The sequence below is a fragment of the Thalia democratica genome, chromosome 3, assembly GCF_965202585.1.
Source record: "Thalia democratica chromosome 3, ktThaDemo2.hap1.1, whole genome shotgun sequence".
NCBI classification, from domain to species: domain Eukaryota; kingdom Metazoa; phylum Chordata; class Thaliacea; order Salpida; family Salpidae; genus Thalia; species Thalia democratica.
Window position 1 is genome coordinate 85,934,719 of NC_139167.1, and position 72,089 is coordinate 86,006,807.

The 72,089-nt window shown below is 24.6% G+C and overlaps 2 protein-coding genes across 2 annotated transcripts; both read right to left on the reverse strand.

Moving 5' to 3' along the window:
• Positions 1-624: 624 nt before the first annotated feature.
• On the reverse strand, positions 625-1,091 carry LOC145832639 (EF-hand calcium-binding domain-containing protein 11-like). Its single transcript, XM_082939938.1, has one exon. It carries the CDS (start codon positions 1,084-1,086, stop codon positions 625-627), a length of 462 nt encoding a protein of 153 aa, XP_082796064.1. The 5' UTR covers positions 1,087-1,091.
• A 13,972-nt stretch (positions 1,092-15,063) lies between these two features.
• On the reverse strand, positions 15,064-45,614 carry LOC145831470 (putative ATP-dependent RNA helicase DDX49). Its single transcript, XM_082938739.1, has 13 exons — positions 45,491-45,614; positions 40,963-41,175; positions 39,790-39,907; positions 38,328-38,426; positions 37,196-37,291; positions 35,362-35,505; positions 30,697-30,832; positions 29,567-29,626; positions 26,000-26,081; positions 25,611-25,685; positions 16,816-16,922; positions 16,186-16,257; positions 15,064-15,586 (listed from the first exon to the last, which is right to left on the reverse strand). Exons 1-13 carry the CDS (start codon positions 45,612-45,614, stop codon positions 15,446-15,448), a joined length of 1,467 nt encoding a protein of 488 aa, XP_082794865.1. The 3' UTR covers positions 15,064-15,445.
• Positions 45,615-72,089: the final 26,475 nt, after the last annotated feature.

Genomic DNA, 72,089 nt, shown 5'->3' on the forward strand with positions numbered 1-72,089 from the left:
AAATACTTTTTTTGAAAGCAGCACATTTCTATCAAATTTTCAATTATCTCGAACAATTTAAATGAATAAACTCAATTTAAGAAAATGTTAAACAATTGAATCATTTAAATTTGATTGAAGTTAAGAAATGAAAATTTTGCTTCCTCTTAAAAAGAATCATGGTTTTGTTCTTGAATTGTTGTTAACAACATTTTTGTAAAATTTCAATTTTTTTAAAAAGTGGCTAACTAAAAAAAATAACATTTCTACTAACTTTTTAAATGTTTGATAAATTTGAACAAATGTTTTTTAAACCAAAATAACTGTAAAATTTATAATTTATATAGTACATAAAAAGGTGGATAAAAACTAAAATTATTTCAAAATTCAACTATTATGTCAAATAAAGTTGAAAAACATTTTTTTTGTTTAGTAAAATTTTAGGAAATATCATAAATAATTTTAAAGAAAGCATTTTAAATATAAAAATCACAGGTTCATAAAAACAAAAACTAAAAAACGTTTCAATAAAAATAAATCTAGAAAAGTAAGCATTGTAACGTCAGATACATAATATTTACAGAAATTGAATGCTAACTACAAACAAAACAAAAACCTAATAAATAATTATAATAGAGTTAAATTTTAGGCAAATTTATTCAATAGTTTTTCAAAATCCCTATAAGTCATTTTTCCATCATAAGTTAAACAACCATAAGTGAAACTGGAAATGACACTTGACTTTGGCAAATTAGGTGCTACAACTTCAAAAACTTGCTTGAAGTCGTCCAAAGTCAAAAACCCTTTGCATCCAGTATCAAAAGCATAAAATATTTGCCTTACATCATTCAATGCAAAATTGTTGGGACCTTTGTTCAGCATAAGTTCTATAAAATCGCTTTTGCTCAGTTCAATCTCACTCAAACTTGATTCAGTTTGAAAGAGTTGTTTGAGTTCGTATGATGAAGGCTTGTATCCGTAGATGTAGCACCAGGCCACTTTGAGGTCCTCGTAGTTTAAATGTTCCTTGTTGCCAGAGTTGAACTTGGTGAAGATGCCAGCAAGAGATGTTTTGGTAAAGAGCTTGTTTGGTATTAGATTTGACATTTAAGTAGTCCTGTTTGTGTTAATCAGTTTTAAAGTTGATTATCATACATATAACAGCTTATTTTAAAAACATGAACAAAAAAGTAATTCATATGCTTTTTATAAAATGGTTTTAATAATATGTCAAGTTTAATAAAAAACAGGGTTGCCAAAAAACCTTAAATTGTGGAAAAAATCTATAGTTTGAAAAATTTTGAAAAACTTCTGGGATTTCAAACAATTTTTACATGTTAAGTCGTGAAATTTTGATACAACACAAAAAAAAATTATATAGATTAAAAAAACTTTATCATCATCAAATTTTTGTAATATTAAAAACAGGTTTAAATTAGGTTTACAGTATTTTTTCAATGTTGTTATACTATATGACACTGTTTTTTACCTAAAACTTAATTCTACTGATAACAGTCCCAAAAGCAAGTCATTTTGAACACCTGGAAACTTTTTTCTAAAAATCAGTGGAAACGCCAAAAAAATAATAACTACCACAGTTTCTTATATCGGGGTAGCTACCCTTTGAGGCAAAAAATCAAGTATGATTGTTAAAAAATCTAGTCTGATTGATGAGGAAAATAAATAAGTAATAAACCAAAACCTGTAAATCTAACTTTAATCAGATATAAGTACCTAATATACTAAAGTAATAACAAAAAGGTTTGATAAAACTACAATTTTTAAGATTATAAAATAATTTATTTTAAAAATGAAAACTAGTGTGAAGTTGAGAAAAATATATAAACTAGTCAGAGTTTTGCAAAATAAATTTTGGAGAGTTGGGTGGTCACTGTTTTTTAGAAAAACCTTAGAGATTTTTAAAACTACATTTTTTGTATAAAATTAAACTTCGGATTTTTTTTTTTTCAAAAATGCTAAAAGACAAAAATTTAAAAATTATTCCAAAATAAGGCTTCTTAATGATTTTAGTTTAGTTTTTTTTGCCTAAATTTTATTCAGGTTATTCAAAGATTCCAGCTTAAACAGCCTTTCTACTGATTTAGCCGCCCTTAAGTTTGGGCCTACCATAAGGACCTACCATATTGTTGCCTCAGACTTTGACTGGCTATAGCTCAAAAACTATTTTGAATTTTTTAAATCTGTGAAAAGCATCTTGTACCTTAGTAAAAACTATATATTAAAAACTACAAAAAAATGTTTTACCCCAACCTATGTCCTTAAACTGTAAAAAGTAGTTGCTAGCTAAGATTATGAGACAACTTGAACTAACAAAAAAAGAAAGATCCATAAAAATCATATAGCACTTAATAATTTTAATTTATATACCTAATTCACAAAAATGCTTTTTTTTTTCTTAATCATCAATTTATGAATACTTTAAATTTAGTATTTAAATTGAAGAATTTCACTTGACTATCATTTTTTAATGTTAAAAAACATCAGTCTCAACCTCTAAACTTATAAAAACAAATGGTTTTTTGGACATTAAAACTTTAAAAAAAAAATTAATGTCATAATATATGTTTATAATTTGACTGGAATTAGTTATATAAAATCTATTTACTATTAATTATTGTAAATAATTATATTTGTATTACTATTTTAAGGGCATAGGGGATCTGACATTTTTTTAATAAAAATAACATTGGATCTTATATGAAAGCTTGAAGTACAAACTACAAGCCAGTTTTTATACAAATAAAAAAAGTCATTTAACTTTTGAGATATTGTAATTTTTATAAAAATTTTCCAATTCCAAACAAGTTTTTTGGGGTCAATTTTCTTGGAAAATTGAAAAATCATTAATAATTTATCTTCTCCTTCATTTTTTAAGCTAGGGACCTCAAACTTTCAGAAAATGTTTCTTTTATAGTTTCAAAGACTTTAAATGTCGGATTTTTTTTAAAACTAAAAAATAATAATTTTAGATAAAATAAAAATAGGTGTTTTTTATTTTTTATAAAATTTAATTTTAAAAAATTAAAAAAATCCCTGCATTCAATCTTTTTAAAATTTAATAGCATTTTCTGTGAAAATATGAAGAGGGTTGCTTAAAAAATGAAGGAGGAGATATACTTTTAGTGAAATGGTCATTTTTTCATGTTTTTAGTTTCCACCTTCCATAAGGAACCTATTGAGGTCGCCAACTTTTATTGCTCATATCTAAAAAATTACTTTGAGTTTTTCAAGTGGTTAAAAATGTCTGATAGCTCAGATAAAACTCTATAAAATAAGATCAACTTGTAAAATTCAAGGTGGACCCCCCATGCCCTTAAAGTTTGTTCATTTTTGATACTATAAAAGTTGAAATAGCTCCAAACAGTATTTACAAGCAAATGGTAAGCAGCATGGACAACTAAAACATACTTTTCCACATTGACCATAGTTGTGAGAAATCATAATTTTTTTTTCTTGTTCATTAAGTTACTGAAGCCTATCTTTAGTCATTAGAGTTTAAAAAATAAACAGTTTGCAAAGTTCTATTAAATGATTAAAATAACTTTTTTCTTTAAAATACTTGAACAAAAGTTTTAGGGAGGAAATGGTCTTGTAGGTTTTAAATGTTAACTTTGGAAAATAGGAGGTTTAAAAAATTTTTGCATTATTTTTTCTTAAAAATTACTATAAAGTTTCATGAATTTCAATAAATCTTGTTAAGAATTTCTGTAGTAATTTGTTGTATTATTTTACATTTTTATAGTTTTTAAAACCTTGACAATTATTTTTGTTGTTTAAGTTCTTATTAAACTGTGTATAATTTTTATAGATATTGTGCTAGTGATATTGTTATAGATATAAAAAAAATGTTAAACTATCTATACCTGGCTTAAAAGTTTTTTTCTTACTACTACAAAAAAGCAAAATAGCTCTAAACAGTATTTATAAGGTGTGCAGATATTTTTTCTCTAAAGACCAGATAGTCTTTCTTTACTATATAGCTATTGACCCTGGTTGTGAGCATTCATATTTCTCATTATTTTAACTGTTCTTTTTTGTAATTTTATATAATACTTACAAGTTGTAGTTTAATGAAAATATTAATAAATCGTCATTGATTTTGACAAGTTAATTTGTATTTTTAAAGGTTGATGTAAAGGTATAAATTATTTTATAATTTATCTGTATTAATTATTTTTCTTTTTTATTTTATTATTTTGATTGCTAACAGAAAATTTTCAAACAACTTCAGCCTGTAGCTACCTGTAGTGGTTAAAATGTTTTCAAAACTAAAAGGGAAAATAAAGTTTTATATTGTTTAAAAAAAAAGAGATTAAAGCAGGGAAATAAAATATTATACATTTGTCATTATAAATATACTAAACTTATTTAAATGTTAATAAAGATTTTTATACTTATTAATTATTAAAAAAATAATTAGCACATACTATTTTGCATTATCGTTTATAAAAAGTATGTTTTTAAATATGAGTTTTTACTTTAACACAGGGGTCGGCAGACAGAGTTAGTGCTTGCGGGCCAAATTTCAAAATTTCAAAGTCTTTGCGGGCCGCAGTTTTAGTTTTAGTGACATTTGAAAAATCTTTAGACTTTAGTTACACTAAGGAAAGTTTTACTTTTACTCACTTTACTATTTTGAATGAAGTTTAGCCTCACATAGAATGCCTATTTAAATTATGATTTTTTGAAATTTTACTTACAACCTAACTCTCTATAAAACCAAGCTTGGAAACCATTTCTGGTCACTTTTATACATTTTTTCTATTATCAACCCGTTTTTCATATTTCTAAAAATTTTTAATTTTGAAAATAATTTTTGAGTCTTATATAGCTTACACTCATTAAAAAATTGAGTAATTATTTTACTAAATAAAATTAACGCCTAGTTGTATTGTAGAAAGCTAAAACAAATTCTTTGACATAATTAATTTTGAATACACTATAAAAATACTTTAATAGTAAATAGTTAGTCTTTTTCATGGTTGCCACTTTAAAAGCAAAAATGTCTGAGTTATATTAAACTAGCCTAAGTTTATAAAATGTTGGAAAGGCTAAAAACTTGTTGTTAATCAAGCTTAAATACCTCATTTAAATATCATCATTATAAAAAAGTACGCAGTGTATAAAAAGATAAGAAGAAAATTACAATTAAAAACTACACTACAATTATAAAAACAATTCTTAGAATTCGAAGATTTATTTAAAGAGTTTGAAATAAAACTTTTAAGCAATAATGCCTTAAACAGGGAAAACCTAGTCTGATATTTCAATCTAACTTTAAACTAGCCTGTTTGTTTGGCAACCCTGTTTAAAATAAATTCCACAAATAAAAAAAATAACGAAGTTTCTTAACAGTAAACTAAATGTATAGCAAAAAAAGTCAGCTTAAATGGAAAATTAAGTTTCTTAAACGTTTTTAACAAAAGTAAAAAAGTTTATTAAGTCAGTACTGAAGATGAAAAACTTAATTTTTTTTAAGCATTGTAGCAATTCTTTTTTTTAATAAAAAATTAAAAAGAGTAATTGTATAATAGAAGACGAGCTATAAAAATTAAAAAACGTTAGTAAGGAGTTATTGCGAGAAAAGAAAAAAAATCACTAAAGTTGGTTTAAACAAAGCACAAGATTATCTCCAGTAACTAAAGGCTGATCAGAAAAAGTTCATAAACAAGTCATAAAGTAGCAAAGTTTATTCCTAAAAAGAAGGTACCATTTAGAATTTTTTTAAAGAGTTTATGTTAACAGTAGTAAAATTGTTTTGTTTATTTCTTCAATCACAATAAGAAGTCGTGATTAGGAAATGCCTGAAGATTATAAAGCCGTATAAATCCAATTACGAATTCAATCAATCTCTTAAGATAAATGCTCTAATACAACAAACATTTCTCATCTGAATACTTATATTAAAAGTGCTTTTACAAACTTTGACATTTTAAAAGAACTTCTAGGTTTAGTTCCAATGCAAAGCACAACATCAGGTAAAGTAATTTAAAAAGCAAAGGTGCAATGAACCAATATAAAGTTTTTGGAAGTACAATATTTTTTTTCTACTTTTAGTATGAAGTTTAATTGAAGGTAGAAAAAACTGTCGTTAATATAATATCAATATTAAAAAGATACTTTTAAGTTACTTTAATTAAGCTTTAAAAGATATAAAAAATTATATGGTAGATTTTTTGTGTCAAATCGAAATTTCATTACTTTACATTTAAAAATTGTTTTAAAAAAAACTATAAGTTCAAGCTTTTCCTAGATTTTTAAAAATAAATTGTCAAGTTTAAAGCTTTTCGATGGTTCAAGTTTTTTGGCAACACTGATTCTTCACACTTATATTTGTACAATAAAATAAACAATATTTCGAATTATATCAGCTTAAAAAATTAAAATTTAACACATATTTTAATTTAAACCAACACTGTGAACTAAACAAAACACACGTCATAAGTTTAATCTACCACTCTTTAAGGCAAAAAAGCAAAACAAAGTTTGATATTTTCGTATACAAAAAGCAATTTAGGCCAAAATCTGTAAAAATGACTAAATTGGCCTGAGATTTTAAGTATTCAAATAGTCATAGTTTGAGTGTGTGGCAATGTTTAGTTGTTTATTAGCCTTAATTTGAATTGTTTTAATTATTAATATACAAACTTTATAAATTTACCATCCCTAAATCTAGTTTGTATTAAGTAGGTAGTTCCAAAAAACAGCAATTTTGTATGTAAGTTTGCAATGCATAAAAATTAACTTAGTTTGCAAAAAACATTGTTTGAAAAATAATATGTATACCTAACGAAAACTTTTTTAATTTATGTCATATATATTGTTTTAAATGTGTCTGTACACACTTAGATATTACATGTAGAAACAATAATGTTAGAAAATTATGCATAAACTAAACTTAATCTAATTTGAGTATTAAATAAAAATTTGTTTAAAATGTTAGCATCTTTTTAAATTGGTGTGCATAGGATTAAATTTAAAATACAAAGAAAACTTCTAAAAAATCAAAATGTGTCAAAACTAAAATATAATAAACTTTATTTTTTATTTTTACGACATTTTAAATGTTTTTGTGCACACTCAAATATAACATTTAGTAAAAGAAAATTAGGCATAAAGCACATTTGAAAATAATACCTAAACTATAAAAAAATACATTTTCGTTAACTACTGTGAATTACTTTTGTACAAAACGGAAAACTTTTGCATTCAGTTTATTCACTAAATAGGTATTACATAACTAACTTACTAAATTCAAGCACTCTTTACACCCTTTTTTTAGATAATTATTTTCTGTTGAAAAAAAAAAACTATTATGAAACTGAAAAAAACCTTTTAGAATGATTATCTGTCTTTTTTAGATTTTAAAGCTAAAGCAGTGTAAAGTCTTTTAATTATTTTAAAATGTTATGCAGGCACTTCAAACGAAATTAATTAAATTAAACCAAATTACCAAAAAAATTAATTTAAAAAATATTTTTGCTCAGCGGGCCACATTTACATGCTCGCGATCGCAAAATTTTCTTTCGCAGGCCGCATTTCATTTAAAAAAATAACATGCTCGCGGGCCACAATTGGCCCGCGGGCTGCAGTTTGCCAACCCCTACTTTAACATAAACTGTGTGCACAAAAATAAATACATTTGATATACTCTGAAGCAGGGGCGTCGCGTGGGGTGTTGCACTGCCGCAACTGCACCACCTTGAAATTTTGTAAGAAAAAAAATAAGTATTTGTAATGTTTTCCTTATTTTTAAAACGAAATCTATTTTAAAACTCCAATTTTGAAAACGACCATTTTGCCCACTTCACTGCCGCAAACTCTTAGCTGACTGCCGCAAATGAACTCATAAAAGCAAAATTTCTTCAAGAATTACCGCAAAATCAATATCTTGCGGTAAGTAAACTAAGTTGAAAATTCCCTAAAACAGGACATAATTAGGTATTATCTACAAGCTATAGTAAACATAAAATAAAAACAAAGCTAAGCTACTGCAAAAGATTAAACTTGAAATATGTACCCACATGATTTTTTAAATTTAACAGATAACTTCTATGAAAACTAGACAATAAAAGAACAAAACTTGTCATAAATTAAATATTAAAAAAAAAAGATAAAAACCTTAAATCACCAAAGTCTAAGAAATTTGATTTTTTATTTTAATCTGCATACATAAACTTAACAATAACTGATTATTGTTGTCATAAAGTTAATAAAATTTTTAATTAAACTATATTTAAATGTAAAGTTTAAGTTCTGAAAAAAAATTAAGAAGTTTTTTATAAACTTCTAGTTCACTCTTACTAAAAAATAATTTAGAAATTATATCAAATGAAAAATAGTATTATTGAAACAGTCACATATTTTAATAAAGTAAATAGCCTTAACTTAGAAACTTTGATTGCTTAAAGTAGTTTAACATTTTAGGAAAATTTAGTCTACTTTATATGACTTTTGGTTTAATCTTTTCATAAACAAAGCAAAAATTTTAGATAAAATTGTTGAAACATGGTTGCCTTGCCTCATAATCAGGACTTATAAAAGTTAAAAACTCAAGATGATCCAAGATAAACTAAAACAGACCAAACTATAAAAATATTTAGGCTGACTAAAGCAGTTTTAGTTTTTTTACTCTGAAAATAACAAGCTTATTTAAAATTAAAAAATAAGAGTTTTAACCCTATGGCTACATGAAAACTAACTAACCAATTTTTTACAGCTATAATGGTTACATGTTTATAAATTATATTTAAAATTCTTGAAAATTTCAACAGCCTCACCAATTAAACTTAAAAAAGTTGAGCTCCTGAGAAAAATACTGTCATCAAAATGAAAAACATATTAAAATTTAATAAAGAAAAGATACCCTTAAAAAACTATTGAATTTTAAACCTCCAACAAAATAACATTAAAATAAGAAAAAGAGTTGATAAAAATCTTAATGTTTGTAATCAAAGTTGTGCAAAATAGTGAGGGGTAAGGGGGGGGGAGGGTGTATAGGCACTTTTTTACATGTTGTTCTTATTTTAACTTTTTCAGAAAGCTAATAATTACTCTTTAATAAACTTGAAATTTCCAATTAAACTTTTAGTTACAACCGGTCAAAGCCAGAGAGTACAATGATTTATTATACAAGGAGAAAATCAAAACAGCAAAAAAATAAAATTTTACTTAAAACCTATATTCTCCATCATTCTTAAAGCAATTTTTATCAAACTTTTTCATCCTAAGTTTTATGATTTTTTTTTACTTTTTTTGAAGAGAAGTTTCAAATTTTTAAGTATCATAATATATTTTTATATATATACAAAAAAAAAACTTTTTTTATAACTTTTTTTTTCTTGGTGTTTTAAATATCTATTTTAGCAAATTGTTTTGTTTTATAAAAGCAACATCTAAAGATTTTGAGGCCTACTTATAAAAAAAAAAGATATGACTTAGTGATTGATTTATTTGTTGTTTGAGTTTATATTATATTGATAAGAATTCTTTTGTACCTCTGACTGTGAATTACCATATCTCGAAAATTAATATGAATTTTTTTATTGATGAAAGAGGACTTATAGTTAAATTAAAACTTTTTAAAATAATTTCAGTAAAATAATTCTAAAGTAGATGTTAAACACTTTTTTTAATGCTGTTTTAGTTTGTGCCTCCAATAAGGAACCTTTTGTTGCCTTTGACTTTGACCAGCTGTACCTAAAAATATATATTGAACTTTTAAAATCTGTAAAAAGCATCTTGTAGCTTGTAAAAACTAAATAAAATAAGATCAAATTGTGAAGAAAGTTTTTCATCCCCCCTATGCCCTTAAAAGCAAAGCTTATCTTCAGGTGTAGCAAAAATTCAGTTGTTTTCAAACTTAATTACAATAAAAATATATTTTTATTAAAAATATCTTAACACCATGGGTCAGTTAAGGTTAAATTCTTTAAGTGTTATTTCGATTGGTAGTGATTTACTTTTAAATTGTACTAGTTTAAAGGAAAGTTTAAAGGAAGAGGTGATGGAGAAATTTATCAACCAATAGGAGAGAAGAATGAATTCTATTCACAAAGGTGAAAAGTAAGATTCTAAGTTTTTATGTTTGCAAAGTTAGAACTTTAGATTTATTTTTTAGGTAGACAAGTAGTAGTAACTATTTTCTGTACTAAGTAAGTTTAGTTATTCTTTAAAATGTTGTAGTTTATACATAATATTTTCTTTGTTTGTAGACTTTTTAATTTATTTACCAAGCTTTATTATGCATTCCTTTGTTTGTTAAGTAAAAATAAATAAAAATATTATTTTAAGTTTGGTATTTTTTAATATTTTTCAAGTAAAGTTGAAGCTAAAATGAAGTATTATTATAGTTGCTGTGTTTTTTATTAAAATATAAGTCTGTAATATCTAAACTCTAAGCTACTTTTAGTTTTAACTTTAGAGCCTTTGTGAAACTTAAAATTATTTAGTTTGCTTGTTTTACTTTTGAGTTTTTTAAATTACTTTAAAAATTTTTATATTCCTATATTTGCCTTAATTTTCAAAGTATTTACCTTTTCTTTTTTAAGTTATTTTCTCAAATATTTTTTATTTTAAATAAATGTTTTATTTTTTAAAAAAATTCCTAAGTTATTTTAGCAATTTAATGTAATTGTTTTAGAAAAAAGTCTTTATTTAAGATAAAAAAAGAGTTTTAAAGTAGGGGATTTGTTTTTTAATTCTGCACCACCTAAAAAAATACCACGCGACGCCACTGCTCTGAAGTATATGTACGATCAAGTTTTAGAAGATGAATTTAGGTAACAAAAGTTTAGAAAACCGGAAATGTTATTTTAAACTACTATGTATTTCATGGTAGAAGTAAAGCATTTAAACTTTTTTAATTATTTTACCCTTGCCAAAAAAATAAAATAGACTCTTAATTGTAGATTAAAACTACGTCTGTATCTATTATCTTATTTGTATACATACATAAATTTAGAATGCCATCAATAGCAACACAACCAATAACTTGCTGCTAACACAAAGTTTTATTTATTAAACACGCTTTTCATAGAATAAAATATCCTGTGAATAATAATAAATAAAAATGTTATTCAACCGTAAAAAATGTTCAAAAATAGCAAAAGAGAAATGGGAATATAATTTAGTTTGATAACAAAAGTTTTTAATTAAATAAGGCTATGATAAATATACTTTTGCTGTGCAGTTATATACGTGCACAAAATTATAAATCTAATGTTGATGATGATGCATAAACGGTCTGAAATAGGAGTGGGGTGGGGCGTAAACATTCAAGATTTATTGTTCGTTTTATCAATTTCTCCTGATCTATTTCTTCATGTTAATGAACTGACCTTAAACTTTAGACTAAAAAAAGACAAAAAAAGTTAACGGCCTAGAATTTTAGGAACAGTACTTTTACGGACAACAGTTGTTTAAAAGCTTTGATTGGGCGCGAAATTAAAAAAAAAAAGTTGAAAAAAACATAAATAAATAAAGTTAAAGCAGAATTGATATAAAACCTTTTTTCAGTAAGCACTAAATAAAGCAATACTTTTTAAAGTAAAATAATAAAATGTAAAATAAAACTTTTCAATATACTTTTTCAATAAAGGATACTTTTTTATTTTTGCATAAAATGTTTTCAAGATTAAAAAAGTAGCCTGCATTGCTCAGCCCGCTATTCTAATAGCTCATACCCGGTTTATACTTACATAATATTTTAGATAACACCCGGTTATATACTTACATGATATCTCAGATATTAAAACACTGATTACGAGTTTGAATATATCGTGATGTAGCAATTCTATCATTAATATATTATATTATTTGATTTATATTTATTGTTACAGTTTTCTAAGCATTTGCTGTTAAAGTTTTTTATATCGGAAAATTTTGAAAACCTGTTACATACATAACAAAATTGAGCTTATCATTTGGAAAAGCAGCTTCCAAGACACTCCATAAAAAAAAATTGAGTAAATAAACTTTTGCCCTGGCTACGTGATCATACGAGAAAAAAATATCATGTTTAATGTCGAAACCACGTAATTGGCTAAAGCACCGAATGCAAACAAGACTAGAAAATGTGTTGCAAAACCTGGAGCTCACCACAATACTTTTCTCGATCACTGTATAACCAAATAAATAAATAATATTAAAAATGATGTTCAAAACTAGACATGTACTAAATTAATAATTTTCACCAAAAAACATTTAAGAAATAGTTAGTTGGATATTATTATAGTTTTCGAATAAATTAGTAATTATCATTGAAAAACCGTTTTTTTTTAACAAATAAGCCACCTTTGTTTTATAAGTGATAGTATGGCTAGATCATGATGTATTTAAATTTACTAAATATTGTCAATAATATCTAAGATACCTTGTAAGAGTCAAAAAGTGCTTAACTTGTTTTCCATTTTTGAATTACAAACTTGTGCACAGTTATAACTATACAGTATCAACTGTTTAAAAAATTGACAGAAAAAAGTGCACTAAAAGTTGGGTCTAATGATCTTGTTTACGAAAAAACCTTTCGGTTATCAAGTTATACACTAAGGGTACAAATTAATGTCTTATTCACGACTAAGTAAAATGTTTTAAAAATAAGTAACTTAAATGTAAGATAATTTATTATTTAATTTTTAAAGTTCTTATAGGCTAAATTAAATATTCATTATAAAAAAAAGGCTTTTTTTTCACTAAACTCTGTATCCATAAAAAATATTATTTTAAGTTCATAGAAGTCATTTTGATTAAAAAAAACAATGATAAAAAGATTTTTTTTATGATAATTGTACCGTTACACAATTGTATCAAGTTAGGTTTTAAATTTCTTAATTTTTATATATAAATCTTAAAAAAACTTTGCAAACTTAATATTTTGGTTTTAGCTATACTCCACACGCTTTAATTGTTAATTTTTTACTTTTGACAATAATGCTACTATGTAATATCTCTTAAAAATAATAATCGGTCTACTACTAGGCCTACTGTGCTGAAGAATGCTCTAGTTTAGATGTTTTTGTTTTATTACATTTGAAAACATTTTTGTCTTGAATTAGTACAACATTTTATAAACTCTTGTCATGTAAACGATCACTATTTTAATTAACCAATGTTAAAAAACGTTCAAAAGATTTAATGTCCATTGTAATATTTTTATCATTTTATAAATCCTAGACTTTGCTTTGTATAGGTAACAATTGAAAAATGATAAGCTCTTGTTATTAGATAAATAATTTTATAAGTACGTGACAGCGCTACGTGATTTTTTTTTCGAACAATTATTTATTGTTTATGTTTTTTTTTTTCAAACTTGACTTTAGAATTTTTTTTTAATTTTAGAAGTTTTAAACCAAATTAATTATTTACAAATAAGTCCTGTTATACAGTGTTACCTTTAAAAAATTGGATAACCAAAAAACTATTTTGTTATGAAAGTTAAAAAAATGTACTAGAGTTTTACATTGTTTCTGAAAAAAAGGGTAAATATAACAGTAATAAAAATTTCAAACGTTATATTTCGTTAAACAACTGCGAAAAAACAGTAGGAAAAAGGCCTTATTAGTTTGGATAATGTTTTCAATCATAAAATTTCCATAGTTTTTAATTTAAATGCGATTTTAGCACTTCAGTTTAATTTAAAAATTTTTACATAGAAAAAGACGACTTAGTCAGTTTTATTGCTTATTTTAGTTTTATTGTTATAAAAACTTAACTATCGAAAATCTTTAAAAGTAAAACATACAATATGCTGAAGTAATACTTGATAACTTTTTAGCTTTTGACTTATAAATTTTCCAAAATAAATATTTTTTAAAATTTTAAGGTCCGTTTTTTTATTATAAACGACACAACATATCAGCTAAGATTTGAATTTTTATATTGATTATTAAAAAGATACCTTTTTCCATTTCTTAGTAAGTTCTTAAATGTAATAAAATATCTTAGTGTGAGTTTAATGCTAATTAAATACTTTTCATGCAGTCGAAAATGTTATTCATTCTAAATCGTATGCTTGTTAAGCAGCATTATATTTGTTTTTCTTTGTACAGAAACAAAATGAATATTACTAAAAAATATAGGTATTTTCTTTTTAAAATTTGTTCAAACTTTATTCTCTAGTTTGTTTTAACACATTTGATAGTACTTGCAAACGATTTTCATTCTCCTGTGTACTAAATTTGTGTATTCAGTTTAATAATATTGAAACTTATATTAGCACAACCGTACAAAATTTTAAAAGTTTTAGCTCATAATAAGGGGGCGACAATTTATTTCGAAAAATAAGCGATTTCGTCGATAAGTTTTGGAAATTCTGTGTTTGTATAGTCTTAACTCCGATTGATATTATTGGCAAAAAGTTTTAACTATGTTTTAAGATATAAATTGAGTGTTTGTCATAATAAAAAAGTAGTACTCTTAAACCATAAGGTTAATACATACAGATGAATATCGATAACTTTTTATTAATTTTATAAAAAGACCTAATAACTAGTTGTTGTACTTTTATTTAAATGACTAATAGTAAAGTTTGCTTGTTTGTGACACTAAACGCACATGACGTATAACTTCATTAACCAACTAGTATAAATAAAAATATACCTATAATAAAATTACTAAAAAAACTTAATTAAAACACAAGTTAGTTTTAATAGCATAAAAAATTTCTTATTTCTTTGCTCAAAATTGTTAAGACATTTAATTTTTACTACTCTTATACCAAGCCATTGGCTTTAATCAAAGTGAATATTTTAAAGGTTAACTTAACTCTTTTTAGTAAATTTTAAAAGTTACTTAATAAAGGTTAATAATCTTAAGTTCAAACATTACATGATAAAATAAGGTACTTGGTGCTGAGTAGAAAAGTTTTTAAATACTTTCATACTTCAGCTGAAAAAATATTTAGTAAATAAAATTATGCAACTAAAAAAAACTAATTTTAACATAATAAATAGAACTCATAGAAATGTTCGTAAAACAACTTTTAAGTTTTACACTATAGTTTTATTTTAAAGCTATTTAAACATTGAAATTTTAAAACATAAGTGTGACAATAAACTAAGGAGACAGTTTAAGTATTAAAAAAACTGAAGCTAACTAAACCCAAATATATTTATTATAACCAATAATTACACCAAACAAAAAAAAAAACAATGGTTTCAATTACTTAACGAAAACTTACCTAAAGAACTGACAAACTAGTTCAATAATTTACATCTTTTAAAATAAAAAACCGATTTTTCTAGTAGACATTATCAAACTCATTTTCAGCCTAAAAATTTTAAAATCCAGTTGTTGTTAAAAGCTTAAAAGTGTAGTTGAAACAATTAAAAGAATTAAACATATTAATAAATTTACATGAAAAACTGAAAATCAACTATCTTAAATCTAAAAGTTTAAAAATAATGTTTTACGTAACATTATTCATAGTGAAACTTTAAAAACAATTTTAGTTTCCAGCTGTAGCTTCTTTACTAGCTCCTTCTCCAGCAGCTGCGTTCTTCTTCTTATTCTTGTTCCTCATCTTCCTCTCAGCCCTCTTCCTGTTCATCCTCACTTTCCTCAAACGTTTCGCTTCGGCTTCTGGATCCTGTGAATATTTGAAATAAAGATACGAGTATTTAAAAAACTTGAATTAAGGTATTGAAGTAGATATTGTATTAGTAAAAAAGTCATTACAGAGGTTAGCAGAGGGTTTAAAACCGTTTTTAACTGAAGTTGTAAATGTAAAAACAGATAATCTTTAATCCAAATATTAGTTTATAAAGAACTTTGAATTTTTCAAAAGTTTCATCTGCCAATAGTTGAATCTTTTTCCTAATTTTTAAAAAATATGAAAAAACTACAACTATCAAAATATAAATCGGGCTTTGTTTATACTATTTCAAAACATATTTTAAGTGTTAATTAAAAAAAAAATAATTTAGAGACTTTAAGAACAAACTTTATATATTTTAAAATGAGTGCAACCATTTGTTCAGGGTTTTAAATACTAGATAATATTTCAGATATAAACAAGCTTTGACCTTGGTTTATTAAATGGTATGTATTATTTGAAGCATCAATGTTTTTTAATAACTTATTCAAAAATTAAGTTATAATTTACCTTAACAAACTTGCAAGTTTTTTCCTTAAAATGATTTTTATTGTATTTAATTATTTTAATGAAAACAATTTCAAAATACTTACGATCCCCTTTGCAATCATCGCTTTTCTTTTATTATTTTTTTTCTTTTCACCGAAGTTAGTTTCTTGAAGTTTCTGTAAAATATTAAATTGTATATAAAAACACTGTTTAATATAGCTGTTTAATATTGAAGTTTCTGCTAAGTAAAATATTAAGTTGAATATAAAACATATAATAAAGCATTAAATAAAATTTCATAGAGTACTAAAAAGCAAGTAAAGTAATACAAAAATAAATTAGAGGGACATCTAAGTGATCAAAAATAGGACTTAATTTATTTTAAGCATTTATATACTCAAACCAAAACTCCATAAAAACTTTCTTATTAGAAGAGATAGTTAATCAGGGAGTTAAAAACTGTGTTAAACAGTATAAAAACATCCTTTCATAAAATGAACTTTAGTGACGTCTTTTTCAATTCAAATAAAATTAATAAAAAAAAACTTATTGATTCTGCGAATCTTTTCAGCATATTAACTTTTGCAACGACAGAGGGCTTTAAAATAAAACAAAACAAATAAAATAACAACTAAATACTAACTGCTTCAGCATATCCCTTCAACATGTGAACTTTTGCGACGTCTTTTTTGATTAAAATAACAAGAAATATAAAATAACAACTAAATACTAACAGCTTCAGCATATCCCTTCAACATATGGACTTTTGCGACATCTTTTTTAATTTGTTCTTCATCAACTGCGAGTTCAACAAATTTCTTACCGCTGTATTCGCCCTTATCTGTAAATTAAACTAATCGTTAAAAAATCATTATTATCAGGTAATAAAAAATAACTGCTGGAAAAATTGAATCTAAAACAAATTAAGTTAGAACTTTTTCATCATACTGCCAATGTTGCCGAAACTTACGAATATTTAGGAAAATAAGTTGGCACAGGGTTTGACAAAGTTTAGTATGTTATTGATACCATACATTATGAATAAAAAAATTTATAACAATAAAAAAAGTTATTACACAAAAGTAATTCTGACTCTTTTTTACATTTATTACGGTTTAATTTCAAATTTGTAAAAATAATGGCTCATCAATAAGAAATATATTTAAGTAAATATAAATTTAATAACATTCATGTATCGAAATCACTGTAATAAGTTAAATTTAAAATAAATAGAAATTTTACCAGGAATTGTATAAAAAATATTTTTATTTTAGTACCATCTCAATTTATCGAGTTGGTTCAACTACTGGTTATAAATTTGATACGTAATTGTTTTTTCATTTCAGATACATAACCAGTTAATAGCAATATTGCATTTGATTTATACAAAAACTCTATCAAACTCATGAAAAAAAGTAAAAATCTACAGAAATTAAAATGACGTCACTACAAAACTCAAAAGCAAAAAACTTCAAAAGTTTAATTTTTCAAAGATATATGTTTAGTTTATCAAACAGCAAACTTTCTATTAAATACACACTTTTAACACAACTTAAAGTGTGTATATTAATTGTTATGTATAGTTGTTTATAGTACCAGTCTGGTAATCAGGTTTCAATTTCTAAACATTACAAACTATCACGTAATTGAATATTAGTTAGCAGTAATTAGTATAAAAATTTCAATACTAAATAAAAAATTAAACGACGTCAATAAGTAGCTTTCAAGTTGAAAATTTTAAGTCAAGATTTTTTGAATATTTATGTAGATTTTAACATTTTAGCTAACTCAAGGGTAGGCAGCCTTTTATAATTGAACGAACCTTTATGTATTTAGATAATCAAAATTTAAAAAAATGGCGTTATTTAATAAAAAATCAAATGTTTTTTTATGCACAGCTTTGTAAAGGCTTAAGATCAATGGATAATATAACGCATGTTATAAAATCACTTTTAGTAAATTAATATTCTTTACCTTACAATTATTAATACTGTATTGTTAATATATTACTAGGTTGTTCACCCAGTTTCAAATTCATTGACACCACTGGAAATATGGTAAAGTTTATCACGGGCATTTTTATTTATTTGTATAAAAATCCCGTAGCTTAAATTCTAAAAAAAAATAATGACGTCACTAGACAGTTTTAACGCAAGAATTTTTACTCGATTATTTTTTGAATTTTTATGTTGAGTCAAACATACTGACTACAGCGGTCGGCAGCCTTTTATAACTAACGGGCAAAATTTTCTACAAAAATTGCTCTTTCCGGGCCGTAGTAATTTAAATTAGTGTGGCAGTTAATAATAAAAACAATTTTATAGGAAAAATTGATTGAATTCGCAATAATAAAGTACCAGTAACTACTAACCATTAAAAAAGAGTCTAACTGTAAAGTTTTTACTAAACTACAAAATTATCAAACATATATTAGAAAAAAAAACTCTTTAACTCCATAAAATCAAGTTGTAATTTTACGATAGATATACTTTTTTTTACTTAAAAAGCCTTTAAAGTATACTATAGGTATAAATATCAAAGCACTATATAGTGGTTATAGTTTACAAAAATCTATTTTTTTTTACACTAAATCCTAAGAGCCAACACATTGTTTTACAAAAGGATATTATTTTAAAGTTGTACTGCATGTTTTCAGATATGACTTTATAATAGTTGAGAAAAAATTTCAGTATCAGCTTTTCAAGCTGGCTACAAATTGTCACTGCATTTCCCGGTCATTATAGAAAACACTTGAAATTTTAAGTAAAATAAAAAAAGCTAAAAGAAAATATATTAAAAAAACTAATTGACGTCACTTTGTAACTGTGATGTTAAAATATTTACTCGTTTTTTAAAAATATTTAAACACTAAAGTAAGTTGTTTTAAATTCCGGAAAATACTATTTGGTTTTTTAACTTTCGTGTTTTTAACATTTCAAACCTGATGCAGATACTTGTTTTAAATGTTTAAAAAATTTGTAGAACTTTTTTAGGGACTTTTAAACCACACTTAGTTTGAACCAGTTGAGATAAAAGAGTTAATAAATACAAAAACTTTAGTTCAACAAAAAATAGTCTTTGAAAGCTATTTGTTAGAAAAATGTTTTAATACCAAGCAGGATATTAAAAAGTTTTAACATGAAACTAAAACTCGTCCTAACATAAAATTTCAAGTGTAAAATAACATTAATTAGACTTGTAATATATAAATATGCCAATTCAAACTCATTTACACTGCTAACTATCACTTAATATACAAAAAAAAGTTTGACCTAATATATATTACAATTTTTTTAAACAGCCTTCAAATCAAATATGATTTAATTTTAATCATTATAAAAATAATAAAAGTTACATCGTGGTAAACCTCCATGCAGTAATAAACATTTTTTATTTTCCAGTCCTGACAACTGCTGTAAATTTATATTAATTATCCAATAACCTATATTACATCGTTGAGAGGAGATTTTATACAAAAATTACGAAATCATTTTCTACAATAATTTAAATGACGTCACAACATAGTTGAAGTACAAAACAATCGATCGAAACTATGGACGAATTCTTGAACGTTGAGTGTATAACAATACTAAGTTCAACATACTAATAAAGTTTAAAATTACGCAAATAAACTATTTGGTTTATTATAAACTTTAACTCAAAACATTATAAACGTAAGGCCTAATTTTGTTTTCAAATTTCTTTTAAGTTTGTAGAATGTTTTTATATCATCAATTCTGAATAAGATACTTATAACTAATTAAATTTTATAAGTAAATAATTTTCATTACAACAAAAAATATACGGACAATCTTTGAATGTCTTTTGCTCAAAATTTTATTATCACTTGACAAAACAATTAAAATTTAAATTTGAAACCAAAACTTCTCACCATAAACGTGATTTTTTTATTGACTTATCAAACTTATCAAATCAGTGAATTAAATCAACAAAACATTTACTAATACACTATAACACTTCAAGAGTCTAAACACCTTAGTTTAATGAAATAAAACTATTACCACCATTAAAAAAAACACGTTTGTATATTTTTTAATTATTAAATTTTTGAAAACAGTCTGCAATGCTTTGTCTGTTGCTAAACTTTTATCTTTTGTAAAATGTGATACAAATGAAACCCTCAAGTATTTGTTAAAATTACTATAATATTGATAGTAAACCATATATATATAAATCTTACAGACATTTATTAATGTGTTCAGTTGTATAACATTTACTAGTCAACCTGAATACATATCGATGCATTAAAGATAGCTTTTTTCAAAATTAATAAAGCACACAAGTTAATTAAGCTGGTTTCAAATATGGTGACAAAGAATATAGTTTAATATTTTGTAATCTTTGACTTAGATAATAACCAGTTCGATAAACTGGTTTGAAATATTTTTGCATATGAAATTAAATTTTTCTTAGAACCACCAGTGATAACTTATACAATAAATATGTTTTTAAATTCTGTATAAAAAATTAAATGACGTCACTTCTAAATTTTAAAACAAAAATTACTCAAATTTTTTTAAACAGTTATGTGGATTTTAGCATAACTATAAAGTGCTTAATCTTTATATAAGTCTCTTAAGATTCAAATCACTTCTAAAGTGATGCAGATATTAGCATTTGAAACATTCATAACTGCTACTTTTAACAAATTTAGTTTTGTGAATTGATAAACACTTGGATTTTATATCATTTGGATAGAAAAACTATGAATTGATTTTGAATTAATTTTGTTGGGCTATCTAAAAAATATCAAGCAATATAATGAAAACTTTAATTTTAATTACAAAACATGTTTAATTAAGAAGGTTACTTTAAAACATTTTAAAAATATTAAAAACTCTAAAGAATTCTAAAAAATATATGGTGTCACTGCAGAACATGCTGGTATCAAAATTAAAAATAACTATTTATTAACAAAGTTCTTTCTTTTTACTTTCAAAAGCATTGCATAATTATCAAAAATTTAACTACTAGTTTTCATGACATTTAATAGTACCTTTAGAGTAGTTTGCTAAACATACAGTTAATAAAATAATCTTTTGTTATACACAAACACCAAACATATAAAAAAACTCTTAAAAAATTCTAAAATTTCAATCATAGTTTTTAGTTGATATATACTCTGATAAAACTTTACTAAAAACTAAACCTAATAAATAAAATTTTTTACCGAATGTGTTACATACCTTTGATTAAAACTTTGCTAAATTAAAGTTACTGTAAAGTACCAATTAATTAGAGTTGTTTTGGTTACACACGCTAAAATAAAGTCATTCAATTTATTCAAAAATAAAAATTAGGTAAATAATATTATTTATTGTTTATACGACCTTAAATTTCCAGTATTGCTAACTGGTCTCAAATATTCCACATTTTTTATTCATACAAAGTGAAGGTTTGTACGAAGATAATTTTGATCAATTTATACAAAAACCATGATGCTAAAATTCTATGAAAATTTAAATGACGTCACTTCAAAAGTCAAAGGCAAAAATTTTTACTCGATTTTTTTTTGAACAATCACCTTGAGTTTAATATGGTAGTCTAGTATAAATTTCGGAGAATTTTTTAAATATTTCTTAAATTTCAACTTTTAAACAAGATGCAAATGTTTGAAATTTAAATGTAAAATAAGTTTTTAAAACATTTCAGTAATTTTCGTGAACAGTTATTTTGAACTACCACATGTAAAATAGCAACACTTCGTTACAAACAAACAAAATACTTTATCAAAAATCAAAAACCATTTATTTGAACACCTCTTATGATTACACTATTATAATCTTTGCGATACAATTAAACTTTTAAGAATTAATTGTTGTGATATTTTTATCCTGCTTAATAACAGATTGTTGAATATTTAACAAAATAGTCCACTGGTATACACAAATAGTAACATATAAAAAAACGCTCTTTAAAATTTCTAAAATTTCAATTACAGTTAGTTTTCAATTAGTTTCTTTTTTATTAGAATTATAATAATTTTTAATAGTATTGTTTGTATTTGAAAAATCTTGTACACTATAACTAGATTCAATCAAATTGTAATGACTGAAATTACCAAAAATTATAACTTATGACATATTTTACCAAATGTGCTAACATATTTAATAAAAAATTTCTAATTTAAAGTTACTGTACAAAATCACTTAATCAAACTCGTTTAAAATATATAAGATACTTATTTCCATTTATAATTTTCTAAATCGATAGTTGTACTAATACTCAATCATGTTGCATCAATATGTAAACTTCAAATGTTGCAACCAGTTTTTTTAACTGGTTTAAAAACATTACTATGGTATACACTAACTCTGATTCTTAATCAACTTGTGATCAAGTTATACAAAAGTTATGATGTTAGAATTCTACTAAAATTTAAATGACGTCACTACGAAAATCAAGTGCAAAAATTTTTACTCGATTTTTTTTGAACATTTACGTTTAGTTCAACATAATATGCAATTTTGTCCCCTCGTGCAAATGTGTCTTCGTGAAATATGGTACGCCCGTGCAAATTTGACACCTACCCCAAGTAGACACCATGTGTATAAATCTATCAATAGATAAGACCCTAGAAATCATTAAGCAATATATTTCCAGTGTTAATAACTGGTTTCAAATATTCCACCCTTCTTTAATAAACAAAGATAGTAGTTAGAAGTAATTTTGATCAATTTAAATTTTTGAAATTTTTCATTACAATTATTTTAAGATTAAACTTTCAAACAGGTTAAGCGAGATGCGAATATTTGATTCTGAATATTTAACAAATTTGTAAAACCTTTTAGTAGTTTTCATAAACAGTTATTTTGAAAACTATCACATGTAAAATAGCTTAGTTACAAACTAACATAATAGTTTATAAAAGATCAATAGACCACTTGTATACACAAATAATAAACATAAAAAAAAGCTCTTTAAAATTTTGAAATAAAATAACTTTTATGCATTTGAACGTTAGAAATTTTTTCCTTTGAAAAAGATATAACTAAATTGATTAAATTGTAATGACTGAAATTACTAGAAAAATAATTTATGAAATTTCTCACCAAATATGCTAACATATTTAATAAAAACTGCTTTAAAAATTAGCTAATTTAAAGTTACTGTACAAAACTACTTAATCGAACTCGTTTAAATTACATAAGATATTTGATGACATTTAAATTTTTTTTTATTGGTAGTTGCATTAACGCTCACTCATGTAGTAGTAATACTTAAACTTCAATTATATGCAACCAGTTGAGTTACTAGTTTAAAAGAATTTTATTAAGGTACCACACTATTACTTATATTATTTGTGATCAAGTTATATAAAAATTACGATGCTTAAGTTCTATGAAAATTTAAATAACGTCACTATGAAAATCAAATGCAAAAATTTTACTTGATTTTTTTTTGTAAAAATTTAAGTGAAGTTCAACATAGTAGTCTAGTTTAAATTTCGGAAATTTTTGTTATTTAATAAAAAATGCTTAAAAAATTAGCTAATTTAAAGTTATTGTACATAACTACTAAATCGAACTCGTTTGAAATACATTAGATATTCGATTCCATTTCTAATTCTCTTAAATAATAATTGCATTAATACCCACTCATGCTGTAACAATACTTAAACTTCATAGATATGCAACCAGTTTCTATAACTGATTCTAAAAGATCTACATTGTTATTAACACTTCTTCTAATTCTAAATCAACTTATGATCAATTCATACAAAAGTTACGGTGTTAAAATTCTGTTAAAATTTGAATCACGTCACTACGAAAGTCAAGTGCAACAATTTTACTCGGTTTTATTTAATAACATTCAAGTTGAGAATCTTCTGAACATTTACGTTAAGTTAAAAATAGTAATCTAGTTTTAATTTCAGAGATTTTTGTTTTAATTATCACTAAATTTAACTTGAAAAAGTTTAAATAAAATGCAAGTTTTCTATTCTAAACATTTATAAATTTTGTAAAATATTTTATTAAATTTTGTAAACAGTTATTTTGTAAACCACCACAGGTAAAATAGCAACGCTTCGTTACAACCAACTAAATAGTTAATAAAAAACCAATTAACCATTTGTCAAGAAACATATTTCATTATATTTTCATAAGCTTTACAATACCATCAAAATTTAAGAAATAATTGTCATAATACTTTATACCACGGTTTAAAACAGTTTTTGAATATTTATGACTTAAATAAAATGATCTACTAATATACACTAATAGCAAACATATACAAAAAAACCTTTAAAAACACTAAAATTTCAATCATAGTTTTTGGTTGTGGTATTGCCTTTATTTGAAAAAAGCCTGTATGAAGTATATTATGACAAGATGCTTTAAATCTAAGCATTTTAATGATTGAAAGTTTGGTTATTTAAGTATGTACATGTACAAGACCAATTTATTAACTTCGTTTTAGTTGCATACGCTTAAAAAAAAGACACTTATATAATTAAAAATTGCTACAAGGTTAACTCATAGGACATTACCACAGAGACTTATTAAGTAAAGACGCTACCATTTCTAACGACTGGTTTAAATTATCCAATGTACTTGCCGAAGTTTAATAATTCATTGTAGTTAAGATCAATTTATACAAAAATCACGATGCTAGAATTCTATGAAAACTTTAATGACGTCACTACTTAAGTCAAGTGCAAACATTTTTACTCGTTTTTTTTTTTTGTAATAAAACATTAAATTTAAGTTAAGTTCAACATAGTAGTCTAGTTTAAATTTCAAAAATTTTTAGTTATCTTTTAAAATTCAACTTTAAAACAGTTTAAACAAGATGCAAATATCAGATTTTCAATAATAAAGAAATTTGTAAAACATTTAAGCAATTTTTGTTAATAGTTAACTTTGACCATATGAATTTTAGAGAAAAAAATCATACAAGTATTTTTGAACACGGCCTCTTAAACATTTATTCTTCTGTACTTATACAATAATTTCAATAATTTAATAAAAAATTCTTACAGAAATATGTAAGTATTTACGAAATACTTGAACAATCAAAAAAATTTTAAGTAGAACTTAATTAAAAAACAAAAACATATTTACAGACTATTATGCTTTTTTATTCATTGAAAACGTTCATGATACGATTCACAGACCTAAAATAAAAATAGTTCATTTTGAAAAAATTTTGGTAAACCCATGGTATGACTTGAAATTGTGCATTTATGCATACTAATCACTGATTATATGCATTACATTATATAAAAATTTGTTGCATCGAGAATTTAGTTATAAAACTATGTTATACTCATACTATTTATATTTTTCCGACACAACATTCTTAAATACATTTTGTTCAACATTTGTTAACCCAAGCTTGTCTATTGTATATGCAAGTGTTTTTTAAGTTATATACCAATTTAATAACCAACTATTTTCCAAAACAGTTTGCTCGATATTAGTCGTCCTAAGATGATCTTGGTATGATTTGTAAGATATTCAGTTAATTATTTAGTTATATATTATAATACCACAAACTAACTAACCATTTTTGAAAACAGTTTGTTCGATGTTAATTGTCCTGTGAACATCCATTGGAGCTACCAGGGTCACAGCAACACCTGAAATATAATATTACTTCTATTCAATCTATGAAAATAATTATAACAATTAGATATACTAATTTTACATTTAACAATTTATTGTACAAACAAACAATATATATCATATCTGTATATTCAATGTATTACACATCATTAAATTCATTTTATACATTCAATATAATATTTATATACTTTCTGATACTTTAAATTTAGTGTTGCTTTTTTACAAAAATTTGATTTCCACCATATAGATGTAATACTTTTGATATACAACATTTCTAAAAATTTTTATTAACTTATACTTATTATTACTTTTTATTATAAATTTTTACCTTTCCTCCCGGCCCTAGCAGTACGTCCAACTCTGTGAATGTAAGTCCTCGCTTCACCTGGCACGTTGTGATTTATAATCACCTAAAAAACAAATTATTATAAACAAGCAAGACACTATTAAAATTATTTATTTTATTTAATGTGTGAATGTAAGTCCTCGCTTCACCTGGGACATTGTGATTAATAATCAACTGTAAATGAAGTAAAAAAAATATTTCATTTGGTACTAAAACTACTAATGATAGAATAACAGAGATTTATTTAACTATTTAGTAAAGGCTATGAATCAGACAAGAAAAAAAGATTTATTTTTTTAAAAAATACATATTTTTATTAACTTTGCCAGCTGCAATTTTAAAACACCAAGTTTTGAATTAGGTTTCTGATCATAAGTATTTGATGATACCAGTAATAAAGCACAGGCTAAAAATAAGAATTTTATTACTTTCTGAAAATCCTGTAGTGATTTTAACCACATTTAAGTATATAGAAGTTTTAAAAAGTTGTGGGTAAAATAACTGTATAATATCAGTCTTAAGCTTTGATGCATTAAAAAATACTCTCAACAATATTAGCAAATAAAATTTAAAACAAAACCGGTTTTATTTTCTAATATCTACAGACTTCCAGATCCGAAATTGTAAAATAGTTTTTGAACAACCTGCCACATTTATTATAAAAATTAACTGATGCCAAAGATTAAACTTGCTAAAAATATGAAGTATTTTAAATTTAACATGGATATTTTCGAATTTTTAATGCTTGTGGTATAATTTCACGGCGTTAGCGCGAAGCTCATATATGGATTTTGTAAAGAAAATATACCCTAATTAATGCCCTGTACTAGAAAATTGATTTTGAATGAATAATTTACAAGTTTGAAATGATGCCACCTTAACATTGGCTTAAAATTAATTCAATTACTAGTTTCACCCATTATTTTAACAGATACTCCAATTTATACGAATTAAAAAATTCTCGCGCTTGTGTGTAAAACTGTATGACGTAAGTAAAAAGCGTTTTAATAAACAACCATGAATATTACAGTAGACTACCGCTTAAGTACGCACTTTTTTGGTACGCACACCGTCTTAAGTACGCACTTATCCAGGAAGACAAAAAAAATTCTAAATTTTTTATATTTTTTTTATGAATTTGCCTAAATTTTTAATCATCAAGTTTTTGTATCATCAAACTGTATGACGTAAAAAAAAATATAATATAAAATAATAAATAAACAACCATGAATATTGCTTGACACAGGCTTTTGCGCTGGCCATAAAGAAACACCTTTTTGATAGTAAACAATACTCTATACTAAAATGATAGATTTTGAATGAATGTTTTCTCGCAAGTTTAACATGATACCAGTTTCGCACTGGCATAAAATTTAATTTGGATTACAGCTGCTTATTAATAGCAACAGATACTTTTAAATATACGAGTTTAACAATCTTGCGCTTGTAAGCAAAACTGTATGACAAAAAAGCTCAAAAGTACTTTAATATTGAATAATACTAGCTTTTGCGCTGGCTGTTAAGAAAGTTCTTTTTGATAGTAATAGATATACATTAAGATAGTTAAATGTACAGGAATTCTTAAAACGTGTGGTCGTGAATTAGTTTTAGGAAAAGCTAGGAAGCACTGTTGTTTGTGAAAAATTTTTTATTACAAATGTGTGTTTTTGCCAAATTTTGCACTAGCTTAAAATTTGAATTTAAAAAATAAACATCGGTATGAACATGTTGTTCAGTTTTATCAAACATGCTTGAATGTAACTTTTTTTTTGGTTTTTAAAACTATACAGCGTCACTATGAAGCTAGATGCATTTTAAAATTCACTTCTTAAAAAAAAAACTTAAAACTTTATAATAACCATTTTGAAGACTAATTTAAGAGGTTTAAAATTTATGAATTAGACTTTAACCTTAAAAACAAAAAAAACTGCAATTTAAATTAAATAAATTTTAACAATACAAATTGTGTAGAATGTTTTCTTACACGAATTTTAGAACACATGTACATGACTTCGTCACAAGTTAAATTTTTAACAGTTTTTTAGTAAATTTTTTTATAATTTAATAGCTAGTCGAAACTTATTTTTTAACAAGCATTGCCAACCTTTTTTTTTAATATGTCCTCTGTTATCTGAATCGTAATAAATCTTAATAGACGATTAACATGTTGAAACACGAAGTTTTTTCTTTTTGGAAGGAAAAGTTAAACAAAAAGCCATTTGAAAAACACTTAAATAATTTACGTAGAAGTGAACAATTAATAAAACTGTGAAGAATATTCAAAACTAAATGATCAAGTTCCAAATAGATGATTGGCAATGAACAGCTTAAGATGTATTTTTTTAGTTTAGCTGATAGATTTGTCATAAATTTAATACATGTCAGGTTTTTGAACTGGTTATAAACTTCAATTAAATTTTTTAACTTTATTTTTTCTTACTGTTTACCATACTTTATTAAAAATTAATTTAATTTTGCTTGGATTCGCCTTTAAAGCTATGTGACATCAACACATTGTTTAGATGTTACTTGTGTTATCAAATAGTCATGATTATAAGCCATTACCAGTTGTTTCTGGCTTAAAATTATAAAGATCCTGAACATATAGATTTCTTAAATTGTTTCTAAACCATACTCATTTATATACAAAATTTAAAAACATGTGTTTGTGATTAAAACTGTATGACGTATGTAAGAAGCTCGCATGCACTTTAAATAAAAGACTTTACTTCACAAGAAATATAAACCTTTGTAAAAATGATTTAAATATTTTTTCTAAAACTAGTTGTTCGGTCAGCTCAAGGGCCGGCAAACTGCAGCACTCGGAACAAAAAAACTTGCCATTAACACACTTATAACTTCAGTACAAGTAAAAGTGAGATTATTGTAACATATATTCTAGAAATTGTGCTGAATTTAGTTCGTAGTACTAATAAGTGGTTAAAAACGATTGTTTCATTACCATTTTGCTTTTTAAAACAATTTTTATTTTAATTTAAGCAAATATTAGAAACTGCAGCCTGTATTTTTAATTAAGTATGGTCAGATTTTTTTTTATTAAATATGGTCTTATCAAAGTCATCGGTTTTGTAACAAAATTGCAATCATTACTTATGCTAAATGAAAATGTGTTAAAATTTTTCAATTATTAAAATAAATTTACGGCAGAAAAATTAAAACTTTATTAATGTAACATAGAGGGCTTAAGTGGGAAAAATTTAACCAAATCAAAACGAGAAAATTGCAGTTAATATTAAATTAAAGAGTTGACCAAAAACATTCCAGTTTAAGTTACAAAATAGTAATTTAACTACATAAATACCTGTTGAGCTACCACAGCAAGCTTATCAACTACAACTTAAACAATCAATTGTGAGTTGAACAACTAATTTAAATTAAATTCAGTAGGGTTATAACATTAGTGGCTTATAAAGTAGAGCTTATAGATAAATTTAACAAAATTAATTACATGACGTTAAAACGATAAAATGAATAACTTAAGCAATATTGTGAAAATTAAAAAAATAAATAATAAATTTAAATAAATACCTGTACGGCTGGGATGTCCAACCCTCTTGACGCGACATCTGTGGCTACCATTATTTTCACCTGTTTATTTTATTTAGTATAATTATAAATAAGAGATAAATATACAATTTAAATTTAACAAGTTCTTTATATTTAACAAGGTTTGATATTATTTCCACCTGTTTATTTTATTTATTACAACGGTATATTATATTAAAGTAAGCATGCAATTCTTTTTTAACCTGTTTAATTAATGTATTGTTATAATTAAATTATTTGAACCTTTTCATTACACTTGATAAAATTAATATTGCATATCAATAATCAAGGCGTTAAATAGAATTAAACAAGCAAAGCTCATTTGAAAATAAAAACCGTATCTACATACTAACAGCTTTACAGAGTTAGAAATTTGGTACTTAACTCTGTAGAAGTTATAACTCTGTAGAGCTGTTTACATTTATGAGCAGCGAGACATCCTCAGTAAATAAAATACTTGCATACAAAAATATAGTTTTTAATAAAATACAAGCACGATAGCAACCTGTTCGCTTTTTGACGTCATACTATGTAACATAACACAGTCTGAATATTTAAAAAATAATAATATATAGTAACCAAAAAATAGCATAAAAAAGTAGTTTTTAATAACATCTTGTACAAATAAACAACAGCAACCTGTTTGCATTTGAACGTCATACTATGTAACATAACACAGCCTGAACATTAAAATAAACATAACAATTATTACCTGTTCGCTTTTGAACCTTCTCAACGAGTTGAACCGGTCTTTCTGCTTCATGATGCTGTGAAGTATGACGCAATAATATAATAAACACAATAATTATTACCTGTTCGCTTTTGAACCTTCTCAACGAGTTGAACCGGTCTTTCTGCTTCATGATGCTGTGAAGTATGACGCAATAATATAATAAACACAATAATTATTACCTGTTCGCTTTTGAACCTTCTCAACGAGTTGAACCGGTCTTTCTGCTTCATTATGCTGTGAAGTATGACGCGATAATATAATAAATATAATAATTATTACCTGTTCGCTTTTGAACCTTCTCAACGAGTTGAACCGGTCTTTCTGCTTCATTATGCTGTGAAGTATGACGCAATAATATAATAAACACAATAATTATTACCTGTTCGCTTTTGAACCTTCTCAACGAGTTGAACCGGTCTTTCTGCTTCATTATGCTGTGAAGTATGACGCAATCCAGCTTCGCCTCCAAAACGTTGTTCGCCCCGTTGAAGATCCTTCCTAGTAGTTCACAGTTTCTGTGAATTAAACTATTTTAGTTTAATTTAATTATTTAATTTAATTATTTAATTTAATTCTGTAAGAAATATTTAAATTTTAGTTTGTCTTATAATCTATTGAAGATTCATCCTAATAATCGTAGTTGAAAATAAATATTTTTTTTTAATTAGAAACATCTTATATTAAAAGACGAAATTTTTATACATTTAACATCTATAGTTCTTATAGTTTATTTACAACCAGTGCACTGAACTGGCTTTAAAAGATTGGAGGCAATTAATAATTGATATTTAATAACACGTAACCAGAGTTTCATTGATTTATACAACTTTCAAAAGTTAAAATTTAGATTTTAATCATATGACGTCACTACAACTTTTTCGTGCAATTTTGTTCAAAACAACTAATTTTGTCATAGATTGGGCTTAAAACAAATTGAAAAAATAATAACATAATTTGCAATATAAAACTTTTCCTGCACAGAAATAAAATTATATCAATACGTATTTTTATTTTGTTTAATTTTTCACCTTTAAGAGATTCAAAATATGATAAAACAACATAATTTGTTTTCTATAGTACGAAATTTGGAAGCTTATATGAAAACAACAAATTTTGAAAAATAGGAAAAAACAAAAAGGTCTTATTGACTTGGTTTTTAAAAAGTCTACTGCCTAAGCATGCGCTTTTTACTATCGTTTTTATTCTGGAAAAAAGTGTCGATTAAAAATTTACTTTGTTAGAGCTTAAAGTTCCTGTGTTACATTCAAAGTTTTGTCAACTTGCTACGTAGAAATTTAATCTTTTGTTTTACATTCCGATTAATTACTCAAATTAAAAGTATAGAACAGAATTGAAGAACAAAGAAAAGAGATTTTGTTAGATTAAGAAACAACGTTGGCTAACTAGCACAAGACGTAATAATTTCAAAAAGTTATGCATGGTAGATTGCTTAGTTTAAACAGGGGATATCGACCTCTTAATTTAAACGATAGAAAAAAAGTTTATTAGTTTTTTTATTGCAACACAAGCAGTGTTGGCAAAACTTATAGCTGTTGTATAAGAATTGGCATGTATTTACTTAAAGAAAAAATATATACATAAGTTATGGCGACTATAGAGTATAAAATTCGGGCCAAAAGACTTTAAAACGCTTGAAAAGTAAAATTATGAGTTTGTTTAGAGCAGGTTTTTTCAAAGGAGGCGACATCACCCATTTGGTTCGGCAAAACTATTGATTTATCCTAGAAATTAGAAGTTTCAATGGACAAATATGCATATTATTAAAAGTACTAATGCCTGTATATATATATATGCTAACTTGAGTGGGGGAATAGTATTTTTAAGACATTTGAAAACATAAAAACTATATCGTGTACTATTTTTCTAGTTAAGTAATAATAGTACTTCATAACACAAAACGATTTTTTCAAGATGTAATTTTGCAATATCTGTAAGCATAGTTTGGTGTACTGACTTGATTAGAGTAAAATATTTGATTATTTGAAAAATAAAAAGTTCTTACAAACAACTGCCTAGTCTGTAAACTATTTTTATGAAAACAATTTTGAAAAAAGTACTTTTGATTTATTGTTCACTTAAAAAACTTTATTTTTAGGTAAATAGAATATTCAACTTATTTTCAGCAGCTCTATTCTAACTTGCAGCTTAAACGCAAAATTAACATTTAAATAGCAACTTTGATGATATTGGTGTAAAACTTTCTGAATTTTTTCGCAGTTAGAAAAAAGTTTCATTACCAATCCCACACGTCCTTTTATCAATAACAATACCAGTCAATTAAACTGGTTACAAATATTTAATCAATTCATGTTTACACTCAAACATACAATAAGTTTTGAACTTTAAATGTTTTATACAAACTTTGAAAACAAAAATTCTAGTTTAAAATTTGTGACGTCACTTTTTATTAATAATATTTTACAAATTTTAAGTCTACATGAAAATTTGTAAAATATTATCATTACATCTTCACTTTCTTACATTTTCACACTGGTTTGTAGTAAATTCAAATCGAAATTCATACCAGCAATTTTTGATTAAGTACTTTTTCCGTAAGAATGAAACTTCTATAACAACAATTTATGTTTGTTTAACTCTTCACTTTTGAAGGTTTAATAAAGTCAGTCAAAAACAGAATATTCTACTTAATATACTTGATTTTGCCACGCTTTTCAGCAAAAAAGCCAGCTTGAGTGACCAAAAACTAGTATGAGTTAGTAAAAAATAAATAGTATAAGCTAAGATCCTAAAAATAAAATGTTACAATCTTAAGTACTTAAAAAGTACAAAAATGATAAAAAACGATATTAAAAAAAAATCTTAATATTGATTTGAAAGTGAAGCCTAAGATTTAGAAAGACTAATGAGCTATAGTGAAAAATTCAAACAAGCCTGAGTCATCCACAGTTTTACAAAAAAGTTTAAAATAGTTGGAAAAAATAAACTAGCTTGAGTTATGCTGAGTGTGTCGTAACCCAGTAGTATAATACCTTGGAAATTTAAATAACAAATATCATTTTTAGGAATAAAAATAACAAAAAATAAGACTTTATATTACCTTACAAATTTTAGTGAATACAACTATTTAGAATTTGAGATTATTTCCACATTATCAAAAAGTCAGTTTATTAAAAACACAGTAATTTTGTTCAACTTCACATATAAGTTAGAGTAAAAATACTAATTTCAAACTTATGTTGAGAAAAATGTGAAAGTAGTTAAAAATAGCTATCAGTAGTTTGCATGTAACTTATATAACTTGGAGCTAATAAACACAGATGTGTAAACACTACTTTCTAGTCATGCATTACATACAGTCAACCGGCATTCTTATTCATCGGATTTCCGTAAATAAGTCTAATACCAGTTTATATAACTAACTAAAAATTCCACTTTTACTATTATATGTAGCGATCCCGAGTTTAATTTATTTATACAGCAATGTTATTTCATGTGACGCCACTACGAAAACTTATATGCGATTTTGTTTGACAATTTGTAAAATATATTTCTTACGTTTCATGGATAATAAACAATGAACTTTACCGCAAGATCAACAACAACAGCAGATAAGGGAAATTCGAAGGATTGGCTGCAGTTGTTAGGTTTTGGTAATGTTTTCATTCACAACATTATGCAGTAGAGGCTAAGCGATAATAAAGAAAATGTTAAGAAGATCTACACCCTTATTCCTAACCCACCATACCCAAATATAGAAAAAAATAAGCCGAAAAAAAATTTTAAAGATAAAAACTTGAAATAAAAGTTATTAAATCATTAGCCAATCAGAAGCGACCTTAGAACTGCAGCCGATCCCAAGTTCGAATTAATAAAACGAATATAAAAAAAACGACTTCTCCGAATCGTTGTAACATGCATTCAATTCTTAACTTTTAGCAATACTAAAAAAAAAGTAGGTAACTGTAATTTATGCAACAGGTTCTTAGAAAGGTTCGATGGAAACAATAACTTTTAGGATAATAAAACAAGAAAAATAAAATCAACAACATTACATATTTATCTATTTTTGTATATTAGGATTTCACCAACAAAATAAAAATTAAGAGATGCAGTGATAAGTTATTTTACTAGTCGAAAAATTTAGTAGACACATTATTTGGCATCAAGAACTATTCGATATATACAAAACATATACCAAAATTTTTAATTCAAGAACAATCAACCTGCAAGTTTTAGAGAAAATAACAATTTTTTATGTTTATAGGGTTTCTTTCCACAGTAATTTAATCAGATAATAATAAAACAGTAATAAAACAACAAAAAATTTAATAGCCCGCAAGTTTTAGTAATTACGAAAATTTAATGTTTGGGGTTTGTTTGCTATATTTAAAAAATATATGATAGTAACTACTTGTAATTTTTTTTATAACTAAAATGCGTGATATTAATACTTAATAAACAAATAAAATAGTATCTAAATTTATAACACAACTTGCAAGTGCCAGTAAACACAATAATTTGATGCTTCGGATTTTTTTCAACAATATTTAATGTGTATAATTATAATAAAAAAATCTATTAACCTGCAAGTCTTAGTGAACACAATGATTTGGTGTTTCGGATTTTTTTCAACAATATTTAATGTGTATTTTTTGAATATTATATTTAAGTATTATATTTAATAATAACAATATATTCAATAACCTGCAAGTTTTAGTGAACACAATGATTTGATGTTTCGGATTTTTTTCAACAATATTTAATATGTATAATAAATTAACTACCTGCAAGTCTTAGTGAACACGATGATCTGGTGTTTCGGATTTTTTTCAACAATGTTAAATATATATTATAATAAAAAAACTTTATTAACCTGCAAGTTTTAGTGAAAACGATGATCTGATGTTTCGGATTTTTTTCAACAATGTTTAATATGTATAATAATAATAATAATAAAAATTAATTACCTGCAAGTCTTAATGAACACAATGATTTGATGTTTCAGAGTTTTTACAACAATATTTAAGTTTTATAATAATAATAATAATAAAACTTTATTAACCTGCAAGTTTTAGTAAACACGATGATTTGATGTTTCGGATTTTTTTCTACAATGTCTCTGCATACGGACACCAGGTAAGACTCCTTCAAATGTTCGGGACACATCAGAAATTTCTGTTCCAACTGCTCGACTGTATGTTGCTCTCTAAAATAAACATAAATAATAACAGTTGAAATATTAATATCAAATTTTACTTCTATTTCAGTTTACAAATAAATGTGTGTTGCTCTCTAAAAAAAATAAATATTAATTGTTAAAGTATTATTATCAAATTTTACTTATTAATTATTTATTTATTGTGTGGAACACATCAGGAATTTCTGTTCCAATTGCTCAACTGTGTGTTGCTCTCTAAAATAAGTATAAATTATAATAGTTCAAGTATTATTATAAAACTTTACTTTACAACAGTGTGTTGCTCTCTGGTAAAAAGCGTAAAAGATTGTTTAATAACTCTTATGTTAAGTTCTGCAGTTCCCTCACTGTTCTTTAAAAAAAATGTTAAAATATTCTTAACTAAAACTTGAAAAAATTATATTCCAACTGATCTACTGTGTGCTGTTTTCTGGGTAAAAATAATAATGTGTGATTTATTTAATGTATATATTTCAATTATCAATTACTTATTTCATATGCTCGGGGCACATAAGAAATTCTACTCCAACTGTTCTACAGTGTGTTGTTTTCTAACAAAAATGTTTAAATGTTGTAAATTCGATTTGATCATTCTATTTCAGTTTTAAATAAAACAGAAACTTCTGTTCGAATTGTTTAACAGTGTGCTGTTCACTAAAGGGAAAGTGCTGTGTTAAATAAAATAAATAAACAAAAACGTACGTTTTCTATTCTTTTATTTCTATTCTTAACTTTAAAATTAATTCATACTTTTAGGGTGCATCAGAAATTTATGCTCTAATTGGTCAAGTGTTTTAACAAAATTAATAATGTTTAACTTCATATAAAGCATGTATTTCACTTATTAGTTTTTTAATAAACCGCGTCTTATTCTATAAAGGGGTATAAAGGGATGTCAATTAGATATAATTTAAAATTTGACTGTAGGTTACTCTGTGGTAAAGTATTAAAGTTATGGTAAATTTTATTTTGTTTAAATTTTAATTCAGATATCAGACACTTATGCCCTGACTTTATACCATTTTTTTGAAGTTTATTGTTAAACAGCATGTTTTTATCTGGAATAAATAAATGTTATCATTTTATACTTTTCACTTTAATAGAAATCCAAAAATTTGTTTCAATTGTTAAACATAGTGCTGTTCATTGGTATATAAAAAATAAATAAAGTGAAATGAAATTAAAGTTTAGCTTTATACATTTGGCACAGATGCACTTATTTACTTATGTTGATGTAAAAATGGTTTAGAAAAAGAAGTGCATATTTAGTATATACCAGAGTTGCCACTCTTCGAGTATAAAATATCCTGAGTGACCAAAGACTATCATGAGCTATCCTCAGATTTTAAAAACCCTTTAAAACTAAGTGTCAGTAAATATGAAACAAAATAAATAAATTTTTCAAAATAAATAAATGTATAGTTTAAAAAAATTGAGTATAAATGTAAAAAAATTGGAAATGGAAGAACTCAGTTTCATTCAAGAATTTGAAACAAACTGGTCTGAGCCATGGTGAGCTTGAAAAAAGTTCAAACTAACTTGAGTTATCTTGAGTGTAGGGAAATCTGATATATTAGTTTATATTATTCATTTATTAAATAAACTTACGGAGCTTCATAATGATATAAAGTTGGCTTAGAACTCGAAGTATAAACTATTTTATATATTCTATTGTATAATTTTATTCATTAAAACTTACGGAGCTTCATAATGGTACACGAACGGCTTGGAGCTTGAAGCGTCAATTGCTTCTTGTACGTGTTGACTCATTGTAGCAGTGTACATCAGAGTTTGTCTGAAAAAATGTAAGAATTTCAGAATAATATTATGAGCATTTTGAGTAGTAGTATACATCAACAAATGGCTGAAAAATATATATAAATTCAAATACTAGCAATACGAAAAACCACTAATGTTCGATTTGTTTACTACAATTTCTACTTACTAGGCGTTTCATCAGAAAACAATAGAGTTAACTTAAAAACAATTTTTCTAAAGAATCACAAAAGTACACATTATGGCTTGTTAAAATTAAAATAGATACTAAATATTTGTTATGTAAATCAATGTTTACCTTAGAAGAACAATAAAGTAATTAAACAAAACGATGTTAAACATTTATATGTTGATTTATTAAATTAGTACACATCAGTGTTTGCCTTATAAAAATAAAAAATACTAAAATAAGTATAAAACGATTATTTTTGGAAATAAAACTTAGTGTTTTTTTTTTCACAGGCGTTTGCTACATTGATAATGTCAATAAATAATTAATGAAAGCTTTGGTAGTAAATAGGTAGGTTTATATTTCATTTAACAGTTTAATTCTGAACTATATAGATTTTCTGATTGAATAAAGTTGTTTAACTGTCTGAAATAACAAATATCTGGAATTTGTTCTGACCCCGAACTTAAGGCTTACTTAAATTTCAACATTATTATTGGCTCACAGTTGCAGTATACATCCAGTAGAAATAACAATGTTAATTTGAAATTAAATAAAAAACTAACAAAGTAAGTAATTTTATTTACGTTTTTGTTAACTTATAGTAGCAATTTGCAAAGTTTTCCTAAAAAAAAGTATTAATTTATTGCTTTTCGATTTAAATTAACTTTTTCTTGTTCATAACGGACATAATGTCGCCTAATGCTTTATAAAAATCGACAGCATTAAACTAACACTTCTTGTTATTTTTAAAACTTACTTTTTCTCGTTCATATTTGACTTACGGTCATTATATTTATTTTATTTTTCGATTTAAACTTACTATTTCTCGTTCATATTTGACTTATGGTTATTTTATTAATTATTTTTTTCAATTTAAACTAACTTTTTCTTGTTCATAACGGACATAATGTCGCCCAACGCCTCAGAGAAATCGGCATCTTCATAATTCAACAACCTATCAGCCTCATCGAGAACTAAAAACCTGAAATAATAAAAATAACATTATAAGCTGTTTGTTCAAGAACTAAAAACCTAAAATAATAAAATAAATATTATAAGCTGTTTACTCAACAACTAAAAACCTGTAAAAATAAACATAATAAGCTGTTTATTCAAGAACTAAAAACCTAAAATAATAAAATAAACATTATAAGCTGTTTATTCAAGATGTAAAAATCTGTAAAAGTGATAAAATGATCAAAAATACCAATGTTATTTTGTAAAAACTATAGTAAATAATGAACTTCACCACCAACAACAACAGCATTCAATACAACCTACGACCGGTTTCGTCCTAATAAGGACTCATCAGGTAGGCATAGTTGCGAGAAACCGCTGTTGTGATCTAACCAAGCGGGGTTAAGTACAAAGTACTAAAAACCATTTGTGGGTAAAGTCGAAAAAATTGACAATGGTAAAAACTATAGTAACAAATTCTAATTATTAATGTAAAATTTGGTCTTTTGACAGATAAACAAAATACTCATTGGTTCAAATAAAAACTAAAAAATAGTAATAACGCTTAAAAATTAGATTAAAATCATTGAACAAAATCTTTTTTAAATTTAAGCTGTTTATTCAAGAAGTAAAAACCTGTAAGTGATAAATTATCAAAAATACTAATATTATTTTGTAAAAACTATGGTAAAATTCTTATTATTAATGTAAACGATTAAAACTTTCTGGTACTTTGACAGATAAACAAAACACTCATGGGTTCATGGTGACAACCCTAAAAAATAATATTTAAGTTATTTGAACTTTTTAAAATTTTGATATCTAACTTGACCATTGTATATAAAACAATATGAACTTGCTGGTATTTAAAAAGATTAAAAATTTCTTTATTACTTTAAACAAAACATATTGATAATTACAAAAAAAAGATAACCAACTGAAAAAAATAAATTTAAAAAAATTTTTGATATCTAACTTGACAAATGTCTTAAACACTATAAATTAACTGGCATAATAAAAATTAACAGTGTATTCACTACTGTGAACAAAACAACTCTAAAAAAGATATGTTTAGATATTTATAAAATAAAGTTTTCAATCAAAAATAACTAAGTAGATCATTATAGTATAATTTAACATACAAATAATATTAACTAACTGGGTATTTGAAAAAAATCCGAATTGAATTATAGAAATATACCAAAACAATTTCAAACAGTTTGAACTTTATAAAATTTTGATATCTAATTAATTCATATAAACTTACTGGCATCTTGACAGGTTAACAGTTTCTTCGTTGCTCGTAATAATGAATAATTTCAAATAATATAAACTTTATAAAATTTTGATATCTTATTTATTCATATAAACAATCAATATAAACTAACTGGCATCTTGACAGGTTAACAGTCTCTTCGTTGCTCGTGATGATGTCTGCCAGCCTGCCTGGAGTTGCCACGACAATGTACGGATTTTTTTGCAGTTCTCTGGCTTGCTCGTTGAAATCTGTAAAGATATCAAGGTTTATTAAATGTACTGGGTGATATGAACAGAAGCACTGTATACCACTTTTAAATACAACAATGTATTATTTAAATTAATATGTTTTTGTACACTTATGTGATTATTTTGCCACTGGCGTATTTATTTCAAGAATAAGTTGTTTATTAGTTGCAAACATGTGTGTTTCTGCACAGTAGTTTAAATAGTAAAGTAATCATAAAGCTATATCATGACAACGCAAACCCGGATGTCAAGTATACACTTTATGCTTCATACCAGCGGTCGTCACTTAGAAGTTGTTTTCTGTGCACAGAAAACTTATTTAGGGTAAACTAAAACGTTTGTTTTGTCTGTTTCTTAGAAAAAGGATAACTTTACCATTGAATAACAGTTTTTAGACAGTTGTTTGTATACTTATGCTTTCAAAACATAAAAAAATGTACTTTTAATAACAACAACACTTGTTTTACAGTCTAGAGAGCACATAGCTTATTTCCTAGTAGTTTAGTATGCACAGCTTTTGTTAAGTTGAAGACCACTGCTTTATGCACTAAAACAAAACAACTGAGGGAAAAAAGATAATCATAAAATAAAGTAATAGTTTTTGAACCTTTATTAATATACTAAAGCACTCTAAACATAAAAATTGTATGATTTAATAACAACTAGGTCTTTTTGTAGCCTATTGCGTACAATATTTATTTTCAGTAACTTATTGTGCAGAGCTATCAAAAAAGCTGGTCACCTTTGTTTTAAGCAAAAAATTTAGTGCCTTAAAATCACTATTACTTTACTGGCGTAGTGAAAAATTAACAGTGTCTTCACTACTTTGAACAAAAAACAGTGATAAATTTGAAGACTTAATGTGCATAGCTTTTGAGAGATTGAAGATAACTGCTTTAAGCAACAAACTTAGTTCTGAAACATAAAAAGTAGTATAATTTAATAACAATTAGGTCTTTTTATAGTCTATTGCGTATTCAGTAATTTAGTCTGCACAGCTTTCGAAAAGGTTGGCTACCTTTGTTTAAGCAACAAATTTACAAAACAAAACAAACCCATTCCACCGACCACGAGACAAGTCCTCGTGTTCGGCATGCCGCCGCCCAGCAGAATGAATTGCTCCTGAATCTGCTTGGCCAGCTCCCTGGACGGGGTCAGCACCAAAGCGAATATGCCGCCCGGATCCTCGGACAGTTTCTGGAGGATGGGGAGGGCGAATGCGGCCGTTTTGCCCGAACCGGTTTTGCTGCATCCCACTATGTTCTTTCCTAAAAATTATTTATTCTTTATAAATAAGTGTAGTTGGGATAATAAATTTATTTTAATTTTATCATTAATATATCTACTTTTATTACTATATTTTTAAACTTATTTTCAAAAATCAGGTTTTGCTGCACCCCACTATGTTCTTTCCTGAAAATTGTTTATTCTTTATAAATAAGTGTAGTTGGGATAATAAAGTTATTTTAATTTTATCATTAATATATCTACTTTTATTACTATATTTTTAAACTTATTTTCAAAAATCAGGTTTAGTGCAACCCACAATGTTCTTTCCTAAACATTATTTGTTCTTTATTACCACTATATTAGTAATATTACTTTATTTTTTATTTATTTTCAAAAACTAGTTTTTGAGCATCCAACTATGTTCCGTCCTAAAAATTATTTATTTTTTTTTTTAAATAAGTGTAGTTGGAACAATAAAAGTTATTTTATTTCTATCAATAATGTACCTACTTTTATTAAATAAGTATTAATACTATGTTTTCATTTTATAATTAATACATCTACTTTTATTAAATGAGTAGCATTACTATATCTTTTAATCTATTCTTAAAAATTAGGTTTGGAGCATCCTACTATGTTCCTTCATGTGTGATGAATATTATTGATAAAGTTTTATTCATTTGAGTTGGAATGGCTTTTATTTTTATTAAATAGTCTTATAATATTTATGAACTATTCATGAAATTAATGTTAAATTCAAAGAAACAGTCTTCAAAAAACCTTCATGTTATTTTACTAGGAAAAACTATATATGTGTATATTAATATTTAATAGTATTTTCTATAGAGCATCATAGTATGTTCATTCCTGTGTGATGAAAAACGTCAACAAATATTGATGATATTTAAAATTAGTTATTAACAATATAATAAATAATAATTTTTTAACTAACTTTTAATTTATTTTTTTAACATATATTTTTTTTTTAGAACAGTTTTACATATTGAAACTAACTATCTAATATTTAAAACTATTTAACTTGAAGATCGTTTTTTTTTTTTGTGGTAAGTGCTTTTTATAACAATTCATTTTAATGTGTTTTTATTTAAAATATTAACCTTTTTTTATGTACTAAGATTTTTACAGATTTTAAGTAAAAGTACTTTATACATTTAATTTATTCGTTGTATTTTTTTAAGTTAATACATTATATATAAAGTTTTTTTTTTGTGTTTTTACTTCTCATGTGAAAGGTTGTCACTGGTTTTTGAGAAATATCTTCCAGGTTCTCTGAATTTCTTACAAGTTTTTGAAAGTACATGTTTTTGACTTGAGGCTATTTTTTGTTTTAAAGTTAAAAACTGTGTTAAGTAGTATAACAACATTAAAAAGATAATGTAAAGCTAATTTGAAAATGTTTTTAAATTAAAAATAAAATTGATGATGAAATTTTTTAGAATCTTTATGATCAATTTATTGAGCCAAATCAGAACTTTACTACTTAGCATGTAAAATCTGTTTAAAACTCCAGGTTTTTTAGTGATTTTTGTTCAAAATTACAGGTTTTGTGGTAAGTACATGTTTCCTCTGTTTAAAGACTCAAATTATGATGATTGAGTTCAACGTTGCACAACAAATAATAACAATATAAATAATAACATTATTAGTAGTATATCAAAAATAAACTCTTTATTGAAATTACTACATATATGTATTTTATAATTTAAACATTTTCTTAAAGTTAACTATAGGTACTTGGATTTTACAAAAAATTATAATTACACAATATGTAGGTAAATAATATGTCTTATGTGTATATAAAAGTTTTTTAATAAAATTCAGGTAGCACAACTTGTAACGGGTTTAATAAACTTACAAAACTTTTAATATAACAAAGTTATGTACAAAGCAATACTAGTTAAGGCCATAGGGGGGGGGTAGAAGCCATTTTTTGACCAAAAATAACATATAGACTTATATTATAGTAAATTTCAAAATCTTTCAGATGCTTTTTTTAGATTTTAAAAATATTAAGTAACTTTTTTTTTATGACCGGTTATATAAAGGGTTGTCTAAATAAAGGGTATATAAAGGGTAACTTTAAAGCCGTTTTTCTCGAGTTTTTAAAAACGGGCTTTAAAATCTATCTTCTCCTTCATTTTTCAAGCAATCTTCTTCAAATTTTCAGGAAATGTTCCTTACATTATGAGAAAAAAACATTATTTGTAAATTTTAATAATTTTGAAAAATAAAAATTTTATGACAAAAAAAAAAAAAAAAAGTGATTTTTTATCAAAAAAAAAATTTTTTTTTCAAAAAAAAAGGTATTTTTACTTGAAATTTTTTAAAGTCACAAATAACGTTTTTTTGTTATTGTATAAAGAATAGACTGTGAAAGTTTTAAGAAGATTGCTTAAAAAATGAAGGAGGAGATAGATTTTGAATGCATTAGTCTTTTTTTGCCGTTTTAGTTTTTCCTTCCCCATAAGGAGCCTGTTATGCGGCCCGACTTTGGCCGGTCATATCTCAAAAACTAATTCGAATTTTTAAAAACGGTAAAAAGCAACTTCAAGCTTAGTAAAAACTCTTTAAAATAAGATCAACTTGTAAAAAACATAACTTACCCCCCCCTATGGCCTTAACTAGTTTACAGTTATGTTAAATATTTTTATAAAAAAAACACCATATCTTCTAACTAATGTTGGTGGAATACACCCAGTAAATAACTAATACTCAAATCCATGGTTGCCACTCAAAAAGCTGAGAAGAATTTCCTGACTTTTTCCTGACTTTTTACCAAAATTTTCCTGACTTTTCTAAATCAAACTCTTAAATTAGACTTATTCTAAAATACATAATCTAACACTTAAAACTATATAAAACTTCCAATCTAACTTTAATACAGGTTAAAAACAATAGTTTTTTCCTGAATTCTATAATCAAACTTCCAGTACATCACTTAAACCATCTGTGTATGATTGATGTTTGTAATAAACAGCTCTATCAGCAAAATTCTTGTATTTTTACCTTATAAACACAGCTTGTCTGAAAAACGAAACAATTTTTTAGCAAATCCTAGCATAAATGTATCTAGATAAACAAACGACATATAAGGAACTTTTACAATTAAAACCTCGAATTAATAACGAACTTTCATAACTAAAATCTTAAAACAATAACAAGTTTTTACAGTTGAAACCTTAAAACAATAAAGAACACAATTTTTTAGAATTTCCTAGTATAAATGTATCTAAATGAACGAAACGACATATAAGGAACTTTTACAGTTAAAACTTAAATTAATAAGGAACTTTCACAACTCAAACCTTAAAACAATAACGAACTTTAAATACTAAAAAGCTTACAAAATCTGCTTGTTCAAGTAGGGTACTTGTTCAATATGTTAGAAGAAAATTTTTGCAGTTTTATAAAGGATATTTTACTAATTTATACCAGCTGAAGGCATTAGAAATAAAACTAAATATTTTTGTAAATTTTTAGGAAAATTTTGGAATTTTTTTCTGACTTTAAAGGACTATTAATAAACTTTTGCCACTTAAAGGCTTTGGAAAACAAGGAATTTCATAAATTTAAACTGACAAAATCTGACTTTTTTTTTTTTATTTTATCAAATTTCCTGACTTTTCCTGACTTTTTTCAAAACCCCCCATTTTTTCCTGACTTTTCCTGACTTTTGTAATTTTTTTAAATTTTTCCTGACTTTTCCTGATTTCCTGACTTTTCCTGACCGAGTGGCAACCCTGCATCAAAATAAATATAAATGTAAAACAATTTAAATAGTAAAATGCGGGTACAAAAAACGTTACATAAGTCATACTGATAAACTAAACAGGTGTAACATTTTAGAGTTAAAACAAATAACCATTTCTAAATTAGAAAATTAAGAAGTCAAAGAACACAAGTATGACACTCTAAATTATATTTTTGTATATAACTTTATTCTAATATTAAAAACTTTCTGAAGTGGTTGGCATACACTTAGATTAAAAAATAAAGTTAACTCACAAATATGTAAAGTATTATATGGTACTAAATATTTTATTTCTTATACTAAAACATTTAATGTCGAAAAACAAAACTTCTAATGTTGGCGGAATGATTTTGGATTGAAAAAAGAACAATTGACAATACTTAAGCTATCAAAAAAAAAGCGCAAAACTTGCACAACTCTAGATTTTGTACATTAATTTAAGCATTCTAGTGTAGGCGGAATATACTCAGATTGAATAGTGGTTGTATTACTATAAACTTATTAATATATTCAGAATGAATAGCAATGCTAAAATAATGAAGAAAACAATAATTAATAAATAACTTGTTGTTTATTCATACCTTCTAATGTAGGCGGAATACACTCTGACTGGATTGTGGTGGGCCTCTTCATGTGGAGTTCTTTCAGCTTGTCCAGAATCCATTTTTTGAGCTTCAAGTCAGCAAACGTTTTTTGATTTTCCATTTTTATAATAATAATAATATGACACTGTGAAGTCAAAATTAATTAGAATAATGAGCGTATTAGATACATATATTTTTTTTCATAAACAGTTATAATAACTACTGTAGTATAAAATTTAATTCTGTTGAGCTTCAAGCCGTCAAATGCTTTTTGTTTTTCAATTTTAATTAACTATAAATCTTTAATACTGTTTTTTATTTATAAGTTATAAAATTGGGATTAAAAAACTATATTGAAAAACTGTCTAACTTTTTTACAAAAAACAAAAAAAATTTTTCATTTATTATTTTAACATTTTTTATTCTTATTCAAAGAGAATTGTTATTGTTATTAAGTGAAGTTACTTTAGTATTTTGATATAAAACTGTACTCATTACAGATTTAACAAATGTTTATGTATGTACAAGTTTCTGTTTCAAATTATACTTACGTGATACTGACTAATTCAAAATAAACTATTAATGTTACACTGGATTTTAACATTTTCAGGCAAGTTTTTCAAATGTGGCTTTCATGATAATTTTAATTATAGAAAAATAAAAATTAATTGATATAATTTATATACTTTTAATATTTATATAACTTTTCAAAGTATTATTTGCTAGAATACTTTTAATTTTGTTTCAAAACTGGAAAATTATCATCATCATAAGCAAATTATAATTAGTTATTACATTTTCTTCATTACAACACTGGTTCAAGTATTGTTATTTTTTAAATTGCATTTTTTATATATAAGTATTGAGAATAAAAGCTATTGTAAGGTATGGATTTTGGTATTTATTGGTATTACTCATCATAGCTAAATCCTACCTTATTTAATTAGTATTTTATAAATAAAACATTCTATTTGAGACTTTTTTATATAAATCAGACAAGACAATTTGAACAATGTATCTATTATATAAAAAACCACAAAATATAATTTCAAAAGTATAGGTAACTTTTATAAATAACTTGGAATAAATAGAAATGAAAAAATAATTTAAATTCAAGTGAAAAATACTTAAAAGATTTAGCTAATATGAACTATATAATGTTTAAAGAACTCTTAAACAAATAAATATTGATTAAATAATACCTCTTATACTTGAACCATAAAAATACACTAATTCATTTTCATGAAGTTTTATTAAATAATAAATGTCTAACTCTCAGCCTCTAGGTCTCATCAACAACAATCTCAACAACAAATGTAACTAGAGAGAGTTACTAAATATTATGCTTGATTGCACAAATCCATTTATGGTCATTTTTTACCAAAACTGGATATTCAATCTTCAAAATATGAAATGCAAGTAAACCAGCAGTTCATCAAGCTCTGATCAGCTTATTTCAAACTGTTTTAGAAAACTACTGGTTACATATTACAGTTTTGTAAAGTTAAAAGCTAGTTTTTAGACTTGCAGATCGAAGTTAAAGAGCTTAATAAATTCTTTTACTAAAGGAACAAAATGAACAGTGAAAAACTATTTTATATTTTAAATGTATTTTCTCCTACATGTTTTAAGAAACCAGTTTTAAAAACATTTTAAACTAAACCTTTATAAAGTTAGAAATATCAGTATTTTAGATTTTTATTATGTTTAGTAATATTTTTTTTGGAAAACTCATATATTTTAAATTTTTAGCCATGTTGTGCTGATTTATTTTTTTAAATGGTACAATTTAAGGGCATAGGGGGGGTTAAACACTTTTTTTAAACTTGATCTTATATTGTATAGTTTTTACTAATCTACAAGATGCATTTTACAGATTATAAAAATTCAAAACAATTTTTGAGTTGTAGCCGGTCAAAGTTGGAGGCAGCAATAGGATCCTAGGCGCAAACTAAAACGGCAAATAACTAGAAATCACTAAAAATCTATCTTCTCCTACGTTTTTTAAGATAACTAGCTCAAATTTTCAGGAAACTTTCCTTGCAATATTTAAAAAATTCTGTCTGAACAAAATTAAAAAAAATAAAAAAGTAAAAATTTTATAAAAAAAAAACAAAAAAAAACTGTTGTTATTGTTTATATTTTATATAATTTTTTTTTGGATTTTTTTAAAATTATTTCTGACAGAACTTTCTAAATATATCAAGGAACACTTCCTGGAATTTAGAGGTAGTTGTCTCAAAAAACGTAGGAGAAAATAGATTTTAAGTGAAATAGTCTATTTTTGCTGTTTTAGTTTGCGCCTGCCATAAGGATCCCATTGCTGCCTCTGACTTTGACCAGCTATATATCAAAAATTATTTTGAATTTTTATATTCTGTTGAAAGCATCGTGTAGCTTAGTAAAAAATATATAAATTAAGATCAAGTTTCAAAAAAAAAGTGTTTTACTCCCCCCTATGCCCTTATTTTTAAAACTGTTTTGAGTGACCAAAAAATATCCTGAGTGATCTCCTTGATTTATTTTTTATTTTTTTCTGATTATACCTCATGTTCATTTTTCTTCATAATAATTAAAAGGAAGGTTGTGCTTATGAGAAGTACTGTTTTAGAAGATTCATTGTCAAACTTAAATCAACTGAGATTAAAAACAAAACTTGTAAATAATTTAATGGAACCATGCTAATTAATTTTATATATAATAGAAAACAGTTTGTTTTTTGACATTTTAATTGTTTTAATATTACCATATAAAGTATTGGCTTGCATGAATAAACTCAATTACTGAGGATAACTAATTTAAGTTTTAAAACAAAAACTAGAATGTTATTTTTAAGAATAGTGAAGAACTAGCAACACAGCTTAAAAAATAAAACAAGCTTTTTAAAATCAATAAAAATCAAGTTTTTGAACAAATTGGTTTAAGATAAAAAACAAAATATTGAAGCTAGATCAGCTGTATATTCTTCAAGATCTAGAAAAATATCTGCCCTGAGATTTTTGAAAAATGTGATAACTAGCTTGAGAATTTTATAATAAATTAAAACTACCCTGAGTCATCCGGAGTTTAAAAAAAAGTCAAATTATTTTGAGCTGTAACTGAGTCTCCTTGAGATTTTCTAGAATTTTAATTATTTGAGTTTCCTTGAGTTTGTGACAACCCTGTGTTAATTTCAATATTTATAGAAAATAGCAGGGTTGCCAATTTTTAAGGGAAAATGCTTGCAAGATAAACTAAATTATGTCAAATAAATTGCCAGTTTTTAAGAAAAAAGTTAGTAACAGCCAAAACCTGAAAAAACAGTATTGTATGTTTAAAAAACCATACAAATAATAAAGTGGCTGGAAAAAATAGAATTTTTTTTCTTGAAAAAATGATTTCAAAGTGATAAAAACTAGCCTGACTTTTGTAAAAAAACTTCAAATTGGCAGGAATTTTTAAATAACCTGAAAAATTTCGAACTAGCCAGAGTTGAAAAAAAATGTGGTATAAGTATGTGAAAATCATTAGAAATTTGGCAATTTAAATATATAAAGTTAACTATGAGCACACTAACTCATACAGTTTTATAACTTATGTAAAATTAACTTAATTAATAAAAATTAAGAAAATTTTATTAAATTGTGAAATTAATAAAATATATGCATTTACAAACCATAGTCAAACTTGAGCAGTTTCCTTATAAGGCTGCTATTAGCAATTTGGTATTGTTTAATTTTTTTGTATTTGTTTTACCAATAAGCAAAATTTAAACTTTCAATTTTTACTGATAATGGTATTTAAAGCATCAATGTTTGTCATTTCAAATAATAAACAAAGTTATTTGAACATTAACAAATACTCAATGACTGATAAAAACTGCTAGAAATATTGAAGTACAAATTCAAAACAATCATAAAAATACCAACTACCTTAAATCTCCATGATTATATATATTTGAATTATTTATTCAAATTTTATTTTTTCAATTTGTGAAAAGAACATTTTAACCTAACCTAAAAAAAATTAACTAGAACAATTAGTAAAATATTAACATTAAGTTTTATATATTATAGGGTGGCCACTGATTTTAGGCAAGCTTCTTCTAAATTTTCTGAATTTCTTCCAGGATTTTGACTGTTTTTGGATCTATGTTTAGTTTAAAGTAAAGTTTAAGGTTAAAAATTGTTTTAAGTAATATACTAAGAGTGAAAATATAACATAGTGCTACTTTAAATGTGTTTTCTAATAAATTTATATCTTTTTTTACCTATTGACAGATTTTTCATGTCAAATCAAAATTTCACTAATTACCATGTAAAAGTTGTGTAAAATTCCTGGTTTTTTTAGTCATTTTTGCTCAAAATTTCTGGTATTTTTCAAAAATTCTCAAAGTCTAGACTTTTTTATCCTATATTGTTAAGTTCAAGGTTTTTCCAGGATTCCAAGCCACTCTGATTTTAATTTTTGTTATTAAAGATAAAAAATAGTATTTTAATGCAAACACTACTTTTAAGAGGAGAGCTCTGGTTCAAAACTGGAGTCTTTTTTTTGACAAAGCCCATATATAAATTTTTTCTTCATATATTTTTAATGGTGAAAAACATCAGTCTCAAACTATTCCCCTTGCAACAATGAAAGTTTATTTATTTAAAAACTTTTATTTAAAAATGTTAGAACAAATATTAATTATTCTTTATGTTTAAAAATGATCAACCTGAAACTATTTAAAGAAATGTAAAACTTATAAAAGTTTTACTAATTCCATCTATACTTGTAAGCTTTTTAATTTTAAATTTATCAAAAAAAAATATGAAGCATAACAATATTTTGATACGTTCAACATTCAAAAAACAGTTTTTACTTTTATCAAGTCTATAAGCATACTTCTACTAAAGTTGTTTTGCAAGTTTTACAAACAATTTTACTTTAATTTTCTTTTAAATGTTTGAAAAAAAACTACATAAAACAAAAAATAAAATTAAGATACTTACAGAAATCATGTTTTTTAATGTATTTATTCATACTTTTGATTGTAATTTTACTTAAATTTTCTTTTAGTGTTAAAATAAAACCAATATAAAACATTTAAAAAGTTTAAGATATACAAAAATTATGTTTTTTTAAGTTTATCTGTTCTTTTCTTCTGTTTTTGGCCTGTTCTCATTTTAAAAACATAAAAGCTAAGAAAACTTTTGAAATGTGATAAACATATTTTTATTTTATAACTTTATCCTTATTCAGTTATGTTTTGAAATAAAATGTATTTTACTATTGATAAGTTAGTGAAATTCTTCTTTTCATAATAACTTTTATGAAAAAAGTTAGCTTTATCCATATAAAACTTGTATTATTTAAAGGGCAATCTGACCTGAAAAAATAGCTAAGTCAGTAAAAAAGAAAACTTTTTTATAATCTTTAAATTTCAAATATCAAAACTTTGTAGTTTGGTTAACTCAAAATATGTTTAGGTAAGACGGTTTAAATAAAAAAGAATACAAAAAAAGCTGTTAAAATGTTTGCTGACTCAGCATTTTAAAAAGATTTATTCAGCTTAGACTGATCTTTAAGTATACTTTCATTTCAGCTGATAAATATATATTTATTTTAAAAACTACTCAAACTAAAAGTAAGGTTTTACGAAACTTTGTTCACAAATATAACTAAATAAAGATTTATTAAGCCTTAATTAAAAAAAAAATCTTCAAATGGGAATTAATAAATTTGCTAAATCAATGTATTATCTAGAGCAGAGTTTCCCAAAGTAGGCGATATCGCCCCCCAGGGGGCGATTTTAGTAAGTCGTGGGTTGATAACTAGTAAGAGAGGAAAAAGAGGAGTGATTTTAAAATCTTGAGCAGTCAAAACATTTTTACTTTCTATCTTGCTATTTTAAAATTTTAGCTTGCTTTTAAAATTTTTACCCTGATGCAAAACTTAAACAAAAAAGTGTTGAAAAGCAATTTCAATACATTATTAATATTTAGAAGTAAATAAAATACCTTTAATAAGTCTTATAGGAACTGCAACAGATGGTGCTCCATCTACGATAGGAAAGTATCGTGGATTAATCACATATTTTTGCTTAAAAGCTATAAAAAAATCCTTTGGATTGGGATTATGTTTTTTGAGTGGGCCCCTTAGAAAGTTTTTTTTTTTTTTTTGTTTTTTTCGAGTTTTTTTAAAACCTTCTTAATAATATGTGTACAATCGGCTATATATAAATTTTTTTACTAACTGTCAGTAATATGTACAATTTGGCCTTAACTGGGTTTTTTTATGAATTATGAACTCAAACTCATAAAATTAAACAATTCATAAAAAAACTCTAATAAGGCCAAATTGTGCAAAGTATTGACAATTAGTAAAATAAATGCTTAATCTTTAATTTTCTTTTAAGTTTAAAATCCTTGTTAAACTTTACGCTTTTGTTTTGATAAGTTAAACCTTTTTGAAATTGTGAATTTACTTATAGTTCAAAATATATTTTGCTCTAATTCTAATAGCAAAGTTGCCAAAAAACCTAAATCCAAGAAAAAAGTTGATATCTAGTAATTTCCTAATTTAGGCAAAATAACCAAGAAAAACTTGAAGCTTGAAAATTTTTTGAAAAAAACCTAAAAAAACTTGTAATTTAAAAAAATTTTTACATGAGAAATAAAACAAACTTTTCTAGATAAAAAAATATATCATACATAATGTTCGTTTTTTTTGTGTAATTTGGTTTTAATTTGTCATAGAATTCATTTAACGTATCATGAAATTATCATTCTAAAATTTTTGTGTCTTTTAAGACAATAATTCTAACTTTTTATTATATTTAAACTTAAAATGGTGATTTCAAAAACCAGGAAGAAACTTAAATACCTGAAAATTTTTGAAACCCTTTATAAACCCTATGAAAGTGTTTCAAACATCTATTGTTAACAATAATAAATAACTTTATTATTGTTTATTTTACACAATAACAAATTTTAATTTTTATACTACTGTTATAATTTAGATATATTGTGATGTTTATTAAGTCTCGTTTTTTTAAACTGTTAAGGCTTAAATAAGAAAAAATTCATGACATAAATTATAAACAAGTAGTTTATAATTTATAAAAACAATCAGGATCTTCATAACTTTTTGTTCTACTTTACTTAAAAAATTATTACAATTAATTATACAGCTAAATTTAACTTCTAAAATAATAATAAACATATGTCACAATCTACTATAAAAATTGCAATATTAAAAAACAGGTAAATAGCAAAAATACAAAAAACTCACTCAAAAGTCATGCCTATGCGAACCCCTACGATACAAACTCCTAAAAATCTCAGCATGTTACTGGTCTTCGTGTCTAATTTACTAATAAATATTGTCTTTCTATATTGTGCTATTAACATTTAAGAGCCTTACATAAACAATTTTTCAAATACAAATAACCTATGAATTTGTTTATTTTATTTTTAATTTGAAAGTTTTAAAATGTATTTTTTTTATATAAAACATTTTTTAAAAATTGATAAACTCTCACAGTGTTTGGTAATTAAGGTCTAAACATAATCATGCGATATAAACGAACATAAAACATCAATTTTAAAATTAATCACCTTAATAAAGTCTGATACAACTTTTCTTATATTAAACTTATAACATAGAAATCTTCCTCCTAAAATAATTAATTACTAACTAAAACAAGTTCTATTTTAGCTTTATTTGGAAAAATATGTTTTGGCGAAGTAATTATAAACATTTACCAGTCTGTTTAACCAGCTAAAAATACAATCATGTTTAAATTAAAACTAAATAACTGTAGGTTGTTATATATTAAAACAAAATATTTTAAATTCGTTGGTAAACGCAACGCAAATGTATGAGTTTGTATCAGGTAATAAAAGTGTCAAATATAACTAGATTTTATAATTTTTAATTTATCACATATGTTCGCAGTAAATTGGTTTTGTTTAATCATAACCAATGTTTTAAAAAGCTAAAAATTCTTGTAATTTAATGTATAAGCAAAATATTGTTTAAAAAAAATAAGTATAAGTTGTAAACTTATATAATCATATGTATTAACTATGCTTAAAAATAAATTAAAATACTTAGTAGTTTGCAAATAAAAAGGTTATTATACCAATAAAAATGTCGTAGATAAATTGAAAAATTACAAAAAAATTTTTTAAAAAACGCTTAGAACATAATATTTGTAATATAAATAAGTTTTTGAGCGTTTACCTTTAAACAATAAGGAGTAACTTTTATAATTTCACTGTGGAGTAATCATGATAATTCTTTTGTAAAAAATGTGTTATATTTCAACTAAGAGCCTAAATAATACCAGATTTAAATGTTTTTAAAATTATTTCCAATTTTTATTTCCTAACTTATACAGATAGGTTATAGACTTTGTCGTTAAACAGTGTATGACGTTATTTTTTTTTGCGTTTCTTTATTAGTTTTAACGGTATACCATAAATTTGTGATTATAAACTTTCTTGTAAAACTCTTAAATTACGGTTTCAAATAAATAAGAAATCAAGAAATAAATTAATTAATTAAATAATACATTGAATTTTATTGATTTCTTATGGTATAGAGAGGATAGTATTTTTTAACTAATTAAAAAAAATGATTTTGTTGCTAATTTATTTTTTTGAAAAGTGTAATGTTTTATTGATAAAAAACCAAAAACATATAAATATTTATAATAACTCATTAACTTGAATTTTAGCAACAACTTACAAAAGAATTTGACCACTTAAAAACACACAATAAAAACTTAGCAGTATATTTATAAAAATAATTTAAAATATCTGTAAATAATAAGCATTTTATTTTTATTTTTGAGCTTTTGTGGTATATAACTTACTATAAACGGCAAACTAGTTACAATTTTGATTGATTTACACAAGCATACCATTTTTAATCTATATTATACTATTTACAAAAAGTAAAACAGAAACCTTGTTCGAATCTTTTTTTATAATTTTAATTTATGGTATAAAATTTGTACGAGAATCTTTGAACTTGAACCAGAAAAAGTGTTTTCTTTATAAAAAAATAGATTTTAAATATAACTGTTTTATTTAAATGCTTATATGCTTTATTCTTGTTTAAAGAAACCTACTAGGATAGATATATCAACTTTTTGTACTTTAACTTACAGACGCAGTCACAATATTTGAAAGACAGGTATACTTTGAAATTTTATTGTTATTATTAAAAAATACTATACTTGAAATCTTTGGCTTTTAACTAGAACTTTTTTTTTAAATTATTTCGGTGTTTTTTAATTTACGCTATAAAAATAGTTCTATTTAAGTTTACATAATATATAGGATAATAGTATAACTTACTTTTGACATTTAAATATTATACTGTATACGCCCTGTTTAAAACGTTTATGTTTGTAAATTAGTATAACTTTTCTTCACAGTTTTTTTTTTGTTTCATATAACTAGCATTATGATTTAAGTATACCTTTTTATCATTTAAATCTTTTTACTATACATAAAATTTGGCTTGTCTAAGTCTCTGCATAATTAAACTTATAATAAATAATTCAATATGAACTCTTCATTTTGTTAAAGTTTTTTTTATGATAAACAATATAAAAAGTTATTATAGTATTATATTTATATTATATACAATTTATTATTATAAACAAATTTGTAACGACAAAGACTATTGTTGAAAAACAAATAGAGTATTAAAAAATATATTTTATCTTAAGCACAAAAAAAAAGGAGCTTATAATTTTTAAAATTCATAAAAAATAAACAAGTTTTTTACAAACTAAGAACTACTCAAAAAAAAAAACAAACAATTAAGTAGAAGACTGTACTTCGAAAAAGTATTTAAGATAAACTTTGAAAGAAATACTAAGTTTAAGCGTAAAAAGATAAAAAAAAAAAAAATTAAATTTTTTTCAAAACTACTAGTTTGCTGAACTAGTTATAAATATTAAATATCATACAAACTGACAAAGTGTTAAATTTCAGAATTGACTATATTATATATGAATTTTCTCAAATACAGTTTGTGAGTACGTTTAAGTAACGTCAGTACAAGCTTACACCTTAAACTATTTATTCATTTATTATTTAAACTTTTATATTTTTAATTCTATGATTAATTAAACTTTAAGTAGTCTTAAGATTCCTATATAGTTTTTACTATTTTCAATACATAAAAAACGAATACAAGAAAAAAAAAGTTTTCGAATTTGAAGTCTTAACAATAACAAACTAATATTAACATTCCTCGAAATTAAAAGTACTCTACTTTAAAGTTTCCGATCCACTTGAAAAAGTATAAATTTATATGTAATCGTTTTACATATTCAAACAAGTGTTAACTTAGAACACCTTGTTAATCGATGTTTTTACAGACTGTTCATTTTGTATAACTATGGGGTTTAGTTGCTAACAAAGTTATAAAAGTGATGACAATGGTTATTCTTTATTTTTTTGGTTATTTGTCTCTAAGCGAAAACTTCCCTTTTTGCAGACACTCCCTTTAAAAACCCGGGGTATCTTTCTGGGCTAAACTCCAAGGTTTAGGATGGGCCTAGCAGATACTTTGAGCTGAACGAATATACTTTACTTTCCGAATATTGTAGGATCGATTGACTGAGATTAATACTTGACAAAAATCACAAAACGACAGAATTTCGACTATTATGACACAACAAATGACAAAACTTCCTAACTCTCCATGATAAGAAACAACGTTGGCTAACTTTGACTCTGCTTATAAAAATGCGCCAAAATTCAGCAAACCTAGTGCTTAAATTCCGTAATGTCTTTCGAGAAAATTAGCTTTTTTCTAAGTGAAAAATTCCCTTTTTGCAGACACTCCCTTTAATTTAATCAAGTACTAATATACTTTAGAATAACGAAAAAAGAGACAGTCTTATGAAAATTAGTATTTGTTTTATTCATTATGAAAAGAATAGCTCGAAGAAACTTTTCTTACAACTAAAGAAAAAAAACAACAAAAACTTTAGATATGAACAGATTTTAGCATTATCTCTTTCTTTTTATTCTTAGTGATTAAGTTATTTTAAATTTTAGTTTATAGAATGTCTTTACTTTCAATTCAAATTTATTTTTTTACTTTTTGTTAGCTTTTACAAACTTGTTGTATTACGATCGATAACAAATTTTTACAAACATTATAACCTTTTTATACAACATATGTTTCAAATAAAAGCACTATATTTATTATTATTGATAGTTAACTAAAATTATACTTGTATAGACTATTTGTTATTTGTAAAAAAAATTTAAGCAAGTTATAACATAGCTTTTTTTTAATATTAACTCAAATGTAGATTTCTCGATACCTTAAAAAACGTACTATAATAAAGACCTTTAGTTCAGTTGGAAAGTTTAATGTCAAGTTATAATAAAAGTTAAATTTTCTTTTGAAGAAAATTAAAAATGCCTTAACCACGTTTAAATTTCCATTTTTAAGAAATATAGATACACAAATTTTTTTTAAATTTTTTGTAAGTAAGTAATTATTATTATTTAAGTATTAAATCTTACTAGTGGTGATGGTGCATGACTTACAAAAGTAATAGACTATGTAGATAAGTTTGCTAAGTTTCAAAACTTTGTCTTAACTTGCCAATCTTATAAGTTTTGTTATAGTTATTAATTTACACTAAAAACTAGTAGTTAAAGCATATTGTTTTAATACGAATTACACAATTACTCGTGGAACTAATTAACACTGTTTGGTTTTATACATTTTAACATGGTCAATAATATAGTTTGTACACGAAAAGTAATTTTTATTTCTTAAAAGTTGTAGTAAATACAAGCTCAGAAAAGTAGTTTAGCTTTACGCAACTTTTTCTTTAAGTATTCACTGAGTCTGGTTATTTAATGAGACAATTTTCAATAATGAAAAACAATCAATTGTAGTTTAGACTTCTATTGATTGCTTTAATGATTAAAGTTTTTATATAAAAGTCAGTATACAACTCTTACTTACTTAGAATTAGTTTATGTGATAGCTTCAAATTCAAATGAAACATTAATTAATAGAGTTTTTTAAGTAAGATTAGTACTCTAACTGCTTTGTTTAAATTAAAGTGTTTTTTTGCTGGAATTTGTAATACAATTTTGATACTTACTGATTTAATTTAAGTAAGTATCTCAGAGATTGTTTAAAAAATATCAATTTGTCAAATTAAATCTTTTAATTGTCATGTGTTTATTTTTCTTAATTTAATATTTAACAAAATAAAACTTTTCAGCATAAGTCCATTTATTAATTAAAAGTACCAGAATAACTATTTTCTAAGAAATGGTAAGTTTTACTTATTTTTTATGCATGCTTAAACTTATAAATTTCATTTCATAACTTATTTAGAGCAAAATTGTGCCATACTATATACAATGATTACAAAAAGTTTAGTTTAAGTTTTGTACAACACTTTATTTTGTAAAACATGAAAAACCGACGTTTTATCGAGTATTTTTTTTTTAATTTTAAGAATCTGCCAATTCTTTCTACATTTATGTATTAAAACTGGTGAAAGTAGTTTAAAACAAATATCACTATTGAGTTAAATGCTATTAACACAACCAATAATAACAAACTATTGATTTCAATGATGCAATGAGTAAATAATCTTTATTTTTTAGGATCCAAAACACGAACAAGTTGACTTTTCTCAAACTAAAAAGTTTATTAAAGAGTTAAAAGATTGGACGTGTTTCAAAGTTACTATGATGTCAGAGAAAGGCAAGATAATGAGAATTTATTTCAAATACTACGATGCTAAAGGCAGTAGGTTTAGGTAAGCGTTAAAAAAAACCAACATATCTACTTATTGTTTCATTTTTTAATACAATGAAAATACAATTATCTAAAAAATATATTTCAGCAAAATATTTTATAAATAAACTTTATATTTGGTACTACTGTTCTAATACCTATAAGAATAAGACTCTTACTCTTCTAAAGTTTATAAAGTCAGTAAAAAACTATCGATAAACTTATAACAATAATAATTTTGATTAATTTTGCTACGATTCAATGAGAAATATCCCAAGTTTAAATAAATAACAGAGGTCATTGTTTAAACTAGTACAGTAACATTTTAATAGATCTCTCAAAAAAGTGGGTGAAGAAATAAAACGACCTGATCTAGTTAACAGAGAAAATTTTCATGGGAACCTTACTCCAAAAGATTCCTTTGATTTAGAGAATTACTTCAAAACTGAAATTAGGTTATGAGTTTGTTAATATGTTGTTTTACTTTTAATTAACTTTTTTTGTAGAAGTTTGTTATTTGAACATAACCTTTTTAATATAGTAATTACAAAATTTTAGTACAGTCTAAGTTCTTTCAGTTTTCAGAAATACATAAAAAGGTCGAAAATAGGACATTTTTCAATAAAACACTAATTGAAGTTAAAGAGGTATTAAAATCGTTTGTTACATAACTTTCCGTTTTTTCTGAAAATTTCTTTATCATTTTAGTAAACGTACAACTGTTTTAATAAAAAAAAGTTTATTATTTCCAATTTATTACTTAAGTTTATGCAAAGAAAATTAATTAAACAAAGTGTTTGTTAAAACTAAAAACATGTTATTCTAAGTGTAAATTACTATAAACATAAAAGTTATATTTTTCTAAAACTTACAAATCTTAAAACAAATGGCTAAAAAGTACTTTTTTTTATAACTTTTGTATATAACTATTTTACTTTTATGCATTTTTTTAATCTTAATCTTAACTAAAAAAGAACATAAAACTAAAGAAAATATTGATTATTTCAAATAACAAAAACATAAATATGCGACAAGTTCTGATTTTTTTGCTTTGAGATAAAAGAAGTTGTTCATAACTTAAGCTCAGTGTAAAATTTTAATATATGTTAGAAATGTATAATTTGACATTTTAATAACAAAAACATACCTTAATTTATAATTAAAAATAATAATAAACAAAATAGAGTCAAGTTTTATTGACCATAGCTAGTAGAAGTTTTTTTTTGTACTCATTAATGCTAGTCCAACTAAAATTTTCTACTTTTCATTAAGTAATTACTATACTTTATTTTCATATGTCTGTTTGATTGTTTTTTATTATTATTCCTGATAACTTTTTTTTACTTTGAATTACACTACAACAAAAAACAACAGGAGTCCATCGCAACACCCATCACCAAAGAGAAAAAGAAAATCTGGTTCAGAAAAACCAAAAGCTGCCAAAAGAAAGCTACTCGAAGAAGAGGCTGTTGAAAAAGAATTGCCTGGATCCTCAAGCAGAGGTTTTTCTAACGGAACTGCTGATCCCTCTAATGGAGCGCCAGTTGCAGGAGCAAATAAAGGTAATGTTTTTGACGGGAACTTCCCCGATGAAGTATGGAAAAGAATGCAAATTACCAACGGTTATCAAACGGCAGCAGACGGCACTTTGATGATGAGGGCAAGCGATTGTTCCTCTTCAGACGATGACTCTGGATCTGATGATGAGGACTTCTACATATCAGACGAGACTTACGACCTCCACTTCAAGCCGGCAGAGGAGAAGTACGGGAGAAACAACCTCAGGTGGAAGGCCTACGACGAGGACGACCAACCTGATCCGGACAGGATTTTGAAGAGAGCATCGGAATCCGACAAGAAAAACCAGAAAGAGATGGAAGAGAACCAGGCCGAGTTGAACCGTCACAAGCTTGAGAGGGAGTACGCCGAGATTGAAAAGTACAACAGGAGGACGGAAGAGAAGAAGGCGAATCGACAGCCGGAAGATGAGACGGATAGTGATGAAGAGGAGTGGCAGAAAGAGAACGACCTGCTGGCTCAAGAAAAATTTGCTGTCGTCAGCGGGGGCTGGGTTCCAGTGGGGTTCCAGGGGTTTACGTTGAAGGTTCCTGATAAAGAGAGAAATGCAAACGACGAGGAATGATTAATAAGAAAAAGATACTTCATCACAATGAATCTTCTGTTTTGTCACATTGACAACATTGTATTAAAACTTTAATGTTTTTTGTTTATACGCTTTATTTTTGTAACGCTTGGTACCAATAGTTTGTTCTGCGAAACTGTTTTCCCTTTAAATTCTAATATATATGTGTCCACCACCTGTTAGTATGAAATAAAAAAAACAAAAAATATATTTTGTGTATTATTGTTTTGCTATGTTGCTAAACTTGGACTATTTTACTTAAATAGTTTTCTATAGAAATTTGACGAATTAAAAAAATATTTATTATAAAAATCTTCAATTGATATGTTATATTGATTAAATAACTAAAATAGGTAGAACTTAATTTTAGATAAAACTTTAACAACTGTATAAAATCATAAAAAACACTTTTTAATCTCTATTAAATAGATTGAAATTAAATTGACGTTTATTATATAAATAGTCTAATATTAATTCAAAAATTATTTAAAATTTTGAATTAATTAATATGTTAATTCATGTTATAAAATACTATTAGATTGAAACAAAATAAAGAGCCAATGATTTTTTAAAACATTTACTATTTAAAGCTATAATACTGGGAAAATTACAATGCTGTTAGTAATTCACTAGCAAAACTTCGTATGTTTTAAACTAATTTGTTATACGACCCAATAACTACTTACGTTTGACGACTAAGTATACTTTTTAAATGATACTTTACTTATTTATTTGATTTTATATTTTAAATTAATACTACTTAACTATTTCATTGAACAGGTGACGATTGTAGTAATTTATGCATTACCTATTTAGATTAAATATCAACTTACGTTTCAGTTAAAACGTCGTTGAATTTACATCTTCCATAAAATCATAAAGTTTAAAAGGCATTTTAACCGAAAATGTATTGAATTTTTAACTAAATAATTAAATATTCTAAATTCATTTAAGTGAAATTTATGTCATTTAATAATAGACAAAAAGTTACTTTTTATTAAATATTTTATACTTATAATATTTTGTTTTAAGTCTAATTTTTTTTGATAAATGTATTTAATAACGAACATCCAAACTTTCAGTAGTATTTCTTTGTACAGATTAAAAATACTAATATGAAAATAATTTTGTACCTACTTACCGTACACCTTTATCGTTAATACCAAGTATAATTTAACATTATAACCTTTTTATTAAACAATTAAGATACCAAATACTTTGTTTAATTATAGTTCTGGAAAACTTGTTTAAAGTAATCCAAGTGAACCTACGCTATAAGCTAGAAACGAGAAAAAAACCCATAACCTAAAGATTTTTTTTCTTATTCCTAAAAATAAATATTTTAGCGATTTTATTTATTTTTGTTCAGTAAACAATAAAATTATAAGTGAAAATCAAAATCTAATTGAACAACTATCACATACTGTACCAATTACTAAAAAATTTAAAACTAATGTGCTTTCTAACTTGGAGGCAGTTCCTCAAAAAATAATACTTAAAAAGTGACGTCAGATATCTACAAAACAAATTACTCAATACAAAAGCTCTACAGAAGAAGTGTGATTATTATCGAATACATAACAGGAGATTAGTATATATTGTAATTAGATTAACGATACTGGTAAAAAGAAGTACACATAATAGAGAATAAAAAGAGCATTGGTATGATTATGGTTTTTCCCAGCACAACAAGCCATATCTAGACAACGAATTACAGATTAAATAGAATGCTTTTGCATTTAAGAAGCGTCTGGTTTTATAAAACACATCAAAAGCTTTTTGTAACTTTGTTTTTATAGTTTCAATGTGTTCTGACCATTGTAATTTCTGTCTATAATTATTCCTAAGTATTTAAAGCTTTATACGGTTGTTATAGCTGTTTTACCTGTTTACTGTTTTACCTGCTCATGTTAAGATCTATATTTTTTCTAAAACTTTTCTTTGATCTATGTAAAATTATACTTCTGGTATTTTTAAGGTTTAGTTTGTTACCCATTAATCAATCTGATACCTTTTTAAATTCTGTATTTAAATTTTTACTATCATTTAAGTATGTGTTTTTTGTGAATTTTTTGTATAGCTGTATAAAATTAGCAAAGTTGTGGACGCTAAGAATAGTCTTATTCTGTAAGTCATTTATATGTATTAGTAATAATAACGGCCCTAACACTGAGCCCTGTGATACCCCAACTTTACTTTTTTCACTGGTTGACTCATACTTTCCAAAGCTAACGAACTGTTTCCTTCCTCTAGATATGAAACAATTAGTAGGTGCATTTTTTTTCTTTTTAAACAATAACATTCAAACTTCTAAAGTAGGATATCTACACTATCAAATGCTTTAATTTAATCCAAAATGCACAAACTGCCTTTCTTTTATCAAAATTGAGCTGAACTATTTCTGTAAGTATTTGATGATGTCATACGATTCTTAGAAATTATCTATTTAAAGCAGTATTTCATTTTTATAATTTCAAAGTGTGTAAATATTTTGTAAAAATAAAAACATTTGATAAGCTTTTTTAAACAGTTAACCCCTTTTTCTACGACAAAATTGTTTTTTCGAGTGAATTAATGTGTATTTTAAATAAATAAAAACAAAAATAATAAGATTGGTAGAAAAATATAACTGAAAAAAAAAACTAACTTAAAATAAAAAAGGTTTCCGAACGAGGTTCTAAAAATAATAATAATAATAATAATAATAATAATAATAATAATAATAACAATAAAGTTATTGATTAATAAAAAAGTTACCGACCGATATTAAGGGTAAGTGGTAACAGTGAAAGTTAGTAAAAAAAAGTTAAAAAATGACAATGGAATTAATACAAGAACTATTAAAAAAAATGACCTGTGCATAAGTGTCTTCGTTCAAATGCAAAAGTATTTGTACAACAAAATTTTAGATATCAAAGTAAACTTATTTGTTTTAGTGTTTTGAATTCTAAACCAGTTGTCTTTTAAACTGCCATAATTCAGCCGTCGTTACACTAAAAAAATTACAAAAAAATTAAGATATAAAATATTCTAGAAAAAATAAAACTTAATAAAAACCTGTATATAACTTTATCTGAATCCGAATGCTAGATATTGACTGGTGTAGCCTGTATGTTATTTCTACTTTTAAAACTATCTGTAATAAAAAAATTTAGTTAATTATACTGAGTGTAAAAGTATATCAATTGAAGCCAAGTACAATTGGACAATTAGAAAATTAATTAATTAGAGACTATTGACCAGATAGACTGAAATGATAATTTATTAAAAAAGAACAGTTATTTTGATAGATTTATATGAATTAAAAAACACCTATATTACTCACAAAATAATTTATTAAACAACAATTAAATATAAAATAACGCATTTTAGTTAAAGTACTCTGATATGTTTAATTCAGTTAGACAAAAGCAATTTAAAATATATAACTGACGTCATATTTTATTATAACCACAAACGTTCAAGTTCGAAAAAAGTTAATAAAAATATATTATGTAATTACTAGCTTCAATGATATGACACTTATTTGTAACTATACTTAAATTCTGGTAATATTAGTATATGTTTACATAGGTAAAGATTAAATTAAGAATAATATTCGTCGTACATCTTAATTCGATCTTATCTTATTTCGATCTCAGACCAAAGTTTTGAGCGTTTTTTTATTATCCAATGTATAATCTAAGCACTCAGAAGATAATTATTCAATTACAATTTCTTTTAATAAGCAAATCTAAATTACTTATTTTTATGATTTATGTTTTGCTTTGAAATCTAAGTATAGTTTTAAAATACAATCATAGTACAACAATATATAAAAGTCATTTATTTTGTACTTAAGTTATACACTTAAATTTTTATAGAAACATATAGTAAAAACATTTTAAATAACTCAAAAATTCAAACATGTAGATAAAACTTTTTTTTCTTAATCTATAATAAGTCAATTAACTTAGACAAAAATTTATAATAACCAAAGAAATTACATTCTTAAATAATTAAACTTTTTCTAGTCTTTTTATTAATACTAGTTGTGATAAAAAGAACTTACAAACTTTAGTATTAGATGCAGGATATTTAAATTATTACTTGTTAAAAAACTATCAGAAAGAACTACATTTAATTTTTTTAGTTTTAAATTTTATAACCTGTAAAAAATTTAACAGACTGGTAGTTTTCTATATGACTTCGATGTAAATCTTAATATTCATATGTTGTTTTTTGACTTTAGTCTATTATTAATTACAACACGTGTTTACAGTTTTTTATTATTAAGAACAATATTTTTTATCGACTATGTTATACTTATCTTATAAGAAGTTCTTTCTTTTGTTTCACCAAGTACTTTTTATAATTGTGTGATTATGTATTAAAATATTGTTTAACTTAGTAACAACTAAAGCCTTACTATATAACACAAACTTGTGAGATAAGTGTTATTTTATTACAAAAGATAATATATAAGAATTTTATCAGTTTTAATAACAAATATAAATAGCAAAACTATTTCAATTGTAATTCAGACTTATACTGTTGTATAAATAATTATATGACACAAAACTAAAACAACTATAATGATTTAAAAAAAAAATCGATTAACCTAGATTTGTGTTGAATTCATAAACGTTAATTACTTTATAATGAAATCACAAAGAAACAGCCTTTTATTTAAACTGTACCTAAAATGCATTAACATTGTTTAATACTGTTGCTACTTGTAATTTTTCTTGCAACGTGCTCACAATTTATGTAAACAAAACGTACGTATTTGATTTTTTTACTAAATAAACTATAGTGTTAAACTTTGTATAACGTTTTAATTAAAAATAAGTTTCAATTTTTAATTTTTACAAAAAAAAATAATTTAGACTACTTTTAAAGTTAACGTTGTAACATCGAAAAAAAATTGTAAAAAAAAATATTTTGTTGGGTAGAATGTAGTTTTTTTTCAGATGAGTTTTTTGTTGTCGTAAGACTTTCTTAGCGTTGTAACTTCTTTTGTTTTTTTTCACATATGGTCAAAAATTTAAATAAATAGTTTTTAGTTTTGTAATAAGTTTAATACTTTGCAATACTATTTTACTTTTTTTTTTGTAAATTCAATACATATATTTGCTTACAAACTTTATTTATTTACCAGTTACCAGTTTAAGCGTTTAATTTAAACCTACATAAAGTGTACTAAATCAAACTTAGTCGTACTCTATAGAAAATATTAGAACAGATTGCTGGCTCTGTCCTGGAAGTGTTATGAATTTTTAGTATAGTGATTTCTTTTCAGACCTTTGCTCAGTTTGCTAACAGAGTTCTAGTTTTTATTAATATTCATACGTATAAAACTACTTTAAATAAATGGAATTCTGTCAAAGAAAAGAATTTGATTTTTTTTTAAGTATTTACCATAGTTTTTTTTATTTAAGATAAAACCATCGAAATATTTATTTCGGTATTAATACTTAATTTCAAAAAAGTACTGCAACATTAATAGTGACATCATATGTTTACTCATAAATTAAATTATTAGTTATTTTTAGTAAAAGTTGCCTTTGTTGTGTCTCCTATTTATAACCGGGGAAGTGAGTCTAAAAGGTTAGTATATACTAAGAGAAAAGTTGTTTCAAAACAATGACAGGTTTATAGTTTTAAACTACATTTTTAAAACACGGACTTAAAATAAAGTTTAGAAACAAAACTTCAAAACTGGTTACACAATTATATGCAGTCTATATGATTTAATTTTTGAATATTATTAACTGTTAAGTACTTTACCTAATACAATACTTAAAAAACTAGGTTTGATGTAAATTGCTTAACTGTTCATTAGTAATTAATTCCTCTTATTCTAAATATTATTTTTGAAAATGTTTAGGTGAATTTTATTTATTATGTTTTATAGTAGAACTTCTTTTCTTGTAAAAATATATAGAGTACTTCAAAAACCTAATAAATCAGGTTTTTTGTGATAAGAAAAATAAATTCTTTTGTTGTTTAACGATTATTTTAATAAAATGTTGGTATATATAGTAAAAAAATGAATTACGTCATTATAGCATAAACACAAACTTTACAATTTACATATCTATATATTATATTTTACAATGATAATTCTACCTATTATAGCAAATAAGTGTTTTGCAACCAGATATCGAGTCTGGCAACATTTGGTAAGTTTAAAAATATTCTTGTGGTAGCTAACTCAAGATATCTGTTTAAATTTTTTGTTTCATTTGAACAATACTTTATGTCTAAAAAGTATTAATAACTAAGTATTAATTACTTTAAAATTAATAATATTCAATATTTAGCAATAACTGACACTATTCATCAACACCCACCGTTGTAAACTTCACGAATTTTCTAAACATCATTTAGCTGTACTTATATTAACTATACAGTTTAAACTAATTATACAAAGACTCTAAATTCAGATGTTAAAACGAAATTCTTTTTTTTATATTGTTTTTTTTTTTAACTACTCACACTGTAATTCTTACACATTATTTCTTTTAGTTACACACTTATAAATTAGTTCATTCTAAGAGGAAAAATTATGTTTTGTTAAAATCAATTGTTGTTACTAGCAATCTAATCAGCCAACAGCAAAGCATTAGTTTTAAAGTTTGTGACCATTTTTTTTAGGTATTACTAATTTTATATAAAATTTAACAAAGTATTTAAAGTTATAAAGTTTTGCTATTTAAATATTTTTATTTATTTATTGAACGGGGTATATATTTTTTTAATATATTTTTTTTTTTGTTTTTCGTATTTTTAAACAAACAATCAAGCCATGAAAAACATAAAATAATAGAGTTGTGTGTAAGCTTGCACTGACGTCTTCAAAATGATTTTCTGCTTTTAAACTTTAGTTTGATGAATTTTTTTCCTATAAAAACATTAACTTTCCTGTGATAAACACCTACCTGATCATTAATCTGGTTACAAATACGGTCCTATAGTTGACCGCTGAAATATTATTTATTATTTAAATTTATACAATTTGTAAACACTTAGAGTTGTTGGAAATGATTAATGACGTCATTCAACCTAAATAGTTTGTATAAATATGAATTAAAATTGTTAAATAAAGTTGATTGAAAAAGTAAGTACATTACGGAAGTTTAATATAAACCGAATTGAATAACATTAAAACATGTTAAATTGAAGTTGTTGCTTTATGAAACTTTATTGTAACTTTTATACGTGTACTAGAAAAAGTGCTTAATATTTATGTATATTTATATACTATTACACATATTAAGCATATTTCCTATATATTTATTTAAGCGAACTATTACTACAAAAATGAATATAATGTTAATAATGTTGTTGCAACAACATGTTTAACCGACATGTTCCAAAATGTTGGTCGAGTTGTTAAATTCAAGTTGATGGCGCGAAAATCTGAACTTTGTTGATGATGGCTAAAATAAATATAGGTTAAAGCTGATAAAACGAGAACAAGTTATAATTTTACAATAAGTGACAATGTCTGAGAAGTTGGACTGTGAATAGTTTAGCTGTGTAAAGCTTTTCAACCTTACCACACACGGTCGCTTCAGTACTTTCTAAAAAATTCCGAGTGGTTAAGATCACATTAGCAGTTTCTTGCGACTATACCTGCCTGATGAGTCCTATTAATAACTAAACTGGTAGCAGGTTGTCTCGGTTGCTGATGATGTAGTAGTGAAGTTCATTAATTATAAAAAAAACTGTATAAAGATGTTGCGGAATTAAAATTTAGACAGTAAACTTAAGTTTAAAACAAACGCCTGACTTTATATCGTTGATATTTATGATCAATAAACTTTAATAAAAAAGTATTTTTTATTTGTCAAGTCACGATAATATATAAAGTAATTAGTTTTCAAACTTATTTTTATTTTATCAATCAGACTAAGTTTTAGTTTTACTTTAACTATATGATAAATTGCACAAAGAAGATTTTAATTTAACATTTAAAGTTTTTAGAACTAATAAAACAACCACAATGTAACTAGTTTTCTGTGTGTTATAAATTTTCTTCTAACTTTAGATTTTTTCCTATTAGTTTGGTAGTTACAATGCAACATTATGAAAAGTGTTTTTAAATCTAAACACGATACACTAACAAAATAAACCTAGATAAAAATTCATTGTTTAAAAATTTATACAAAAAAAAACGTGTAATTTATGTGAAATATGTGTTCTATACTATAACTAAACATACAGTTTTCTTCTGAAATAGTTATTTACCATTTATATGTTGAGTTAAAAGTGTTTGCAGATTTGCTAAAACTATATAAATTTCATACTGAATAAGATAATTTAATCGTACAACATCAATTGTTATAATTTTAAATGTTTTTTTTTAAACTTTAGTAAACTTTTGTTTATTTATCTTTGTACAAAAATATATTAGGTAATAGGCTTTATAAAAAAAATAGTTACTGTGTTATAGTTAAAAACAAAGTTAGTACGATTAAATCTGTTATTAGCTTAAAATTTTTGCATAAGTTTTCTAGTTAGTTGGTTCTTTTATTATTCTTATGTCAAATAAAACTATTAAAAAATGCTGATATCAAAATTGGTCAAATAGAATAATAAATGCAAAATTTAAAATTAGTGCAAATACTGAAATAAAAACTGTTTTAAAAACGTTCTATATTTTATTTTATTTTTATTTTAGTTTTTGTTACAACTGTAAAACATGCGGATGTCCTTAACTCTTTAAATAACTTAATTAACAAAAATTATTAATATAGTTTTATTTAATATAAATTTTATTTAATTAAGATTACTTGTGAGCAAACCATATTGACGTCAAATGAAACGTTCATTTTTAGCCATATACAAAGTTTAATAATATTGCAAAAGTTAAGTAGAATATTCAATACTGTTTTAAACACTACTCATATAGTATATATCGTTTTGTTTTCTAGTTATAAATTTGATTTTTTAATACGTCAAAATGTATATTTTAGTTATAATTATGTATCTTTTAATATAGCCGCTATTATTTATATATTTTTTTAAATAAAACATTATTCAAAATCTTTACAGCAGTTTTTTTTTTCAGTATAGTACAATATTCACTTTAACTTCTATCAATTAAAATTTTAATTAATATTGTACATTAGAAATTTACCACAAACATAAAGTTTATATTTTAATTAAATCAACCACCTTTTGTTGGGAAACAAGTATCATTTTTTTTACTGTATAGATGAATCTTGTGAATTACTAAATGATTAAATAGTTGTAAGAAAATTACGATTTGTTACAAAAACTTTATACTTATATTAAGTTGCATAAGATTTGTAAGACTGTAATAAATACTTGTAAGACTTTATAAGATGACTGTTTGTATTGCTGATTGAAATAATACTTAAAAAGAAGATATTTAATAAATTGACGATATTTTGATTGTTAAATAAAATTTTAATTTAGTAATTAAAAAAAATATTGATTTTTAATAAAAGTTTTTGTGATAAGCTTCCTGTACAAAGTTTAAACTAAAAAATAATCAATTTAAATACTTTATAAACTTTCTTGTAATGTATAAATTTCCGCAAACTAAAAAAGCTGAATGTAGTTAGTTTAGGTCGCTGTAGAAAAAAAAAATTATTAATTACTTTTACTTTTAAAAGGATATCCAGCTCGTTATACCGTTTACAAACACCTAAATTTTCAGTTATAGTTTTAAAGCAAAAAATCGTAAATATACAAAATCTTAAGTCATCTTTTTCTATAACAATAAAGCCTAGCGTACATGCATTAAACCTTTTTAGTTTTGTATGATAATCAAAAAAAAAACTTTTAACATATTTCAATCAATACTTAAAAGTACATGATTTATTTTTCATGGAACTTAAACACTAGCTTTGAAACAATGAAGAAACAAACTGCTTTAAGATTTAGAAAAAATCTTTTCCTATGTATTTAGAAAACAATTTCGATATAGGTACATAATTAATTTAAAACATACTCAAATATAAAGTTATAAACACTATAAAAAACAGAACCAATGTAATATGTGAGAAATTTCTATTAGTTTTTCTAAAAATATAGGAAAAAATGCAATTCATACTCCTAATTAAATTAAAGTTTGTAATCTTTTGAACTCACTTTACTCGATTTTAAATAATACATTTCATAATTTGAATAGTTTTGGTTATGATTAAATACAAAGTGTTTTATGGGTCTTGTTTCCAAAAGTTTGAATTAAAAAGAAACATTTCTTTATATACCTAGTTTTATAATACTCAAGAAGTTTGTCTGTTAAAATAAACTACTGAAATCAATTATTATAGCGAAAGGTAATAATTTTTATAAGATATAAATTAAAATTTATTTTTATCTAGTTTTATAATTCAAAAGAAGTTTATCCATTAAAAAAATTATGTTGATCAATAATTACAGGGTAAAGAACAAGTAAGTTATATAGTAAATTATAGTTTAATATCTATTTTAATTTATCTACTAAGTAAATAGTAGTCACACTGACGGTATCACAAAATAGACAATTTTCTTCTAAGTTTACAATTTCTATATATTAAAATTTTTCATAGTTAATTTGCAGGCTTCCGGTGGAAAATATTTATAACCAGATAGTGGAATCTGGCAATTTAGAATTAAATAAATCAACCTTATGATAAATTATATTTGAATTTTTTTTTTCTTGTTATTAAACATGCATTTAAATTTCAACTGAAAAATCATGTTTAAATATAAATAGTTGAACAGATTTTTAACAATTATTTTGCTAACTACTCGTAAGCAAAAGAAGCAATGACTTTAGTTTTTAATTTCTTTTTAATTTTTAATTAATTGCCAGACTCGATATTCTGGTTACAAATAGCTGTAATGGTGTAATTATCAAAGGAAATGTTTTGTTATACTATTTATAAAAGTCTTAAAACTTACAATTTGTGGGAGTGTTGTACATTGACGTCAGTCAACATAAAACATTTAAAATTCTTTTTACTCTATATTATGGTTCGATATTCTTAAAGTTGAAAGAATATTTGAATATTTGAATAGCTTGAATAACGGACAAAAAGCTTGTTAAATTAGCTAACATTGAATTATTTCTTTAAATTGAACTACTGGATTCGATCTGTTTGTTCAAACGATCTTAATAATGCAATTGGTAGAATTTTGTGTCTGTTTTACGACATCGAGTTTATGTATAAAAAATTATTATTTGAATAAGATAAAAAAACATTTTTTATTAAATTTCCGACTATAGATATATTTTACCAACTATTATAAAAATATTTTTATGTGATTTTTAATGAAAAACATACATAGCTAAAATATCAAAACTTAATCAGCGAAATTTACCTACTATGTTCAATTATCAATTATTAAGGTCGAAATATGTGTTAGTACTTGAAAAGAGCTAAAAGAATTGCTACAAAATGTTGCGTTTATAGTATATTTTTTTTACAAATCATACTTACTACTAAAGTTCGGCCGTTTTATTAAGATCTAGTTTAAAACTATCAATATAGCTTTGTGTTTGCAATTAAGGTTCCGCCTTGAAAATTAAACCAATGTATAGCTGTTTTCATTAAACTTTAAAAAACAACATTTAAATCTCTTTTCATTTCATTTAAATAGGTTGTACACTAATTTTTATTTTGTAAATATTTTCTTAACCTTTTTATTATATTTTATCAACGTAGAAAAAACTGTTCAATTTCA

Excerpts from the sequence above, each read along its gene's own strand:
- LOC145832639 (XM_082939938.1), bottom strand. The coding sequence starts at position 1,086 with ATGTCAAATCTAATACCAAACAAGCTCTTTACCAAAACATCTCTTGCT.
- LOC145831470 (XM_082938739.1), bottom strand. The coding sequence starts at position 45,614 with ATGGAAAATCAAAAAACGTTTGCTGACTTGAAGCTCAAAAAATGGATT. Across the intron at positions 29,627-30,696 it reads GAAGGTTCAAAAGCGAACAG|GTGAAAATAATGGTAGCCAC; the intron begins GTAATAATTATT and ends TAAAATAAACAG. Across the intron at positions 16,258-16,815 it reads TGAAGGGATATGCTGAAGCT|AAACTTCAAGAAACTAACTT; the intron begins GTTAGTATTTAG and ends AATATTTTACAG.